Below are 72,089 nucleotides of genomic sequence, written 5' to 3' on the forward strand. Positions count from 1 at the left end.
TACCCCGGAACCACATTTTCTACCACGGAACCGCTAGGGAACCACATTTTATACCTCGGAACCACTAGGGAAACACAATTTCTACCCCGGAACCACTTGGGAACCACATTTTATACCTCTGAACCACTAGGGAACCACATTTTATACCCCGGAACCCCTATGGAACCACCATTTACACCTCGGATCCATTAGGGAACCCCATTTACACCCCGGAACCACTAGGGAATCACATTTTATACCTCGGAACCACCAGGGAACCACATTTTATGCCCCGAAACCACTAGGGAACCACATTTTTAACCTTGGAACCACATTTTATAACCCGGAACCACTTAGGAACCACATTTTATGCCCCGGAACCACTAGGGAACCACATTTTATGCCCCGGAACCACTAAGGAACCACATTTTTTACCCCGGAACCACTACGAAACCACATTTTATAACCCGGAACCACTAGGGAACCACATTTTATACCCCTCAACCACCAGGGAACCACATTTTATACCCCGGAACCACTAGGGAACCACATTTTCTACGACGGAACCACTAGGGAACCACATTTTATACCTCGGAACCACTTGGGAACCACATTTTATACTAAGGAACCACTTGGAACCACTATTTACAGTCTTGGAACCACTAGATTATGGTTCCAAGGTCTAAATAATGGTTCCTAGTGTATTAAACCACTTTTACAAAGCATGACACCCTATTTACTCTCTTGGAACCATACGTTACACTCTTGGAAGCACTATTTACACTCTTGGAACCAATAAATTGTGGTTCCAAGGTGTTCATAATGCTTCCAATTATACACATACTGAGTATGAGTACCTTAACCACTATCAATACACTCATGATCACTTATAAAGTGCATGAAAGTCTATTTACACTCTCGGAACCACTACTTACACTCTTGGAACCACTAAATTGTGGTTCCAAGGTCTACATAATGGTTCCAATTGTATAAATTGATTGTGTAAATAGAGCAACCAAATGGGATTGATAATGGGTTTGATATTGGATTTACAAACATTGAACCATTTAAAAACTTTACAACCATTGAAGCATTGAGAGAGAGAAAGAGAGAGGGGTCAAAAGATTCATCTAAAACCTAAGCAAGAGAGGATGAGAATCAACCAAAAAATCACACAACATGAAAACAACATCTTTAACCTAATCAAGAGAGGACCTACAGGCGCACACGAAGAAATCTCATGTTTGGGGAAGAAGAGGGTGTTCACAATTGAGGTTTTATCAAAAGCCTATGGAAATGGAGCTTAGAACGTTTGGCAATGGCAAGCTTCCATGGGGTTTCATGGAGATTCTTACGTTTGGGGAAGAAGAGGGTGAAAAGGTGGAGGGAAAAGGTGATAGGGTAGGTGAAAATGCATAGGGAAGTGAGCTAAAAAGGTGAAGGGAAAAAGAGGAGGGAGGGTATTCCTGTCCTTTGGGATTTCTAAAAGCACCTGACAGCCCTAATTTCACAAAAAAAGAGAACGTACCCTTACTTGACAATTTAACCAAACTTTGCATTTTTCTAACAAATTTTCCTTATTTTAAATTTCGGCCATTTTTAATAAATATCAAAAGGTTTTAAAAATTGATGAAACTCTCCCGAATTAATGTTCAATAATAAATTGAATTTCTCATGAAATAGTTTTTTCAAAAAAAGGTTTTTGTATTTGCTTTTTAATCGCTTCTTCGTTTTACGTGTCGTAATTCTTTTTTATATTAAATTAATGAAATTTTGAATCTTTTTCCTATAAACCAGTATTTTAGGCCAATAAAAGGTTAGTGAAAATTTTTCAAAATATTTTACAAAGGTTTGATATGATTTCACAATTTTCTTTAAAAAAAACGGGTTTCAATTCCTAGTAAACAAAATTCTCTTTTTATTCAAAAATCAATTTGATAAAGGAGCATTAATTATTAGATCTTGAAATTTTGACAGTAAATCATGTAACCTATTTTATATCTACTGAAAGTTTTACATGATTTTAGGATACCATTTAATCTACTTTTTAATTGATTCATTGATTTTATCCAAATTTTGTGTGAATTTTAATTGGCATCAAATCTTGATAAATACCTTTGAAATTTTTACAGTAGTCCAATACCATGATTCTATCTATATTGTAACAGTTTTACTTGATTTGAGATTCGTATGCTATGAGTTGATTCGTTAATTTGCAATCTGACCTAAATTTTGGAAATTCAGAAATTGATAGCAAAACGTATTCTAAATTCATGAAACTCTTCCAATAGTCTAAACTCATTCATATCTTGTTACTAAAAAAGTTTCAATGAATTTAGAGTTTGATTGCTTAGGGTTACTGTGTAATCCTAGCAATCTGGTCTTAATGTTAATAAATCACAACTTAATAGCAAATCAACACAAAGTCAGTGAAAACTTCCAGAAAATCCTAATTTTGCATCATATATTTAACCTTAAAATTGTTTGAAACAGAAACCCTAGAGGTTATAGATTCCCTTTGTAAATTGACTATGTTGTGACGGTTTAACTGCCGAGGTCGCATTCATAATCGTATACTAATTGTGATCGTTCCTCCATAATTTGAGCATGTAAATTATAGTATGTTGTTGACTCCGAGGTCCACTGTCCACGAAAATCCTGAGAATCATGCCAGGCAATAATATACTATAATTTATGTGTTAAATTATACAAGGATTGAAGCACGATGCCCTTCCATGGATGCAACTCAAGGCTGAAATTTGCCAACCATAGAGCCTTTGGTATTCCTTCAATGTTAGGAATCGAAAATCTTTGAAAAATTAAAAATTTTTTACTTAATAAATTAAGATCATTTGATCAATGCTTTTGGAACCGTTGGATAACGGTATCTCTTCATAAGGACTTTTAGAACCAATTACGAACACTTACCTCGCGTTGTGTCCTAGGTTTTATGTAAGAACCGGTAAAATTACTATGCAAGAAATGCTATGCAAGTTCACTATTGAGATGCACTATGTAAAAATACTATTCACAGTAGGACCTACCGAGTACTATTCACAAGCGGGTCCCACATCAGCGGACCCCACACGGGTCCCACCAAAATCGGGTCCCACACAAGCGGGTCCCACACCAGCGGGCCCCATACAAGCGGGTCCCACATCAGCGGGCCCCACACCAGCGGGTCCTACCACCAGCGGGTCCCACAACAAGTAGGTCCCACACAATAATTCAAGTTACTATTCAAGCAAATAAATTAATAATATAATAATTCAAGTTACTATTCATGCAAATAAAATAATAAATAAAATAATAATATAATAATTCAGGTTAAGGCTATAAATAGAGGCTCGCAGACGAGGAGAAAAAAAAAAAAAAAAAAAAAAAAAAAAAAAAATCTGAGAGAGGAGAAGGAAAAGGAAATCCGAGAGAAGAAGGAAAAGGAAATCTGAGAGAGGAGAAGGAAAAGGAAATCTGAGAGAGGAGAAGGTAAATCTTTCAATAGTTAAAGTATTTCTTTTATATGCAAGTCTTATTTGAACGGTGAAATGCAAGCATAGTAACCGTAAAGTAAAGTAAATGGTTGGTTCTACCACCTATGTAAATATCCATCTATGTAAATCAGGATAAAACATGCATAAGAGGCGATAACTCGCTATAGATTATGCAAGTTTTACCCTCTTATTTGAACGGTGAAATGCTAGCATAGTAACCGTAAAGTAAATGGTTGGTTCTACCACCTATGTAAATATCCATCTATGTAAATCAGGATAAAACATGCATAAGAGGCGATAACTCGCTATAGATTATGCAAGTTTTACCCTCTTATTTGAACGGTGAAATGCAAGCATAGTAACCGTAAAGTAAATGGTTGGTTCTACCACCTATGTGAACGGTGAAATGCAAGCATAGTAACCGTAAAGTAAATGGTTGGTTCTACCACCTATGTAAATATCCATCTATGTAAATCAGGATAAAACATGCATAAGAGGCGATAACTCGCTATAGATTATGCAAGTTTTACCCTCTTATTTGAACGGTGAAATGCAAGCATAGTAACCGTAAGTAAACTTTCAGCACAGAAAGGCAAACTGTTAAGCATAGGCGAACTGCTAAGCATAGTAGCCAAGAAATAAACGAAATCAAAGAATGGTAAACCTGCTGAGCATAGTAACATGTGGGGTCCACATGAATAGTAACATGTGGGGTCCACATGAATTTACATATGGGGTCCACATGAATAGTAACATGTGGGGTCCACATGAATGTAAAATGTGGGGTCCACATGAATAGTAACATGTGGGGTCCACATGAATAGTAACATGAGGGGTCCACATGAATAGTGCATGTGGGGTCCACATGATCTTAAAACATGACTTTGATACAAATTAGAATATTTACAGGTTATTCACTCCAAGGTGTAAGCTCAAACAAACCTGTGACCGGAAAACTATTGGTAAGGGTCGTAAGGGTTTTCTATCATTGATTCTCTTTTAAGTAAGGGTCCCCTATCTTTGATTATGTTTTTGAGGTAAGGATTGCCTATCTATTGATTCTCTTTTGCTGAAGTAAGGGTTTCAAGGGTTTCTTATCCATTGATTCTCTTTTATGTAAGGATTGCCTATCTATTGATTCTCTTTTGCTGATATAAAGGTTTTTCTTCCCCGAAACTTGTTTCAATGAGATATGTTTATGTTTAGGGTTTATCTTGTGATACCCTAATTCTGAATATGGACTGAGTTATGATATGATGACGGATGGACGCGTTATAGTCCTCCATGTGCACGTGGGTAATGACGACTCTAGAGAGTGTAAATCTAGAGGATTATGAGCCGAGGTATGGCTATGAATGAGCCGAGATATGGCTATGAATGAAAGCATCTATGCTTAATGAAGTCTATATATCTTGATATCAAGTTCTAAAAGTTTTCTCTATACGTTTGGAAAGCCTGTTGTGCTTATTCTTTCTTTCCATATGAGATGTCATATCTGCAAAATATCATGTTCTTATGAGCTTGACAATTCTACATCACTTGTTGTTTATACCCTACTGGGCTATTTGAGCTCACCCCCTTCTTTTCCTTGTTTTATGGTTCCAAAACCCAGGTGAAGTATAGATGGAAGATGAGGAATGCTAGAGTTGAATGCAGAACTGTTCTAAAGAACAATTATGTTTTAAATGTGTATCAACTATGTCTTGAATTACGATGTAATAAGTTAGACCTAATTTCTGTAAATCCTCTAAACGTATTTGAGATCTTGGGAATAATGAAAGTGTTTGAGAATAATGAAAGTTTTTGAGAAAGATGATGTCATATTATTCTACGCACCGAGTTGGTATTTTCAAGAAAAACCGGGGCGTTACATTTTAGGGTGTCCTAGAGTTAGGGAGCTAAGCCTCATCATAACTGATTGCTATTATTAGCAATTGAGTCATAGATCTAGTTACACTAATTACCCCTTTTTCCCATAGGACAAGCCTAGTTACCTAAGATGTAGGTTCACCTGCATTAGTCTAAGGGATGTCTTGCACTTAGATATGACCATATAGCATCTTAGATGGAGTCATAGGATAATAAAATCTACTCAACTTGAACTAAATAATTTCTCTTAAACTGTTAAAACAGTCAATCCAGTCTAGATCGGTGTCTTAGATGAGTTAGGCATAAGTAGCTTAGTTCAGGTGCACCGAACTACGATCGACTCTGATTCCAGTGAGGCTGGGATACGTAGGCAACTTGGATACTTGAGTGGCATACCAAGCCCGAGTCGGCTCCACACATAAGTGGTGGGATTTTATATATTAATCCTTAAATTAAAAGTAATTAAATCACTGAGAACTTTCCATGAAATTAAAATTTTAGGAGAACTTTCACTTAGATTGAATTCAAACAAATTAAGAAAATCAAGATACACATTTAGGAATTACATTAAAATTAGGTTTTAGGATGCATGTCACGTAGTTCGCACTTCAATAGAGTTAAATGAGCCATTTAAAAGAAATTCAAGAAAGTTAACTTTTGGAATCGAAGACCGGATTATCGGGCGAAGATGGTGCATGTGGTGGTAACTCCTCATACCTTCCGTTCTTGTAACCAGGTAACGAGTCTAGATTTCTGGTTATTTATTAATCCTAGATCCCTCATCTAGGTGGCGACTCTGTCATTCTCCTTTGTGTGAAATTCATATTCTTTTAGTGATCCCAAGTTCACGGAAAGGATGAATTAAATCACACCTTGCTAGGCTCGGCGGCCTACCCTTGCCCTTGTGGGTACTGGGTTGCACGTTTGTTTGCACCCTATGGCTTGGTTGTTGCTGGCTTGGTTGGGTAATCAATAATAAAAAAAAGACACGAGCCAATCGCGTGGGTGCGAGAGACCAAGAGAGAGGGAGGCGGCTCGTGGGCCATTACCCTCTCGGGGGATCGGGTCCCATAGACTGGCGACTATGCTGGGGACCACCTAACTTCATTAAAACTTCAAAGGATAACTCATTTGAATTTAATTTAACTGGCTCATGAAAACTCTATCTCTTATATGCTTGGTAGATTTGTTTCTTTGCTTTACTTTCTCATCACATAATACTCAAACTTAATCTAACAAAACCTGAAGGCATCATAGATTGCGCAAACATATTGCACACAATTACATCACTTGCATCTAAACCCTTGTATCTCACATTCACGCACATCCTATTTTAGGAACCCGGAGTGTTATCTAGCATGATTGACTGGGATTACATCACCTGGTGCCTCTGTGCTAGAGAAGCATTCCACTCTTAGCCTAGTACCTTTATGGTGCGTACACGGATCTCTTGTTCACGTACTGATACGCCGGACACTAGTACAGTATATTGAGCACGGATTCGTGCTAAAGGAGCTCTTGGCCTTACCCCTAAATTAACCCACACATACATGTAGTATACGAACACACGTGCATCACGTGTGTGAGCCTAGCTTAGGATATCCTACCCATTTGTGTCTAGATTAGGCTGTAGTCCATCTTCCAATAGCTACGATCAGTTCTTAGGTACACAAACAAAGTCTTGAGTCGAGATCCTCTCTCCACCCCGTTAGATTAGGATTAGGATTGATGCCTTCAGGTAGCATTTGTTAAAATATGAGAAAATTAAAAGCTTTCCCTTTGGGATTAGGATATAAATCCCATCTTTCCCAAGATCTCATAGGATTAGTCCATTCTTGGTCTATCCGTTGAAAGTAATCCTATGCAATCTCATCTCATCTTTCCCAAGATCTCATAGGATTAGTCTATTCTTGATCTATCCGTTGAAAGCAATCCTATGCAATGTCATCTAATCTTTTGATCGTGTGTCTTTCATTCTTCTACCATACGATTCGATCGTATCTTCATACCATCCCCTAACTGGCAGGAACAGAGTCTCACAATCTTTCGATTTTGCAATCTCATGATCTGATCATACTTGGTCCAGATGATTCAATCTTATTTATATCATTGGTCTCCTCTCACTTTAGGGGTAGCCTATTACAAGATTATTTCGATAAGCCCCTCAGAGTCTATTCTCATGACCCTTAAACTAGGGGCATTCCCTAGTGCATTCGTGTCGCCATCATCGTGTCTCAATCATTATAAGATTTATTATGTCATTCCAATTGCTTGTTTAGCCCATAATCATCTTTCAGTTATTAAGTGGAAAGCGCACCTTGAATGTTAAGCTTACATTTTATATTCCTTGTTTCCATTTCAGGAACTGTCATAGCCATGTCTAATATTTCTCGGGTCTGGATCAATTCATTATTACAAATGAGGCCTGGCTCTCCGTAACCTTCTGTTGTTGATCCAGATTCTGCACCACCTCCTCCGTCAGCTCCTATGGCGGAAAGCTGGAGAAATACCTGGTCCAATACCACTGTTGATACCTTGGCTCTTATCCTCCAACAATTGTAAGAGCTTAAAGAAGAGAATCGTTGTATCAGGGCTCAATTGAATGAGATATTTGGCTCAGCTGATGTTACCTCTAAAGGCAAAAGCCCTAGCTTCTCCATGGCGTATGGGCGTGCTCAAAGTTCCATGGCCATGGGTTCTGAAGGATTGATTCTGAATCTCTCTAGACAAGTGGCTGCCCTCGCGCAGGAGATTCATCAAATGAAGCAACAAATGCAAACCAATTGTTTCCAACCGCACGACTCCAAGCTCCAAGAGGATGGAGCACGAAGTTTTGTTATATGGAACTCGGCCAATCAAAGCTCTAAGGAACCACTCAAGTCTCTGACTCATGAGCATGATCATGAAGGACCATCCAAGCCAAATCCGATAATCGAGCTCATTGGTAGCAATGACGATGACAGTGACTCAGATGTCGGAGGAGATCTAAACGTAGTGTTGCCAGAAGGATTCCTTGCTCCCCTGTCGCCGGATGATCTCGATGCTTAGTCGACCCAGGGTTAACAAAAGGAACAGGTCTATTTATGAGCCAGCGCTCGCGGAGCCTCCAAAGCCAGACAGTTGCAGCAGTCTTAGTCCTTTTATTATTTTAATTAAGTCCAGTCACGATGTCGAGTCCAGTTATCGAGTGCAGTCTTCTAAAAGTATGAATAAATTCCTAGTCCAGTTGAGTCTTTTCTTACTGTTATTTTTTAGTCAAGAATGTGAATCCTGAGTCTGTTCGAATAAGTCTTATCAAATGTAGTCATTTTTAATTCAATGAAATTTGCTATTTTCTATACATTCCAATGTGTGCTTCTGACTTTAATAAACAATGAGAATAATACTCCCTCCTCGAATGAGGAAAGATGCCGACGAAACTCCTCTTGACTTGCAGCCTATGCTCAAACAAGAGGAGGAGCGCCGAGCCCAACCTCTCAAAGATGAAATTGAAGTGGTAAACACTGGCAGTGAAACTTTGATTCAGTGAATGCCAATTGAAAATACATTACCCTCTGAAGAATGTGAGGAATTGATAAACCTATTTCGAGAATAAAGAGATGGTCCAGTAAGCGCTACCATTAATGCCAGGAGAAAAACCCAGATAGAAGGTTCAAGAAAGAATGAAGTGAATACACATGCTATACAAGGGGCATGGATTCGAAACAACTTCCATATCTCTAGTCAATGGCCCCGGTCACAGGTTTCACCAGTGACAATGTAAAGCCATCAAATTCAATATGAAAAGTGCAGAGCAATCATCTCAGAGCGATCATCAAAATATCAAGGGCCACCAATTCAAGGATGAAATGATGTCCAAAAACCAGTATGCACTCTCAAAGTCAAATTACTTATGAATATCCATAAGGAAGAAGAATCATTATCTCTTATCGGAAAATTCCGTCAAACTCCGTGAAAAAAAAAGAAAAAAGAAATAAATAATCAGTACCAGAGGGACTCTAGTAACCTAGATCGATTCCCAATCTGAACATCAGGAGGCCTCCTTTGGCCGAATAAATCCCAAAATCATAACCTAGTGTCAAAAGAATACCGGTTTGCAAACCCTTTGAGCCTGGATGAAATTTCTTTGAAAACTCATCAAACTAGGGGCATCTGCCCCGAACTACGCGAGACCTGATCCCTATACTGGGGTACGTAGGCAGCTCGGTTAAACCGAGTTCGGTCGATTCAAAAAAAGAAAAGAAATTCAATCGTTCCAGAAAAAAAAAGGGGGACAAGTTCCAAAAGAAGAGAAGTCAATAATTCCAGAAAGAAAGAAAAAAAGAAAAATCAATTAACCTTCAAACAATTTATCTTCAAACTAGGGGCATTTGCCCTGAACTACGCACGACCTGATTCCTACCCTGGGATACGTAGGCAACCTGTTCACAGGTTCGGTCGAAATCTTTGTTGAACCTTAAGCCATTCTTTGAAAAGTCCCATCCTACCTATAAAGTCCTTCCGGTGTTCAGAATTAATGATCTAGGTCCCGAAACACAAAAAGTGAAAAAGAAAAAAAAAGAACGGAGTTTGAAGATCTGTTAGACTGAAAACCTGAAAGGGTGGTCTAGGCAAAATTTAAGATCATTCCCCTGCTAAGTTGAAAACTTGAAAAGGCGGCTTAGGCAAAAGCTAAGGGGATAGCCTGCTGGATCGAAAACCTAGAAAGGTGGTTCAGGCAAAAGTTAAGGCTAACACGGTCCGCCAAGTTAAAAACTACGAAGTGGTGACTTGGTCACGGTAAGAGAATCATTATAAGAAGGCTACAGCCGGTATCAAGACTGAAGATCAACAGAAGTTCAGGCAAATTCAAGTGCCATCCTCAAAACTAGGGGCATTGAAGCTAAGCAATCTTAGAAGTCGTAATTAAATCCTTGAGGCTTTACTGTTTTAAGGAAAAAGTCCAGTGTTTACCAATTGAGAAACTATTCCTCGAAAGGATAGACTTACCAAACAAAATATTAACTAAGTCAGAAGCATCACTCTATTTGTCAGTATAGTCAGTCAATCTTTGTTATTCTAAGTTCACTCCTTCAGAGATCCTCAATCCTTTGAGTAGTGCCTTTTATCTAAGTTTTCTCTTTAGAAAGAGTCAATCGTCGTCATTATGTCCAAATGATGCAACTGTCTCGTGAAGGACGCCCGGCCTCATCAGCTCCCATGATTGTACCTGAAAGAGCTCGAGAATCTAGTCAAACAGCTTCATTTCAAAGAAGATCAACTCAGAAGAATTCAGAAGTAGAAACATCAGAAAGCCCAGTTCCAGTTAGAAGATCATACCCCAGGAAGGCACCTTAAGCTTGGAAGAACCTCAAATGCAATGGTGGTTGAGCCAATTTCTCAGAAAGATGAACCATTAAAATTCAGAATTTCCTTCCAGTTAGTTAAATACTATCATGGTCAAGAAATGTTTATCTAAACACCTGTCAAGAGGCAAATCTCACTTTTCCATGTTAGTATCCAAGAGAGCCGTTGTTCTAGATTACTAATTTCAAGTATTTAGATCAAGGTTTCAGTTATCAAAATCCTCAGAAGACAAGACCAACAGTCTCTTTGCGAAAAATCCTGTTGAAGCTTCATGAAAGTGTTCCTAAACCATTCTCGTTAGTCATGCTTCTTCGTTCCTAAGGTTTGTCGTCTCATCATTCGTCAAAGTCTTAGTTTCCAGTATCTTTATCGGGCACGATCTCTATTATCCCTGATTTCATTGAGTTCAAAAAATCTAAAATTCATCAAATCCAATCTTACGTCAAATTCAAATTCATAAAAAATCTCTAAATTCTTCGTTGTTGAATTCATCAATCGAAGCTATCTCGTTTCTTTGAGCCCGTTTGGGAATGATGTCTCATTTTCCGAGTCCGTTTGGGAATGGTCTCTTATCTTCTTCAAACCCATTTGGGAACGGTGCCTCATTTTTCGAATCCATTTGGGAATAGTTTCTTATCTTCTTCGAGCCCGTTTGGGAACGTTGTCTCATCTTCTGAGTCCATTTGGGAATGGTCTGTTATCTTCTCTGAGCCCGTTTGGGAACGGTGTCTCATTTTTTGAGTCTAGTTGGGAATGGTCTCTTAAAATTCTTCGAGCCCGTTTGTGAACGGTATCACATTTTTTGAATCCATTTGGGAATGGTCTCTTATCTTCGAGCCCGTTTGGGAATGGTGTCTCATTTTTCGAGTCCATTTGGGAATGGTCTCTTATCTTCTACCCGCCCGTTTGTGAATAATATCTCATTTTCTGAGTCCATTTATAAATGGCCTCATATCCTCTTTGAGCCCATTTGTGAACGGTGTCTCATTTTCTGAGTCCATTTGTGAATGGCCTCATATCCTCCTTGAGCCGGTTTGTGAACGGTGTCTCATTTTCTGAGTTCATTTGTGAAGGGCCCCATATCCTCCTTGAGCCCGTTTGTGAACGGTGTCTCATTTTTCGAGTCCATTTCTGAATGGCCTCATATCCTCTTTGAGCCCGTTTGTGAACGGTATCTCATTTTCTGACTCCATTTGTGAATGGTCTCATGTCCTCCTTGAGCCTGAACGGTGTCTCATTTTTCGAGTCCATTTGTGAATGGTCTCTTATCCTCTTTGAGCCCGTTTGTGAACGGTGTCTCATTTTCTGAGTCCATTTGTAAATGGTCTCTTATCCTCTTTGAGCCCGTTTGTGAATGGTGTCTCATTTTCGAAGTCCATTTGTGAATGGCCTCATGTCCTCCTTGGGCTCGTTTGTGAATGGTGTCTCATTTTCCGAGTCCATTTGTAAATGATCTCTTATCCTCTTTGAGCCTGTTTGTGAACGGTGTCTCATTTTCCGAGTCCATTTGTCAATGGTCTCTTATCCTCTTTGAGCTCTTTTGTGAACGGTGTCTCATTTTTGAAGTCCATATGTGAATGGTCTCATATCCTCCTTGAGCCCGTTTGTAAATGGTGTCTCATTTTCCGAGTCCATTTGTGAATGGCCCGATATCCTCTTTGAGCCCGTTTGTGAACGGTGTCTCGTTTTCCAAGTCTATTTGTGAGTGGTCTCTTATCCTCCTCGAGCCCGCTTGTGAACGGTGTCTCATTTTCTTCTAAAAATCGTTTGAGAACGATCTTTGTTCATTCTTTTCAGAATCCATTTGAAAATAATATCTTATTCTCTCATTGCCCGTTTGTGAACGGCGCCGCATCGGGATTATTTTTCATTCTAAGTTGCGTGACTTTCGCTCTTAGATTGAAGTCATTTCTCCATTTATCCTGAACTATCAGCTCATGGTAGCGAGAATAAATAATTTTTTATTACAATCTAATTCTAGGACTTCGTTTAGGGTCTTGCATTAGGTAGTATATGTTTGCGTCTAGGTTGCATTTTGTTTAGAGTCCTTTGTTGATTAAAGTTGCGCAAAATGGCTCTGTCACTTTTGCTTTGGTATTCGATGACTACGTCATCTCTGCCAAAGAGGGGCATCTGTAGACACCCCCATTTTGCTATACTTTAAAAAGCAAAAGATTTGGTAGTTTGTCAAGTTTCGAGTCCGTATTCCACCTAGGATTAGGCATCTGTGCATTTTAGGGTAGATTTCGCCTCGTTGAAGGAATTCTGAAGTTAATTCGCAATCCTAAAGGTTTCTAGGGTGTTCCAATGGTATCTAGAAGATGAAAATTCAAGTTTCCAACCAACTGAAAAAACCTATTATTTTTAGAATTTTTGGGGTTTCCCTCATTTTTGCCCATTTTTACACTACAGGGGTATTTTGGTCATTCCGATGTGTCTAGTCTGACCCCCGAGTTATATTTGAGAAATCTTGAGTGATTTTACAAATTTTGAAAAAGTTGCTATTTTTAGAAGCTCATGGGGCTTCCACATTTTCATCATCTTATGCATATTTCAATCATTTCTCATATATCCAAAACCATCTTGAGGATACGGCTGATGGATTAGGAGTAATTTCGTAAGATTTGGGAAACCTGCTAAATTTAGATCTCTTAAGATTTTTTCTTTGTCTTGCACTTTGGGAGTATTTTAGACATTTCCAACATATCATATTGGGTCCCTAATTTGTGTCTAAGAAATCTTGAGTCCGTTTATAAATTTTTGAAAATCTGTTATTTTTGAAATTTCTCAGGGTTTTCCCTAGTCTCGCCAAATTCTAGCACCTCGGGATAATTTGGTCTTTCCCTGTGTAATTCTTTTGATCCCCGAAATATGTCTGAGAGATAATGAATGATTTCCTGAATTTTGGAAAACCTGCTAAATTTAGAATTTCTCAGGGGTATCTCTTAATTTGGAAATTCTGAGTGTTGAGGGCATTTTGGGTATTTTCAGGCGGTACCAAATGATCCTGTTTCATATTGCTCACCAAAAGGACCCAACTAAAGTTTCTATTTTTGAAGTTTGATCACAAAAACTTTCTATTTTTAAGTCTTCCCTTTAGGGGTAAACCAATTTAAGGGTATTTTGGTCACATTTGGATGTGTAATTGTCAAATAGGGGCATTTTGGTCCAAAAAATTATTTTCCCAAAAAAAATGGTTCGATCATGTGTTAGGGATGCACCATAAATGTTAAATGGGTTGGGTCCATATATAAAATGTTGAATTTAGAAAGATTTTATTGAATTTTTACGGAAAAAACCCGAGACCCGTGTGAAATGGCCCATTGGGCTAAAGCCCACAAAGATGGAGCTCATATGGGTTCACCCATATGGGTCGACCACCTTGGTGGGCGGCCCACATGGCTGACCCACATGAGTTGAGCACCCAACCTTGATGATGTCACAATGGTGACATCATATTTGTTAAAAGAAAAATAAAAAGAATAAAAAAAGAAAAGAAGGAAAAGATGAATGATTGCTTAAAAAATATTTTCTTCCAAAGAATCAATGTGGAATGAAGAATAACATGTCTTGATTGACAAGAAATTAAGATTGGAATCAAATCCAATTTGGAAACAAGAAAGAAATAAAGAAAACAAGAGGGGAAAATTGGAAACAAGCCAAAAAGGGAGCTCTCACATTGGAAACTACTATTTCTCTCTTAACCCTAGTTTTTTTGTATAAAAATCAAACCAAACAATTCTAGGAAGGATTAAAAAAAAATCCAAATTCGTCCTTTTTCTCTCTCCTCCCAAAAAAAATAAAGAGAAAAAAACCTCTTCTCTCTTGAAGTGTGTTCATCCCTCTCAAGGGTTCTTCACAAAAGGGATTTTTAAATTCCCTTTTCTTCTTTAACAAATCACACAGCAAGGATCTTTGGGGTGTTCTTTGGGTCTTCTTCATCATATAAAATGGTGCGACAAAGCGTATACCTCGGATTTACCACCCTAGAGACAAGGAGCGCGATCAACGGTAGGATCTTCATCTTTGTAATATCAAAAGTAGAAAAACATGCTAGGGTTTTACTTTTGATAGATCAAATCAATGAATTTTTCCTTGAAATTCCAGTATGTTATAATATACATTATAAGTTTTCAAAATCCAAAACTTCACCAAAAAATTAATTTTCCACCATTTAATAATGATTTTCTTTAGTTTTTTTATTAAATATGGATTTAAATTGGATTATCAAAGCAAGTGTTTGAAAACGTGGGTTTATTTAAAAACTAATATTTTTTGGGATTTATATAAAATAAAATACTGCGGGAAACTTAATTTTCAATCGCGCTTTGGCCGTATTAATTTTCATTGTATTTTTCAAAAAAATAACCCCAAAATGGGTTATTTCTTGATAAACGAAGCCAAAAGTATATCAAACCATGTCCAAAATTTGGGAAATCTTGTTTCCAAACCAATTTTTTGATTTCCAGACCACCCAAAAAAGTTTGGATTTTTTTGAATTTTGTTAATCCGATTTTAAATTATTTTAAATTTCGGCCATTTGTAATAAATATCAAAAGGTTTTAAAAATTGATGAAACTCTCCAGAATTAATGTTCAATAATAAATTGAATTTCTCATTAAATTTGTTTTTCGAAAAAAGGTTTTTTTATTTGTTTTCTAATCGCTTCTTCGTTTTACGTGTCATAATTCTTTTTTATATTAAATTAATGAAATTTTGAATCTTTTTCCTACAAACTCATAGTTTAGGCCATTAGAAGGTTAGTGAAAAAGTTCCAAAAGATTTCACAAAGGTTTAATATGATTTCACAATTTTCTTTAAAAAAAACGGGTTTTAATTCCTAGGAAACGAAATTCCCTTTTTCTTCAAAAATTAATTTTATAAAAGGAGCATTAATTATTAGGTCTTGAACTTTTGATAGTAAATCACCTATTTTATATCTACTGGAATTTGTACATGATTTTAGGCTACCATGTAATCTACTTTTTAATTGATTTTATCCGAATTTTGTGTGAATTTAAGTAGCATCAAATCTTGATAAACACCTTTGAAATTTTTACAGTAGTCTGATATCATGATTTTATCTATACTGTAACAATTTTACTTGATTTGAGATTCGTATACTATGAGTTGATTTGTTAATTTGCAATTTGACCTAAATTGTGGAAATTCAAAAATTAATAGCAAAACTTATTCCAAATTCATGAAACTCTTCCAGTAATCTAAACTCATTCATATCTTGTAACTAAAAAAGTTGCAATGAATTTGGAGTTTGATTGCTTAGGGTTACTGTGTAATCCTAGCAATCTGGTCTTAATGTTAATAAATCAGAACTTAATAGCAAATCGACGCAAAAGTCAATTAAAACTTCCAGAAAATCCTAATTTTTCATCATATATTTAACCTTAAATTTGTTTGAAACAGAAACCCTATAGGTTGTAGATTCCCTTTGTAAATTGACTATGCTGTGAGGGTTTAACTGCCGAGGTCGCATTCATAATCGTATACTAATTGTGATCGTTCCTGCATAATTTGAGCATGCAAATTATTGGTAAATGAACTGGCATTGAAAGGTTATGGGTGGCACTCTTTTCTCCATGATGTCCATAACTAGGGGTTCAACCCTGGTATAGGTCCTGTTTACCCGGCTTCAAGCTAATCTTTAATAACTGGTATCGGCAACGATCTCGCTGGCATATAACTACCTCCTGACATTTCTAGCTCTGACATTCCCAAATTTGCAGCCGAAGTACCTCCTTGTTCAAATGTTGGATGAATGATGACAGAGGGATCTTCAAAAGGCTCAACTATCAAGTTAGCTTTTGTAGCAGTTGAGAGAATTGCAATATGTCTAGGTCAAGGATTCTGAGTAGCATTAAACCCCGGCCAAATAGGACAGTCCCTATCTATGAAGTCCTGGATTGCAAATCTGAGGGAACGGCAACAATTGGTGATGTGACCAGGGCCTTGGTGATATTCACAGAATTTGTCCTTATTGTAGAACCTTGGAAGAACCTTAGGAGGTGGCTTTCGAGCCATGAGTCTCAAATGCCCATCCTTAACAAGTTTCTTGAGAATGACCGCTAGAGGTCTCGGTAGTGGAGTGAACTTCTTCTTAGGCTTGCGTGCTGATTTCTCATCTCCTTGACCAGACTTTTGCACGACAGCCTAAGATACTCGATGAGATGACTAAATATCACTGATCTTTATAGAATTGACAACTGGTTTGCTGTCATTCTTTAATTTTTTTTCATGCTTTGGTGATCAATGGTCAACTTTTCTATCTCTTTAACAGGCTCTTTCACCTTTCCTACTGAAATGAGAGATGGGAGACACTTCTCTTCGACATGTTGCTTGCCCTGAGAATTATCAATATGTGATACCGTGACTGAGACAGGAATAGGGATCATAGGAGATAGCTTCTTAACCTCTTCAGCAAATTCTTTCTCCTTTCCTACGACAGTGGGAGGTGTAAAACACTTCTCTTCAGTAAGTTGTTCTTCTTCAGAATCCCCAAAATGTGCTATCATGGCCTTGATAGGATCAAGGGTCATAGGAGGATGATTTCGGACTACAGAGTCCTCAGAAATCATGGATTTACCATCATCTTTTGTTTTCAAAAATTCCACTTCCTCCTTCACACTGGACATTTCTCTAGATACTTTCCCTAGAAATTCTATCACTTCAGAAATCACGAATTGCCCATCATCTTTTGTTTTCAGAAGGGCCACTCCTCCTTCACACTTGACATTTCTTTAGATACTTCCTTCAGAACTTCTACCACTCCCGCTAGGATGTCCATAAGTACATCCATTTTATCTGGGTAAAATGAAAGGAAACCGGTGCAGCAGATGGGTGAGGTCAATTAGGTCTGACTCCTGTCATGGAAATGACAAACACTAACTTTAGTGTGAAGCAATCTCGTTGAATGTTATACACAAGTTGAAACAAGAGATAATACAAACACATCTCTCCCTTGGGTAAGAACTAACAGCATAACAATTGTAAGAAGGGTCATGGTAGGATAAACACATGATTTATCAATATCGCTAAAGAATAGCAATGACACTGAAAATGTGTTAGGTAAAATCCGGCAGCATGACACCCCTGAAAAAGAATTGTGGTAAGGTAAAATCATGGTTTATCAACTAACCTAAAAGGATAGCAATTACACTGAAAGTGTATTGGATAAGATTTGGCAGCATGACGGCTACAAAAAGAAATCCCCAAAGTCATCATAAGGGTATGTGAATAATCTCTGTAGTATAAGGTCCTCAGCAAGGATATTTTTACCCAAACGATGGTGGCAAGACGGACTCATGAGCGATAAATGGAATATGGTCATCAGAGAGATATAATCAAATGAATAATCGACCATGAACGACGACATTTAGAGATGGGTTGAATTTACAACCAAAAGACCGAAGGATAGAACATGACTATAAGAATGATGATTAAAGGCCATCGATCTAATCATATTCCAAAAGATAAATGGATATGGATAATTGATTAGATTAGGAAGGAAACCCTAACTAAGAAGTAAACTCTAATCTAATTATATAAATACACGATGGAAAACATGGATCAACATTTTGAACAATAGATCAAGAGATAGATTATGGATAAAGAGCCAATACTCTAATGATTATCCATAGAATGGATAAATGAAAGAATTGATAGATTAGGAAAAAGAACCTAACTAAGAAGTCTTAATATAATAATGTATATGTAGTATAGGAATCAATGATACAAGGTATAATCAAGTTTTATGATCAACGGATCATGGAACAGACTATGGTCATAATGGTGGTAAGTAAAAGCCATTGACCAGATTATATCGGAAATATGAATTGATATAATTGATTGAATTAGATAGGAAATCTCCACTAAATAAGAAGGCCCTAATCTAATAATCAATAGATATAGATATATATACATATATATCCTAACCAGGGGCACCAACCCTAAATATAATCTAGCAGAGTCAAGACACTTGAGTCAAGACAGATATGTGAGTATACTAGGACTGTGTTGTAGCCACATAAAGTGAGCTACAATAATCTATAGATAGGACATGGGGGCTTCACATGTGTAAGCAACACATATGTTCGTCCCTATATGAATGCAATACATATTTAAGCACATGCAACTCCTAATTGGATTTTACTAAGTCAGCAAATATATTCATGTACAAAATATATGTAAGATGAAAGTAGGGCTCCAGACTCAATCAATCAGGCACTATGCATATGATCCATACTTTAAATGTATAACACAAGTATACCGAGTGTTATACATAGTATGCTTCATTGCTCACCGGCTGCTGTAAACACAAGTACACTGAGTGTTTACGACTGCAGCACTGGCGCATAGCTTGGAAATAGATAGAACAGCACCATCAGGGTAATGACATCCCATCTGGCACGCACTGTATCTATCCCGTGGAGCCAATAAAAAAATCAATAAAAGAAAATAAAAAAATGATGATGTATGCTATGCAGTATGTGAATTTCTTGTTTTATGCACCTATTTGGTGCCCCTGAATTTCTAAGCGACTAAGTTTCCATTTATAATGATTTCGGCCCAAATTTCTTCAAAATTAGTAAAAAATGGCATTTTAACAGAGTTAGGCAATATCTTGAAAGACCCCCAGCAGAGTTGTCAGCCTGTGGACCTCGATCCTAGAGAGGCGGGGGACGAGCCCACGGAAGTCTTTAGATCATCCACATGAAGGAGAGCTCTACCAAGAAACTCTCAAAAAGGTGCCTCTCACAGCATGAGTGGCGATGAAAGGTGAGATACCTCTCAATTCGGGGACTAGCCCGGATTCGAGACATACCTTAAACAAAGAAGAGTCGCCATCTAAGGAAGTAGGCCGTGGATCCCATACTATGCTCTGTTGCAATGGATAACCAGAGATAGAAAAGAAGGTTCGTGCCTGGTTACGAATTTAGAAGGTCCGAAGAGCACCTCATCCGCCCAAGTGCAAGCACCTGGTCTCTTATGCCATTTATTTATGGATTTTGAAGAGTTTTGGGCGAAAGTCATGTGAAATGAGAACATATATCTCCGAGAAGACGTCTATCTAATCATGCATGTCTCGGAGATGAATAATAAGCACACACAAAAGAAATGAAAGGAATGCCACCTAAGAATAGCTAGGTTATGAATGTCATGCCTAATTGGTGTCCAAGTTCTGAGCGGCAAACACAGGCGTGCTACAGCTAAAGGTATAAGGTCTGTACATAAAAGTAAGAAAACACAACAAAACACACAACACAACTCGACTCAACATACGACTCGACATGACAAATCCTAGACTCTAATGTGATACTTGACTCGGACCAGGATGGCCATCCATCCCAGCTGCTCTACGTATCCCAGCCTCGGGAAGAATCAGAGTCGACGTAGTTCGGTGACCTATTTTAAACTACGATGCTTAACCATCTAAGGCTGCTTATCTTAGACTCGATTAACTAGACCCGACTAGTTTTTAAAGCTTTTTGTACGATTGCTTAAGTTCAAGTGAATTGTAATTTTTAGGACTCCCTATATGCCATAACTAATGCAAGTTAGTTAGCCTTAAGCTAATGCAGGTGATTCCTATATCCTATGTGTAACTAGGCTGTGTGTCCTATGGAAAATCATGGGCAAACTAAGTGTTTCCTAATCTAGCCATCGGCTCGACTAAGTGTCTAACCAACCACGACTCGAGGCCTCCTAACTCTAGGGACACTCACACGACAAGACACACAAAGCATCAACACAACCAGGACAGACTCCTAACTCTAAGACACCCCAAACTTCTAACACAAATTCCTAACTCTCGGGGAAGATCTTTTTGAAAAGGTTTTGAAGAATTTTTGTATTTTTGGAAGGTTTAAAATGTTTATTTTTAAAGGTTTGGGTGGACTTGGGATATGGATCCCAAGCTGCACTATGTACCTCGTGAAAGAGGATCAAGCCAACGTAGTTCGGAACAGACTTTCCTAACTACACTCCTAATGACTCAAGACTTTTGAGAACGTTTTGGAATTTTCAGATGTTTTCAAATGTTTTTGATGTTTTTTTACACAAGATGACATAATCCTATCATCATAAGGGTAGGACAGACTCCTTATATCTCGCAAAGGTTGGACAGCATCCTATGCTTTGCGGGGGAATTGGACAGAATCACAACTCTGAAAGGGTTGGACACCATCCTATACCTCGCAGGAGTGGATAAAATCAAATGACTTGATGAAATGTTAGATAGAATCCTAACCTCTATGATGATAGGACATACTCCTGAAAGAAGGACTGGCTCTCTAGCTAAGGACAGACTCCTATGCTAATGAACTGGCTCTCAGACTAGTGACTCTAAGAGGGGGTGCTATCTAGACAAAGCATGTCTTCTAGAGAAAGGAGAGACAAGGAGGACTGTTAATAAGACTAGGCAAGTCTCCTAAAAGAGAGGTCGGGTCCAAGTATCCTTATCGTTGCCCTGCAATTGATTAGGCAACTAATGGACCGAGTTGGTCTTCAATTAATAGGGGGTACAACTCGTTAGACTTGGGTAGTTTTCTAAAGGGTTGACTCATGAGACAAAAACCTGTCTCCAAAGGATACGACTTTCTCTTCTGAGACATAGCTTGTCTCCTAAAAGGGGGCTCTAGATGACTCTTTCATCGCCCTTGTAATGAGGAAAGACCTAATGCCTAAGAATGTCTAAAAGACTGGACTAGTCTTCTAAATAAAAGAGGAGAGTGCTAATGAGACTGTGCAAGTCCCCTAAGGACGGGCTTGGGCTAACGTCTTCATCGCCCATTCACAATGAAGGAAGCTACTACTGTCTAAGAAGTTCTCAAAAAGGCTAGGGTGGTAAAAGTATTTAGCAAACCTCGAAGAAGAAATGAAAAGGAGAAACTGACTCTAAGCATAAATTACTGAAAATCACCTTGAATTCCAATGATGATATTCACAACAATATGAGAACTCACAATGCTAAAATATTACCGAACACCAACATACATCCAAGGGAGGTGACTTATACAAGGCCAAACTCATTAACACTACTACAAAAAAAAAAATGTATAAGGTATAACTACTAAGGCATACAATGGATATTGGATTAAAAAATGTCTACATGTACATCTTGTTAATTAAATCACTATGATTTTCCAAAATTCCTAAAATATGAACACCTGTTTAAGCCTCCATCTTATGAACAAAATCAACCTAAAGTAGAAAATAACAATTGACTAAAAAATAATCAACTCAATCTGCTATCAGAATTTAATCATGTACTAACTGATCATTATAAAATTGACATAATCCCATTATCTCAAATGAAAACATGAATCAATTTGCTCTTTACTATATCTTAAAAATCAAACATTTTAATGGTCTCAACAAACAGATTAAGAAGAAAACAGGGATATACTCTACTCTGATAACACTAATATCAATGCACCAAAATATAAATGAGACTATCATCTTATCTTACAGTATAAAGGCAGTATAAAGGAACAATAATCTTTATTCACTTATCTATTCGATTGACAAGAAACTTTATTGTTCATGCTATCTAAAATATTCAGGTATCCTTTAATCATATAACATAAATAGTACAAGCAGATTTACTCTTTAATCACAACAAATGTTTTAGGAATTCATCTTGTGCGAACAAAATTGGATCCTCTAATATACTGTTTGGAGATGATAAGCAAAATTAGAGCTATGGAACTATTAAAGCCTTGTGGAACTGATATTATTCTCCATCAATGAGTAAGAGAAACAGACATATACCCAAACATAATTATACTGATATATTCATCTAAAAAGAAATGAAGCAGGATTCTATTTTGGCTGATAAAAAAAAAATGACATTGCTCCTTAAGGGTCTTACCAAACTTGACAAAAAACAAAGAGACTCATGTAATTTCAAATATGGTAATGCTAACATCAATGGTTTCATTAATAAAAGTGAATAGAATGCACAAAATACACAGTATAGTGTTTAAAAGATTTGTCAGATGAAAACTATAACTACAAAGGTATTCATGAAAACTTAACAAAAGAAAACGGCAATCTAAAATTGTACATCTGCCAATATATGGTTGGGAATTGAGAAAAATAATAATAATAGTATTACCATGTTCTTTTCACAACAGTATTTCCAAGTTTTAATATAAGTATTGCAGCCCAAAACTTGGCTATGTGTATGCCATTCCCTTAGAGTAATTTGAACCACCATCCATAAAAGTTAATTATCTATGCTGTAATAACTATATTAAAGCTTCTTCTTTTTTTAGACTCTAAAAAAAAATGTCCAATCAAATTTAGTAAGTATTCAGATTTTCATGCAAAATATGTAACTGTATGTGACTACAGTTTTTGGTTTAAATCTGAACTAATAATGTACAGAATCTTTACTTGATCAAAGATAATAGTGACATAAAAGTAAAAAATAAAAAACAACACTATGCTACCACTTAAGCTAGATTAGAGCTAAAACAAAGATAAAACTATGCAACTTCAGCTCACAAAATGATACAAATCTATCCTCCCTAATTTCACAACTATCAACTACAATTTCATTACCTAAACAACATGTCAGCCACCAATATTTAACCATTATCAGTACCACTAATTATCAAGTCACTGAGACACGTTATGATCTGAACACCTTCAATATTCAAGCAACTCACTAAAATGGCATTAATTGAAACGAGTGGCATAAACCCATTAGAAAGGCATATCCAAATCAGTGTCTTTCACATGACAAGCAAACAGAAAACCTCAAGGCAGATTCTTTGAAAAGTATAATCGTTTGAAAATTTGAATGGAACTAGGCTGTTCTTCTAATGAAGTAAGGTATGAAGAAAAATGTATTCAGTTTTTTTCAAAAGGAATTAATCTTCTAAATCCATCTTCTGATTTTTTTTTCAAAAATGAACAAAATAAATTGGAGCAATAAGATCATGCCTGGAATATCAATCATACAAATATTTTTATTAGCATGACATACATATGTCTTCATATTTCATTTACTTAAGTATCAGTTTAAAGAAAAACTACTATATGTTTCGAAATCCCTGCAACGTTATCTGAAAAGTAATTGCTACTTCCACCTAATTTTCCAAACCTCTAAATATCAACATTCATTTACAATCAATTGGATAAATCATTCAAACATGAGAAACATAGTAAATTATCCAATCATCAAACCATACAAGCATAAACCTGGACATGAACCATTCAATTACATGAATCTATATAGAACATTCAATTGCAGAAAATCTGATTATAAACTATTCAGCTACTAGGAGCGTGACAAATCATCCAAGCATGAAAATCAATGAAACAGATCCTTCAATAAAAACTACATATCTTGCAATTTAGAAAACATATGAAAATCATCTAAAAACCAGAAGCTAATTTAATTCTTCACATAAAAGATTAACACGGACAATTCAACTACAAAATCAATAATAATAAAAAAATACCTGAGCTGAATGTCGAATGGAATTATCAAACCTTAAAGAAAAATTACACTTTGTCGATTGATAAAACTCCCGATTCTTTCTTCTTCCTTGCAGATATGAACAATCAAAACAAATGAGCATTGATCTAAGGGAAGCTAGGAACAACTTGACCTTGCCAGATTTTAACATAAATTTCCGAGGAAGATAGTGATAAAAAGTCAGCTAAGAAGAAAATAAATTCAGATCTATTCTACTTATCTTCTGAAATGATATAGCACAATTATGTTTTGATAATCGCACTAACTTGTTTGTCTTTTCTTCTTTGATTAGCTTGTGAGGGCTATCTTGGGAAACACGATGACCCCTTTATAGCTCCATAAACACTAAGACAAGATGAGTTAGTGTAAATATCAAAATCTGGTCTGCGGGTAATCATTAGGATTTGGGGGTGCAAATAAAGGAGTGTCGATACCAAAAGCTTAGGTGTATTTCATAATATTTAAAATTTTTGAAAAATGCAGGGGAAACTTATGGCTTTCAAACAAAGGTTACAACTAGGGTCCAAGGAACATCTAGGCTATCCGGATTTTCAAAAATGCTTTGCAAACGAGGGAATTTTAGACTTTTTGGGTTCTTTAACATTCAAGGCTCGGTTCTTCGGAAATTTCATTTGATTTCGAGAATTAGTTTCAGAATTGGTTGGGAACTTGAGACTTGATTCTGGGAGACTCTGAATTTGGTTTTGGGACTCGAGTTTCGGAAACTTTATTCGATTTTGGGGAAAAAGGTCTGGTCAAAATGGGGTGTCTACACCAACAAGTACTTATGCTCGAAAAATAGTTACAGTTTTGGTGGACTATGTCTAGGGGTCCCAAGCTAGTCAAATTTAGTGAGTTCCACAGTAATTAATGATATATAAGTCCCTAAGCTAGTAGGTGGATGAGCTTGCACGAATGTTTTCTTGTTTTCCTTTTATTTAAAGGGATAGAAATCAGTTGTAGAGGGGATTTTGGATGTAGATAAACTTATGTAATTGATGGATATCAATTGGGTTGAGCTTTGCTCCCATTTTCTTCTCCTCTTGTTGTGTTCTTGAGTTCTATTTTTCTTCTTCTTCCCACTTAAGGACCCGCATTACAAACAAACAACACCGGAAACCAAAACCCCCCAACAAATAAAAATAAAACTAAATCAAAGCAAAGCGATATGTCTAAAATTATACTTCTTATTTCAGACACAAGGTTAAAAGAAGCATGTGATATATATTTTCCAATCATAAACATCTACCTAAAACCTTTAGGTAGATGTTTAAGGAAGATGTTTGGCTACCTTGATTTTTTTTCCTGGAATATTAGCTTACCCAATGGTGATGGAGGGTGGGAGAGCGATAGACACAAGATGGACTGAGTGAGGATATGGAGAGTCTGAAAAACAAGGAAAACAAAAAACTTCACCCAAAATATGATTTATATTTTCATTAGTTTTTTAGCTACTCACCCTCTAGAGCTCTACTCATTCATGCCCTCTCAAGTCTCTCCTCCCACCCTCCCTGCCCCCCTCAGTACTTGAGAAACTAATATCATGAAAAAAAATTCATGGTTGCGCATGGATGAGTAATTTTAAAATGCTCGACAAAAGATTTCATCAGCAATGTGACTAAGATTGCAATGATGTCTAAAAAGTTAGGTATAAATTAGATGACAAAAGAAAAATACAAGACTAAAATTAATATCATCTAAGAATGCAAATGGTCATGACACAACAACATATCTGGAATTCACAAAGCCAAATAAATATTAAACCCAAATATATAGCCACATAAACTGGGAATGACGGGAGCATTTCATCCATGAAACATTCTTGTGGTGTCTATCATTTCACAGATCATGATCATACATTTACTAGAAATATTGTCATATTAATGCAGGCATTATTTTACTATTGTACGGAATATGGTTTTATGTTTTAGACCAAATCCCATATGGATCTGGTTCGTATCAGATAATTGTTAGAAGGGAATTGCTAGGGTCCATCGCAAAAGGCATTTCACGGCTATTGTATCGCATGTTAGACGAGCCACCTCGTGAACGAAGACAACCAGACCAGCCGTGAAATGCCTTTTGAGATGGACCCTAGAAAATCCCTTGCTAGAAATATTTTTATGATGCAAACAGAATTGTTTCAAAAGCTCACTAATACTGGTATTTTGCGACCAGATCATTAAATTTGGATCACATAAAAGCGGTGCCTATATCATAACCGGGTGCGAGGGGAATTTATTTGCTTCCCAAACTTGACTTGAATTTAGGGGTGCAACTCGGGTCGGGTTCAACCAGAAAAAAGGTTGGGTTGGGTTCGGGTTGGGTTCGGGTCGGGTCGGGGTCGGGTTGAGGGGTTGGGCAACCCGACCCTAGATTGAATTTTGCGCCAAATGAAATTCATCAGGCACATCTATTTCCCCGGAGATATCATACAGTCTCGTCCGTTGTATCAATGCCTCCACCTTCCCCAGGTAGATCAGGACTATTGGGGTGAGAGACGTCATTATAGTCATCAGAAATACGCTGAAAATCTAAACTGGGTACTGAACAGTCGAATGCTTCTTTGGTCAAAGCTCTATTTTCATCCAAATCAGAATGTGGGAACCCTATAAATTTCCTGTGGTCTGCCTCATTTTCTGCCAAAGTTTTGTCCAGGGAAGGCACTCCCTCATCAATACAAATGTCCTTGATGACATGATAATTGCTCTCTTTGAAACAAACTATCACCTCTGGCAGTGCAAATTCCATGATATTTTTGTTAGTATAGACATCCATTTCTTTTTCAGACAACTCAAACTCAGTGCCAGGAATAGAATATGAATCAACCCTGTTTCCACCCTCACTTGCACGTATACGTATGGAATTTCCTATGCCCATATAACTATGAGGTCCTGGTGCATCCCCATGCCCATCTCCTTTACATTTTTCAGTTGGCAATGCATTTGCATCCATTTTCAACAACTTTGGATGCCGGTTCAACAGCCAGAGAAGAATGGCAATATGTGGGTTCTGTATCTGCAGGCATATGCAATTCGCAAAACTTAACAATAGGTTGAACTTTAAATATCCATAGAAAATATCCATGTTCATCTGTAAATAAATGCCTTAATGTAAAATAAAAATATAAATATTGGAAAATGTATAGTGTGAGGAGCAATAAGCTTTATGGAACACTCAAAATAATGGAATAATGTTGGAAACTGAAGTGAATCTCTATATTCTAGCAGAAACTCAACTAAACCGAACAACTACATGGTATATATCAATAATGAAAATAATAAACAAAACAAAAAAGATAACTAGCAATAATCACAAATTGAGGTATTTGGATTATTGGAGTTATGACAAGAAAGAACCCATCTGTGCAACCAAAGGTGAGTAACAGAAACAACGATTAGATCATTTGATTTATTACAGAAGGCGACAGTATTATAAGCAGTAGTTGATTCCAAGCAGGTGTGTAATCAAAATGTTTAAATAATACCACTAATCATCTTTCAAATTGGAGACTATTCAGGAATATAAACATTTAGTAGGATCAAGAACTGAAATTCTACAATCAGATCATTTGAAGATAAAAAAATAGAAAAACATGTATCATTATTCTACAAGTAATGCATTTCCTAAAAATGGTGATTCTGTCAAGGTAGAAGGAAATGCCGATCAATATGATAAATAACATTTCTGATTGAACCATAGGGTCTAGTACCCCAGGATTAAAATTTCTTTCCATTTTTTTAAAACAACCCATCTATTCAATGTTCTAACTTTCTGTTTTTATTCCTAATTTGTTTTTTTTCACAACCCCAGTATCTCTATCCTGAATTTTGTATCTTTCTTATTTCCTTATTCTGAAATCTGTTTTATAATTTGCTTTCCTTTTTTTTTCGAAAAGTGACAAGAGTATATGTATTAGCAAATATACGAGGATTACAGAGTGAAGGGAGAAGATGTCCCTTAGGGTACATCATATGGTGACCTAGAGGGTCACTCTAGTCCCCTTAAAAACAAGAAACAACAAGAACCAAAAAAAACTATTCCCACTACCCCAATTTGCTTTCTTTAACCTGCATCTTTTCTAGTAATTCAAATCCTATTTATCTTCTTTAATATTCTCGGTTTTCTATGTGAATCTAATTTCTATTGCCTGATTTGAGATTTCTCTCTCTAATTCCATCGTATGACTTTACCCACCAAAGTTCTTGTATAAACTTCTAAGAATCTGCAACTAAATATCTCCTAGATAATGATGCCTCAAACTCAAGTGCCCAAGAAACGACAAAAGGCTGACATTAATTCAGTGTACGCTGTTAAAGGTGGGAAAATTTCTACAATTGTTTTTATTTTGAGATCTAAAGAAGAAATTCATTTAAGAAAGAGAAAGGGAGTTTTTATATGGTGTAAGGCCTTGCAACAACACGGTAGGGGTACCACCCTTGATATTTGATCCAACGACAGCTCACTTTTTGAGAAGCTGCTGTTGGATCAAATATCAAGGTTGGTACTTCCCCCCGTACGGGCCTTATTGTTGTAAGGCCTTGTACCATATAATTTCTCCGAGAAATGAATTTACAATGAGAGAGAGAGAGAGAGAGAGAGAGAGAGAGAGAGACAGTGCCCCACAAATTGTACATCCCTATAGACTCCACTCTTAGTTAGACAATATCATTAGCAAATCTAGGGATATGTGAAAACGAAAAATCCTTTCCAATACATTAGTCCAAAATCTCATCAATAATATACTCCAACCTCCCAAATCTCGTCAATAATATGCTCCAACCTCCATGGACCCAGGCTACGTTTATTAGCCCAATAAATACATTTGAAGAGTGACCCTCCATGTTAATCCACCAGGAATCTTATCAATAAATATAAAGAAGCTGGTTAGAAGTGCATGGACTTCCGCTTCATTAGAGCTCACCACTCCTGTTAGCCGGGAATAGTGCATCGCAATCTCCCCTAAAGAATACCATATAATAGAAATTTTGAAATTGTTTGTACATTGCCTCACCATTTTCTAAGGAGTGCTTCCTAAAAGTAAACTAAAAGAGAAACCTATCTAAATTGATATATTAAAACTTAAAAGTTAACTAAACCATGTGGCAATCAGATAATCATCATAAGCAATGTAAAATTAGCCTATTTTCACATGTCACTACCACACTGGAGTCTAGAGAGAGAGAGAGAGAGAGAGAGAGAGAGAGAGAGCAAAGGATTACCCAATCTCATGGTTCACATATGCCGGAAATGAGTGCTTAAACAACAGTGTCCGTGATATGTTTAACCAACTATACCATCTCTATCGATTGTAGACAATTTGGCCATTCCACCTGTCAAAAAGAACATAGTTGGTCAATAACCATTGCAAAATTGCTAGTACTTAAACTTATCCAAAAAAAATGCTAATATATCTTTGTGTTAAAAATTGAGAGAAATTAATTGTTCCATATTATAAGAACAATTTTTATAGCTCGCATTTTTTTAATAGCAAGCCTTATTAATAAGGACAACCAAGATGGTCAAGAGATACACCCAAGAAAAATAAAAAAGATAAAGTTACAAAATATCCCTCAAGGAGGGAGATGAACAAATACCTCAAAAGCCAGCCTCTCAACACCTAACATAGCCAAGCGCCAAGCCTCACTATTAGTAGAGGATATTGTTGGAGCAAGCGGTTGAAAACAATGGATCTACTAATGAAAAACAGTGCAAAAATATAAAATTATACTGACTTGAATGGAGGATGGATTAATAACGATCTTGATTGCGATACTGCCATACGTCCTTGAACGCCCACCTTAAAGTGTTATTCGGCCCAACTCCAGTGCATGGATCACACGACCGAACCACCTCTAGGAACAGCAGGAGAATGAATTATTGTAATGCACAACTCAACAATCCTATAAGGCAAGCTCTCTATTGAATACTTTCTATTTTTCTTGAGAGGCTCTAGAGTAGTTTCCTTTCTTGGTTTTTCTGGATGCTAGAATGAGGGCTTTATTTATAGAGTTCAAGTAGCAACCCAAAGGACACCCATTAAAGGTGACCATTAATGGATTCATGTATTTATAGGTGATTCTTCTAAGAGTCATACATGAATCCTTAATCATAAAGGTCATGCATGAATCTCTAGATGACTCACCATAAATTCCAAGTCCTTAAGAGACATGCATGAATCTCCACATTGATTGAAACTTCTAACATTTAATGTTTCAATAAATATAGAGCCATTCATGAATCCTAATTCAAAGAATCGTGCATGAATACAATGTTCATCATTACTAGATACATGTTCAAGATTTAATAGAAGATTTGAAACTCATTTATTAGAACAAAATCCAACAATCCCCCACAAGTTTCAAACTTATCAACCAAGTATTAGAGAGCACTAGTCACATTGTGCATAATGAAAATGTCTGAAGACTTGAATTCTCAAATAGATTATCTGAATTGTAGTTTAAGTACATGGTGGACTTAGCCTTGAACCAGCACCTTTCTACTTTTCAGTAATCACAGATGACTAGATCTAGAGTACGTATGCATAGCGGACCAAGCCTTGAACTATCACACTACTTCCTTTTTCCTTTGTAAACCTGCATAAAATTAGATGGATACAGCAGCCATTGAGTGCTAGTTTGTTTCTCATTTAAGGTTCTATTTCATGTTGCAACTTGCAATTATGGTTCCTAAATCAGAGGGCAATCATATCAAAAAAGAATAATATCAGATTGGCTGAAACAAGGCAAACCACCTTCTAGGATTAATGAATGACACAAGGTGGAAGCCTGTTTTCTTTTCTTTTAACAGCAAAAGCAAAGAGAAGTGCCCCCAATAATCTGTTTGAGGTGAGGTTAGAGATGAACCTCTGATTGATGCTTCTCACATGGAATTATGAATGCCGATGAGCATATAGGGTGCCTATGGGTGAGCAATTCTTTTAATAAAAGGACGAATTAATAATGTTGTGATGAGACCTAACAATTTCTTCTCCGTTGATTGGTGAGGAAGTCATCGAAACCAGAGAAAGACCTTAAATAGGTGAGGGCTAAATTCATTAGAAAGAAAACCCATGACCATTTTTCCAATAGTCCAGAAAGAAAACAGACAAACTTTCAAAAATAACAATGGAAAAGACTATTTTTGGTTTCGTTTAGCTGTAAAGACTAAAAAAACAGCAAGCATGAAGGTGAGAAGGCTGGGATCAAGTTGCTCATTGAAGACCCAAGACTGAAAGAGCTCTAGTTGACGCCAGTGAAAACACAGTGATGCATAAGAATAATCCTCTAAAATGAAAAACTTCCAAATACCACAAAATGAAGACCAAATTCCAGGTGACCAAGAATGCAGTCATGTTTGTAATCCAATGGATCTCTCACAAGAATAGGAGAGAATATTGTAAAAAATTATCGGAAACAGTTACTGGAATTGGGCTGTTTCAAAATGAAAAAAAATTTGAAGCACGAAGGTGAAAAGGCTGGGATCAAGTTGCTCATTGAAGACCCAAGACTGGAAGAGCTCTAGTTGACACTAGTGAAAATACAGTGATGCATAAGAATAATCCTCTAAAATGAAAAACTTCCAAATACCACAAAATGAAGACCAAATTACAGGTGACCAAGAATGAAGTCATGTTTGTAATCCAATGGATCTCTCACAAGAATAGGAGAGAAGATTGTAAAAAATTATTGGAAACAGTTACTGGAATTGGGCAGTTTCAAAATGTAAAAAAATTGGAAGACACAGATGGGAAATCACCATGCCTATGTGCTCTCTGTGAGATGCCTCTTTGTAACCAGTCATGAAGTAAAAAAGGGTAACCATTCTTCCAATACATCCCGGAAATGGCTTCCAAAAATCGCACGCATTCTGTTCTGAAACTGATTCATCTTACCACTTGAAAGGAATAAAAACTATGATAAACTGTCCTCCCTCCAATTTTCTATTTTGAAATCAGTAAATGGGTAAGCTTTCAAATCACCCAAGTCACAAAATCCACTCACCAGGATTTCAGAGCAAAACAACTTCATGGACATACAAAAGAAGACTTCATATGTGGCACTGGTGTGAAGTTGTAAACCTGCATAGAGAAAGGAGACAAAGAAACGATAAGATTCCAAAAATAAAAGGGAATGAATTGCATTGAACCCTAGAATTTAGCTTAACAACATATGGAATTGATTTTTGGGGCACAACCTGTTTAGGTTATAGCTGATCAAATGGACAGTTTGGATCATCCTACTTTTTGGACTATAAGGGATTACACCATATAAAATCTCTATTTATACTCAACTCAACTCAACAAAGTCTTTGTCCCAAACTAGTTGGGGTTGGCTAAATGAATCCTTTAGAAAAAATTCATAAAGAAGGGAAAAGGAATCTACCCGGCTCTAATCCTGGTTCTAGTTGGGTTCTTCTACATGGATCATTTTCTTCCATTCTATCATATCCAAGGTCATGTTCTCTGTTATGTTCCTAGCTATCAAGTCTTTCATCACTGTTTCTACCCAAGTCGTTTTCGGTCTACCCGTGCCTCTTCTACTCCATCAATTTGGCACGAGTCGCCTCTTCTCACCGGAGCATCCAAAGGCCTACGTTGGATATGTCCAAATCATCTTAAGCGGTGCTCTCTCATCTTCTCCTCAATTGGTGCCACCCCCACCTTTTTACGAATGTCTTCATTTTTAATTCTATCTAACGTTGTTTGGCCGCACATCCATCTAAGCATTCGCATCTCCGCTACACTCATATTATGCACATGCTGCTTCTTGGTTGCCCAACATTCTGAGCCGTACAGCATGGATGGCCTCACAGCTGTCTTATAAAACTTTCCCTTCAACTTTGTAGGGATTTTACGGTCGCACAAAACTCCTTAGGCAAACTTCCACTTCAACCAATCTACTCTTATTCTAAGGTTAGCATCATCTTCAATCTCTCCTTCCTTATGTAGAATTGAACCAAGATAGCGAAAGATATCCCTTTTAGGTACCTCCTGTCCAGTCATATTTAGTACGTCCTTGTCCTGCCTACTTACATTGCTAAAGTTGCATTCCATATATTCTGTCTTAGTCCTACTCAGTCTAAAACCATTAGATACCAAAGTAGTTCCCTATAACTCTAGTTTAGCATTTACTCCTGCTTTGGTTTCGTCGATTAATAATATGTCATCTGCAAATAACATACACCTCATCCTTGATACCCTCCATAAGCTCATCCATAAATAGCGTAAAAATAAAAGGGCTTAGAGCTGATCCTTGGTGCAGTCCTATTGTAATTGGAAACTCACTAGACTTGCCATCCATAGTTCTGACACTAGTTACTGCTCCATCGTACATATCCTTATCACAATATCACATCAACATATTTAGTACGCACTTTTTTCCTTTCAAGGACCCACCACATAACACTCTTGGGAACCCTATCATACGCTTTCTCCAAATCCAGGAAAACCATATGAAGATCCTTTTTAGTTTCTCTAAATCTCTCCATTAACCGCCAAATCCAGAAGATAGCTTTCATAGTCGATTGTCTGGGCATGAAGCCAAACTGATTCTCTGACACCTTAGTCTATTTTCTTAGTCTATGCACAATTACCGTCTCCCAAAGCTTCATTGTGTGACTCATTTGCTTAATTCCCTGGTAATTGGTGCAACTCCGAATATTACCTTTATTTTTATAAATAGGTACTAATGTACTGTTCCTCCACTCATTAGGCATCTTCCCAGCCTTCAAACGAAACCCACATCACCCAAGCATCTCTAAGTCTCAAAAGGAATATCGTCAGGCCCCTTAGCCTTACCTAATTTCATATTTTTCATAGCTACTCTTAACTCTGATGTTCGGATTCTACGAACAAACCTCCGATTTGTATCATCAAAACTGTTATCAAATTCTCCCAAATTCGCTACAGATTCTCCATTAAACAACTTATCGAAGTAACTTCTCCACCTCTCTTTAACCTCGTTTTCTTTTACTAACAATCTTTGATTCTCATCTCTGATGCATTTTATATGATTCAAGTCTCTGCACTTCCTTTCTCTCATCTTAGCAACCTTGTATACATATTTGTCACCCTCTTTTGTCCCTAACTTGTGGTATAAATCCTCATATGCCTTGCCTCTAGCTTCCCTTACTGCCTTCTTAGCTTCTTTTCTAGCCAATTTATACTTCTCAATGTTCTCCTCTTTCTACACTTATGCAAACATTTATAACACTCTCTTTTAGACCTATTCGCCTTTTGGACCTCCTCATTCTACCACCATGTGTCTTTAGATGCCGGCTCACTTCCTCTAGATTCTCCAAGTACCTCCCTAGCCACTTTCCTGATATAACTAGACATCCCATTCCACATAATATTAGTCCCCTCGTCAAGACTCCAAGGTCCTTTAAGCAGTCTATCCTTAAACATCTTTAATTTTTCCCCTTTGAGAACCCTCCAGCTAGTCCTCAGATGTCTAACAACTTTATCTTTTCTCCTCCAACGTTTGATGCATATATCCAACACCACCAGCCTATGTTGTTTGACTAAACACTCCTCGGGTATGACTTTACAATCTTTACATGCAACTCTGTACTCTCTCCTAGTGACGATAAAAGCTATCTGGCTACAGTTGTTGCCACTGCTAAAGGTTATCAAGTTTTAATCTCTTTTCTTAAAAAAAAGTATTTGTTAACATAAAATCATATGTGACTGCAAACCCTAAAATATCTTCTCCTGCCTCATTCTTATTGCCAATACCCAATCCTCCATGAACCATCTCAAAACCTCCACTAGTTCTTCCCACATGACCATTTAAATCTCCTCCTATAAATAACTTCTCTCCTTGTGGTATTACTTGGACTACTACATCCATATCGTCCCAAAATTGCCTCTTGACAAAATCATTTAATCCTATTTGAGGGGCATACGCACTAATAACGTTAATCATCTCTTCACCTAATACTAATTTAATTAGAATAATTCTATTGCCCTTCTTTTTAACATCTACAACCTCATCTCTTTGGCTCTTATCTATTATGATCCCTACACCATTTCTATTCCTCTCCTTCCCTGTATATCATAACTTGGATAACCTCAGTCTAGATAAGCTTAGTATAGAATAAACCTCAGTATCTGAAAATCCAAGGGTAGGCCCGAGTACTTACTCTAATAGCAACTTATGAGGAGGTAAAATTAGGTTACTAACGAGTTTTAACCTTTTAAAAACTTCTAACCCAATTTTGAAGATTAAGAGATCAAGAATGAAATTTAAGCACACGAGTTAAATCCTAAGTGCAATGCAAATATAAAGCAAGAGATTAAGAGAGAATGCACCCGAGATTTAAAGTGGTTCGTTCCTCAAAACGCGAGGCCTACTCCACTCCACCAATGAAACCCGTTGATGGCTTCACTAATTGATCTTCTTAACTTCGGCGAAGATCAGTGCAGATTACAAAATTCCCATCGCCTTTAACCTTGGTGGCAATCTTCACCACGGAGAGTGGGCTCCACTTCTCCGAACACTCGCCCAATACAATGTTCTTGAATAAGAAAGAAGGAAACAAAAAATCCCTCACAAGGGTTTACAAGATTTATAGAGGATGTACAAATTTGAGCCTAATGATCCAAATCCTAAATCTAGATGATAAGAGGGATAAACAAGCTTGATTCACTCTTAGGATTTTCCAATAGGTTTTTAGAGTGTTAGGATTGATAATTGGGAAGTTTAGAATACCCATATATATAAGAAAAACCAAATATGACAGTTTGAGGGCATAGTGGTAATTTCTGCAAAAATCCCCAACGGCTATAATTCTTCCCGTTGTAGTGGTCTCGGAGTTCCGAGAGAATTCTCGGAGTTCCGAGAAATTCCTCGGAGTTCTGAGAATTTCTCTCGGAGTTCCGGGAATACAAACAGAAGTTAAGAAAATGTTACTGGACCATTTCTCGGAGCTCCGAGGAATCTCTCGGAGCTCCGAGGAATCTCTCGGAGTTTGGAGCTCGGAACTCCGAGAATTCTCTCGGAGTTCCGAGAAGCCTATCAGCAGCAGATTTTCAATTCTGTTTCTTTATTTATTTGGGCTTCCAACTCAACACCAAGTTGGGATTGTTATGAGAGTTCCAAAGTGTTGGAACACCACAAGGGCAATCTCTTAAACATATTACGGGTGTGTGAGATTAACTTAATTTATGCCTCTTAGCACCTAAACTAGGATTGGATCTTTACATTCTAAATAGACTTCGATCTTCAATGCGATTCTTCAAGTTTTCATTCTTCTTGGATCTCCGATGTCTTTGGCCTTTCGAATGTGGTCCAATGAGAGCTTCTTGGCCTCAATCCAAGCAATCTTGTCTAAGCACAATTATAATCTACAACTTAGACATTCAAACACATTAGTGATATTAAATCACTTGTGTATTGAAATCATCAAAATAATATGGGAATGCCAAGGTGGGAACCATTGGGCTTACAGTATCGAATTGGATAACCCTTGTATAGAAATTCATAACCTCAGTATAAATTGGATAACCTCTGTACAGAATTGGATAACCCTTGTATATAAATTGATAACCTCAGTATAAATTGGATAACCTCTGTATTGATAACCTCATTATAGAATAAACCTCAGTATAGAATTGGATAACCTCAGTATAACTTGGCATCCCATATGTATAACTTGGCATCCCTTATATATAATTGGATAAGCCTTGTCTATAATAGGATAACCCTTGTTTAAACTTATAAGCCTTGCCGTTAGATTATCCATTTGAATTACTTATGAGTTTCCTGAAATTAGATCACAATACGAACAGGCAAATTTATAGATTATTTGTTTATACCTCTGGTATGAAACCAAAAAAAACCCATCTTTCTTCTTCTTGTTCCTCTATTTGTCATTTCCATCTGTTTGTTTAGATGTGCTGATTTCTGATGTGGGTTCTGTTTATTGATTATGTTGGCAATGAATTTAGTTCAGTTCTTTTAATCTCTAATGTGGGCTTTTTTTTTTCTTTGTATCGTGAATGAATTCAGTCTAGTTAGAAGGCAACATAATTTGAATGAATTCATTTATTTGTATCTTGAATGAACTCATTCATTTTTTTCTTTAATGTGGGCTGTTTATAACTTTTTGATGATTTTGTACAGACCTCGATATATTTGTTGATTTGTTATATGGCTAAGGGAGAAAGAAGGGAGTGGAGAAAGAAGGAAGGGAAGAAACCTGTAGTGTACTCAATTGTAGTTTACTATTTGATGTATTAGTAGTTCTTTTATGTTCATTGATGACTTAACCTATCATGCAGGTTAAAAACGTGCTGGCACGATGTTCGCCTGCATGTTTTACAGCTGCTATGGGGAGGATGAAGCTGAGGGAATGGCATAGGAATGCTCTGAAGATGACTCCCTTCAAGGATTTGATAAATTTAGAAGATGTGATGCACAAGTCCCTAATCAAAGCACCGCATTCTAATTGGAATGCACATACGAAATCCTTTATTTTAGGGAGCATCGCAGTTCCCTTTGAAGCGACTGATGTTGCATTGGCGCTAGGCCTCTCACTGAGAGGACAAAGACTAAACGTAGCTAGGGTAATCCCTACTGACAAGAGGAATCCCCCTCCTCTTGTACCGGGTTGCGTGTTTCGCAAAGCATCTGCGATGGCACCAGAGATTGAGAAGAAGATTATGAAGGTAGTGAACAGGGAGGACCAAGTGTCGATCGACGCAACGGTGAAGTATTTTCTCCTTCACCTATTTACGACGGTCCTCTTCACGCAGACTGCACATCGGGCAGACCAGATGTTCTCGCCCTACATAGAAGACCTGCAGAAGATAGGCGACTACGCCTGGGGCTACGCAGTATATGACTGGTTAGTTGAGTACCTGTCATCTGAAAAATACCTCGGCGGCTGCTCTTGGGTAATTCAGGTACGGTGTCATTTTAGCTTCTTTAAATCATTATATGTAGTTTATTATATGTTCGCTAGTTATATGATGATTAGGTTTATTATGCAGGTGTGGCTCTATGAGCATACCAAATTATGAGTCCCAAAGAATCCAGAAGCCCGACCACGTCTCCTGAAGTGGGAGTGGAATACTAAGTTCAGGTCGAAGGAGGAGCGGCCGAAGTATCAATGGATCGAAAAAAAATGCATCGGTGGACATGAGGTGAGACATAACCAACATGATTGTTCATTAATTGTTGTTTTTAAATGAGGTTAGACAATGATAATAGATATTAAAATCATCAGGTGGTCGTCTCATTAACTCCGGATGGGGAGGAATTACGGTACCTGCCCTCAAGCTACCTGGTAATGCACTTTATATTGTAATCACGATATTTCATCGCTTATTTCTCTCCTTACTGTCCTTTTATTATTTACTCTTTTTGTATGGCAGGAGGATGAGGAGTCAGGTTCGATAGAGGGGCTTCTATCGCTGACGCGTTCCCCTACGACCCCTGCATTTGCCAACCCACCCGAGAGACCAGAAAATGAGAGAGAAGACGACCCAATTGGTGGTGGTGACTTTAACGATCCTATGAGAGAGAGGACAAAATAGAAAAGGAGAGAGATGAGCTAAGAAAAGAGAGAGAGAGGAGTTAAGGAAGGACAGAGAGGAGAGAAGGAAGGAGAGAAATGAGCTAAGAAAGGAGAGAGAGGAGTTAAGGAAGGAGAGAGAGGAGAGGAGGAAGGAGAGGGAGGACATAAGCAGGACGAGGGAGGAAACAAGGAAGGAGAGGGAGCAGGTAGAAAAGGAGAGGGAACAAGTAGAAAAGAGAAAAGAGGAGCTGAGAAAAGAGAGGGAGGACTTTGAAGAAGAGAAATCTTCCTTTAGGAAGGAGACTGAAGAATTTAGGAAAGTGAAGGAAGCTTTCGTAAAAGAGAGGGAGGGGGTGAAGAAGTAATAGAAGAAAGGGTTGGTGCATTGGAGGAGGAGACAGTTGGTATAATGGGGAAGGAGGGTGGCAGTGTTTTGGAGGAGGCTCGAGTTGGTGTATTGGAGGATGTAGTGGGGAAGGAGATTGAAGATGTGTTGAAGAAGGTGGCTCTCACCATGACTGACAGTCCTCTACAAGTTCTAGATGTCTTGGAAACGGTGGCTGTCAACATTAATGACAGTCCTCTAGAGGTTGAGAGCACCCCATTCATCATTAACATTAAGGACAACCCTCTGAAGAGGAAGCAGGCCGAAGCTCCTCCTATGGGTAGTATTTAAAAGGAAGTGAAACGGAGAACGACCAGGGCTACGACCAGGTTCAAACAATCACCTTTTGACGTGGAACCTCAAACCGATGAGCAGGAGATGAAGGCAGCCCCCAAGAAGGGGAAGCGATCCCTCGGGGTGAAGAAGAATGTAGGAGGCAGGCGAGGCGCAGCTATTCAGAAGCTCATAAAGTATAATAAAAAGTAAGTAAATGCGAGGTTGTAGCACATAAATTTATTTCTCCCGGTAATGCGAGTGTGTTGCAATTTTAACGGCTCTATGATTATGCAGCTTGGAAGTCATTACCTGTGACGATGGCACTAGGGTAATTGCGGACGACTTGTACGAACTCTAGAGCCTTAGAGGGTACCTTGCAACCTCTGTAAGTGGCATTGCACTCCTCTCTTCAAATTTGGTTCGCATTAGCACCATTAGTAGTTTTGAATTAAATTCGAATCTTTTTTTTTGAACAGATAGTAGGCATATGCGCGAAGGCCATTCACTCCAATTACCGTTTAACCGGTCAGAACCGAATTGCATTAGTCAGTTCGTCACTCCATGTAAGAGGGTTTCTCTACATATGCATGTTACATAATACCTTTATTTATTAATGTTCGTTTCTTAATATCTGCATACACGGTTGTTCAGGGGTATCTAACGGTTGGCCGTGAACGGATGGATACAAAAATAAAGCTGGAGGTCTGGGCGGACGGGAATAAAATGTTGGCCGAAGCTATTGGGGATGAAGATCTGACCTAGTTGGATATGATCTTATTCCTGTTATGTCAAAACATGCACTGGGCTCTTCTTGGGGTTGACATGGTGAAAAAAGCCTTCGTCGAGTTCAATTCAGAAACGGGCGTGAAATTTGAGGAATTGGCAGTACCGACCGTAAGTAACACCTTTTGTATAACACCGTTTGATTGACACCCTAATTTATTTGTATAACACCGTATCACACCTTAATTTCTTTTTCAGATAGACTGCATAAACCAGTATTTCAAGGATCGTGGTATGAATATAGATGATTTTCCGTATGAACAGAGAAGTGATTGCCCACAGCAAGACAATGGGTTAGTCAGAATAGAAAGTTTATTGTAAACTTGTTTAATTGTAACTTTAGTAAAAGTTTTCTCACTGGTTTTTTTCATTATTTATTATGCAGGTTTGACTGTGGATTGTTTGTTCTACAATTCATCAACCATCTTTATCGCGGAGCCCCTTGGAAATTTGGCCCGGCAGACATCCCCGACATGCGTCAGGCTCTTTGTCAAAGATCTCTAAAGGAGGACTTTGGAGAGTGTAAAGTTAGCAAAGATGATCGTGATATCTAAGATGTTGTAGGTTGAGTTCTTGTATACGTTGTGTTTTGAGTTGTTGTAAATATGTTTTTTGGTGTAAAGGATTGGGACATTGTAAACATTGATCTACGAAAGTTGAATTGATAACCTGTTATCAATTGTAAGTGAAGTGCTGAACAAGCACCAATGTAATTTTTAGAAAATGTGTTTTGAGTTGTACACATTTTCTTTTGTGTAAAGGATTGAGACGTTGTAAACATTGATCTACGGGTTGAATTGAGTTTTTGTTATGGAGATTCATTGGGAGTTTTGAATTGTACATATACAGGTTTGAGTTGTACATAAACATGTTTTGAGTTGTACACACCGTATCACTGAGTTGTTTGAAACCCATTATAAATGTTTGGGATGTTGCTGAACAAGCACCATTGGGTGCTGATATCTGATAGCTACACAAGCACAATTGGGTGGTGAAGTAGGGAATGTTACTGTTTTTTCAAATCTTAACCCTTAAGACTAAGTAGGGTCCCCCATTATTACTGGGAGTGTAATAAAATGACGGTGCTCCGTGTAACAGAAGTTACCACGGAGCTTTGAAACAGGTGCCTCATTAGCACTTTTTTTTAAACAAACAGAAGATCCCACGGAGCTCCGTCAATTTATACGGAGCTCCGTGTGAGATACTGGTTATTTAAAAAAAAAACAGTAGGTCATACGGAGCTCCATGTAAATGCACGGAGCTCCGTGGGAGCTACTGTTATTTTTTTAACAAAAGAGTACCACTCACGGAGCTCCGTGATTTTCCACGGAAGTCCGCACATGGAGCTCCGTATAGTTACACGGAGCTCCGTGCGAGATTTAAAAAAAAAAAAAAACAGAAGTTCACACGGAGCTCCGTGAATTTCCATGGAAGTCCGCACACGGAGCTCCGTATAGTTAGACAGATCTCCGTGCGAGATTTAAAAATAAATAAAAATAGAAGTTTACACGGAGCTCCGTCTAAATTTACGGTGCTCCGTGCGAGCTTCTAGCTCGTTTTTAAAAACCGGGCCCTAGTGATGCCCTTTAAACTTCAACTTCCTTCGAATCCTTTTCCCCTCCTCTCTCTCCCTTCTCCAAATACCCTTTTTCCCTACGCTCTGTGTCCCTTCTCCAAATTCCCTTCTCCAAACCCAAAATCCACTCATTATCTTCCATCCAAACCCTCTTTCTTCCCCAAATCTTCCCATTTTTTGTTTTTCCCTCGCGTGCAGATGGCATGTGGTGAGCACTCATGCGGTCGTCGCAACGACAATCCTTCTCGAAAAAGGGCTACAGAATCTGACCTAGAAAACCCTTCCCTCTTCGACGGTCCATCCGGACGCGACACATGGAACAAGATTCGTAATCGGGGCATCCTAACGGGTAGGTACGTCGAACCTCTCATCAATGAACGATTCAATCTCCATTATTGCTTCGATACCTTGGGTTGGACACCCATCCTTCAAATTAATGAACTTGTGTACCCCCGTTTAGTTAAGTTGTTCTATGTGAATCTTCGCATCTCACCTTCAAATTATGTAACTGAAACCCGTGTGAAGAAAACTACCATCAAGATGGACCAAGGACAGTTTAGTACTCTCCTAGGCATTTCATCGGCAGGCAGCGGCGACTACTTTTGGCCAGGTGATAAAATTGATACAACTAACGTTCTAGAGACACCGTTTATAGGACTATCGCCAATGATTATGACCCAAACATACCCGTTCGATTTGGTCATCTCAAACCTGCTGCAAAAATGCTTCATAATCTCTTTTTCAGCAACATTACCCCTCGCGGTGGGCAAACTGATGCCTTGCGGCCCCTTGAGGCCTTCATCATTTATTGCATCTTAGAACGTTGCCCCCCGAATCTAGCAAACATTATCTTTCGTTTCATGAGCGAAGCCCCTCGACGGGCCCGTTCGTCCATGCCCTATGGTATGCTTTTGACCCCAATCTTCAAGGCCTATCGTGTTCCTCTTTCTAGTGAGATGACCTGCACTCCTACTGCTCCATTTGATGGACGATCCATCAACAGGATGGAGCTGGCTGTTGCACCAGAGATTGAGGACGAGGAGCCCGACGATGAAGACAAGGCAGCTCATCACGTTGAGCAGGACAATGAGGCAGCTTAGCACGTTGAGGAGCAGGACGATCAGGCAACCGCGGACATGGATAGTTCACAGGACCTGACTCGGGCAGCATGTACCCATCATGATTTATTGGCCCTGCAGCAGACACTTGAGTGCTCTATGACCTCTCACTTCCAGCAGCTCCGTACATAGATGATCAATTTACATCATTTTGAGAGTACCTCTCCAGCGGCCAGTGGGGACAGTATCCAGGCAGTTCATCACACCCTCTACCTCCTCCAGAGTAGTAGTCAGATTATGCTCCTTTCATCACAGCGCTAGCCGATGTTCACTCATTTTGGGCTTATCTCTGCTTTTGATCTTATGGTTAATCTGTATAGGCTACTTAGGTTATCTTTGTATTTATAGACATGGTTAGCAGTATACTCAGCTATGTTTTGATGAGTATGGAAGTATGTTATGTATGGCCTTTCTCCTTATACGACATGCGCATTGCCTATGCTCTTCAGCTTGTATGGTTTTATATTTCTTGTTTTGCTTACATTTCCTATCTTGGCTTATATTCCCAATGGTTCAACAAGTACTCCCAATTAATTGTCTTGATGATTAACAAGCTCAATTTGCTCAACAAGTACTCTCAAGATTGCTCACCAAAGGCAAAATGATTCAAGTTCAAGTCATTTAAAAAAGCATGCGGAAGGCAAGATCTTAGCAAGTGCAAGAGAAGACCTCAAATCAATCTTGAAACATTTTTTTTTGTATCATTACATCAAGCCTTTACAAAAAGTGACTACATATATTCATTTCATCAACAAAAGAAATGATTACTTACATCAAGCCCCTACGAAAAGAACGGAGCTTGACAAGATACACCCGACCTTTTGAATATAGGTGTAGAAGCCCCAATAGCACTATGGTCAGCAAGCTGCGCTACGATAGTAGTTTCTTTGCAAGTTCTTTTGTTGTGACCAGGCTGTCCACATTTGCTACACTTGTAATGTAATCCACTCTGTAATTCGCGATCCGTTCTTCTCGTTCGCGGCCTTCTAGGTGGTCGTATTGGACGTGGCGGTATTACTTGCATGAAAGGTTCAGGAGGGACCTGCCATTAGGTGCGATCTAATGTGGGGTACAACACCTCATCATACGTCTGCCGATATCGATCCACTTTGTAGCAAGGCTTACAGAAAGAATACGGATTTTTTTCTTTTGTGATGGCAATCGCTGTCACGGCATGTCCGCATGGTAGTCCGATTGTTTGGAACACACGACAACTGCACGTTTGAAGATGCAAGTTTACAGAATCTTGAATTTGAATGGACCGTACTTCGAAAACATGTAAACCAGCTCGATATGCCACATACTTGGTTAACTGTGTCCGCCACTTCGAAAACATGTAAACCAGACAGGCTTTCTTCCTTTGCCAGTCTGATATGTTTTTCTGCATAATTGGTTAACTGTGTCCGCCACTCATCACCATATACCCGACGTTTCTGAGAGAAGTCAGAAGTCTTCCATCTAGTGTGCTCCACCAATGATGCAATCAGCAGTTTCCTCGCGTTCTTCGAAAATGCATTCAACAACTTCGATCTGTTGGTTGTAATGACATCATATCTATCTCCCGTAAAATAAAAACTAGCCCAGCTTTCCTTCGGAATTGCGCTTATCCACTTGTGAGCATTTTCATTCCTTGCCTTAATTTGATCCATGGTATCTTTAAAAACACTCTCCCTCAAAGTGCGGGCAACTCTCCAAAATAACCTCTTAAGTAGGACATCTTTGAACTCGGAGTAGAAATTGGCGGTGAGGTGACGCATGCAGTAACTATGATGAGCTTGTGATAAGACTTCAGGTACCGCCTGCATCAACCCCTTCTGGCGATCGGAGTATATCGTGATTACGTATGACTCCGAAGGCATTACTTTCTGCTTGAACAAAGTTAAAAACCAGCTCCAACTATCTTCGTTTTCGTTCTCCACAATTGCAAATGCCAAGGTAAATAATCTGTTGTTGCCATCGACCCCACACGCAATCAATAAGACTCCATGATACTTTCCACGCAGATGAGTTCCATCAACCAAAACTAGAGGTCTGAGAGTTCGATTGAAAGAATGTATACAGGGGCCAAATGTCCAAACATGCGAACGAACGTATCGCCTCCCTTTGGACGCAATTCTCTCGCTCGAAACACACGAACAAAGCTACCGGGATTTGTTCTCTCCAGCTCAACCGAGCGCGCAGGCAATATGCGGTAAGAGTCCTATACGTTCCCCCACTTAATTTCATTGATGATGTTCATTGCGTGGTACGCTTTTTGATAGCTTATAGTCACACCCCACTGCATCTTCATATATTCTATTACGAGCATTGTGGACGTGTCTTCCGGACGAGCGAATAAGCGTAGGCATTCTCCTGCGACCCAAGCAGATGTAGCATGAGGGTGATCAATGCCACTTATCGTCGATGTACACGTATGGTGGGGTACAAAAGTCTTAGCCAGCACATAATTCAAATGAGTATTGCCCGTTATACGAAATATGCAATCGCTTACTTGAAATCGAACGCCATACTTTCTGGGGGTGGAATTTACTCTCACGAATGTTAATCTTTGCCGGATTTTATACTCTCGAACCGCCTTCTTGAACTGCTTCATATTCGGAAAGATTGCCCCAATCTTTAACTGATCAAATCAAGATTATCGACACCTTCATCATGGGCCCCAACATACATGTCCTCCGCTCCTCTTAGCCGACTAGAGGGAGGAGAACCCACTGCGATAGGTTTTGCGCTCGGATTTACACCAACGTTTTCACAATGGACATCATTCCGACCATCATCATGATGATTATCAACAACATCGTCAGCATCATCATCGTCGTCTTCTTCAAGATCATAATCGTCGTCGTCGTCGTAATCATCATCATCATCATCATCATTATCTTTGCCTTGTCCAATATCACATCCGACCGGACCATCCTTCACAAAAAAGTCATCTTGAAACTCATCATTGATGTCTGCTTCTGGAACTGCTTCATTTTGTCTATCATCAAAATATTCCCCCCCATGGTCCGCAGTAAACTCCATATGGTTCAGAGCTGCCTCATTTTGTCTATCATCAAAATATTCCCCCGCATGGTCCGCAGCAAACTCCACATTGTTCATACACGGATCATCTTGTTTAAGAGGTCTTGAAACATTCCTGAAGAAGTACAATACCATTGACTATCATTAGGTTGGGCTGAATCACCTCCTGAAATCCCACTTAGGCTACCCAAGAGAGGGGTGAATTGGGTTTCTTTTAAAACTTTATGGATTTAAAAACTTTGTTTGTACTAGTTTTAGTTTGATTAAAAAAAAATAAGATATTTAGCTTTACTTGGTGAATAATTAAAGATTACAAATATAATGCAAATCCCACAACAAGATAATGGATTAGGATGAGTGGTTTCGTTTAGGCCTTTTATCAAACACTTGGTGGAACCCTAGTTAATCTACTCTCTTTAGTTCCTTTGACAAACACTTTGTGGATGGCTCATACAAGTAAAACAAAATTAACAATAAACTTCAACCACAAGAGTTAAACACTTACCACTAGAGTAGAGAGGAAGAGACAAGAGGCTTGACACAAGGGTTTTTATAGTGGTTCGATCTTAAACCCAAGACCTACTCCACTCCTCTCAAGTTTGTCTCCTTGAGGATTCCACTAGTCTTCTTCCAAGGAACTTAAATACGGCGTTCCTTCGGCAAAGTACAATCTGAGCATCTAAGCTCCAAGGGTCTTAAATACGGCGCCCTTTGTTGCCAAATACAATGAAGAGAAGAAGTAACAAGCTCTCTTGCCTCTTTGTAGGCTAATACAATGTAAAGATCACAATACACTCTCAAAGATGATTACAAGTAACGCCTAATCCAATCTTAAAAGAATTCCTCAAGATCAAAGCACAAGTGAGATGGAGAGAGATTTTACCCAAAAATAATGGCCAAATTATTTTCAAGGGTTTCTTAGAGTTGGAACATGTTCACCACCATGTTTTGAACACATACAATGGGTATATATAGAGTCCCAACATAATATGACCGTTTGGGAGTCTTCAACGGCTAGTACGGAGGCACCCACAGAGGCTCCGCAGTGACCATTACCCATTTTTTATTTTGGGACAGGTTCCTCCACGGAGCTCCGTGAAAACCCACAGAGTTTCGTACCTGGTTTCTAAATTTCAGCTCCTATCTTCGAAAATCCATATCTCATTCGTTTCTCGTCAGATTTCAACATTCTTATACTCTACGGATATGAGAAAAATGAGAGCTATCTGTTAAAAATATTTTCAATAATTTAAACAAGTTTTGATAGGATTTAGTTGCTAGTCCAGGTTGTTTCTTTGGAAATCTGTTTTGTTAAATGTTGTGTTGAATACGGTATGGGTCCCAACATGTTGGTACACCACCATGGCCATTCACTTAGCCATTTAAGTCCTTAAAGGGTGTGTTAGTCTCTTTGGAAAATATATTTTTAGGGGGTTTTAAGATGTGCCTTGATCAAGAGAAAGTCCAAGAGAAAGATGAATAGATTCTACCATTTTGGATAATCTCTTGAATGAACTCTTGAGCCAATCTTCATTTGATCTTCAATATGGTTCTTGGCTTGGTTGTAGGATCTTCACTTGAGCTCTTCCAAAGATGATGCCACCAATGTGTTCAAGCTCCTTTGCATGTTGATCCTTAAGCCATGTGTTGCGTTATATTGTGTAATGGCGATATGACATGTAAGTTATTGATCGACAAGCTTTGGCCTTCATTGATCTTCCTTTTTTGTTCAATGCTTTGAGATGGTTGATGTTGAGCTTCTCCTTGGTTTATCCCTCCAAGGCATGATTGATCCAAGTATGCTCAAGCTCCTTTGACATGTATGGTTCATCTTCAAGCATAGGCCATCAATGGTGTGTGCTAGCATGGATTGACCTGTGAATTACCTGTCTATAGCACAACACTAAAGGCAAACAATTAGTCCATAAAAGACTAATCAATTTGAGTTTGTTAATCATCAAAACAAGGTGATTGAATGAACCCATAAGAACCCTTGGGCTAACACCTCCTGTAACACTAACAAATCCATCTTCAAAGTCTTTTTCCAAATCTACTTCCAAGATTGGGCGTTTCAAATTTCGGCGTTCTCTATCCCTTAGAGGTGGAATCGAAACAGAAGGTATTGGTGGGTGATGAGAGGGTTCAGAAATACACACATTGTTCGGGGGAAGCATAGGGGGGATACAAACATTGTTTGGGGGAAGCATAGACATATTCATTGAATTAATACCCTCGGGGCTTCTACTTTGGGTTATGTACAGCATCACAGAATTGACCGCATCTTTGTCAAAATTCTTCATCAGAGACTGGAGGATATCGTCATTACCAACATCAACTAAAGTGGTTATGTACAATCAACAATGTCTCGAGATTTTATTGATAGTAACACCTCCCTACCTATACTCCCCATTGTTTTGCGGATAAGATCTTCAAAATCTGGCAAACTAATCCGACGGCTCACCGAAATCAATGACTTCCTCCCTCCGACATATTCCCAAGAAACTTCATCCTTCAAATAACCATCATAGTGTAAAAGAAACTCAGGCATTTACGAATACCTCCAACGACACGAAATGAACACAATTTCAATCATGTGTAAAGATAAAAAATTCAATAAGGTTATCAGTTATAAAGAGAGGTTATAAGGGACAAATAGAGCTTACCTATTGCATACATTAACAATTTCAAGAAGGATCCCTTATGTCAAGTATAGAACAAATTATAAAGACTATACAATACAAATATCACAATTGGAAGCAGATTGACAGCTCTAACCAAGGGGTTATGAAATACACAAAGGTGTTATCTATTGGATACAAGGTCTATCTGCTATATATTATTGAGATAGAAACTATGAATTGTGTACAAGGTAGTTTTGAAACACATATGTAAAAACATTACAATTTCAAGTCAAATTTGAACATGTAAGCAAGGGTTATTACGTATAGATACTTAGGTTATCCAATTTATACTGAGGTTATCAATTTAGACACAAGGGTTATCCAATTCTTTACAGAGGTTTTCAATTTATACTGAGGTTATGCAACTCTATACTGATGTTTATTCTATACTTAGGTTATCTATACTGAGGTTAGCCAATTCTATAAGAGGTTATCCAATTTATACTGAGGTTATCAATTTAGAAACAAGGGTTATCCAATTCTTTACTGAGGTTATCAATTTTATACTGAGGTTATCCAACTCTATACTGAGGTTATCCAATTCTATACAAAGTTTATTCAATTTATACTGAGGTTATCAATTAGAAACAAGGGTTATCCAACTCTTTAATGAGGTTATCAATTTTAGACTGAGGTATCCAATTCTATACTGATGTTTATTCTATACTTAGGTTATTTATACTGAGATTTTCAATTCTATACAGAGGTTATCCAATTTATACTGAGCTTATCAATTTAGAACAAGGGTTATCCAATTCTTTACTGAGGTTATCAATTTATACCATACCAACTTCTTCAGAACACACCAACAAAATGAAACTAAAAAATTCAATTATCAGTTATTAGTTTTAAAATAGGTTTCAGATCATAAGAAAAACAATGTTTCCAAATATAAATGGGGGTTATCCAATATTTACAAGGGGTATCAAATCTAAACGACGGATTATCAATGTAACCTACCATCTTCTCCGAAAAGTAAGCCGGAAAAACCATTATAGATAACGGTTATCCAATATTTACATAAAAAAACTAAAAAAAAAATTTCCACTTACGTATTTAGGTTTGTTTCTTTCTTCTTGTAAAAATGAGTTGGAGTGAAGAAGAAGATGAAAACATGGTGATTATACAGTTGAGGTTTTCTTCTTTCTTCTTGTAAAAATGGGTTGGAATAAAGAAGAAAATGAAAACATGGTGATTATACAGTTGAGGTTTTCTTCTTTCTTCTTGTAAAAATGGGCTGGAGTGAAGAAGAAGATGAAAACATGGTGATTATACAGTTGAGGTTTTCTTCTTTCTTCTTGTAAAAATAGGTTGGAGTGAAGAAGAAGATGAAAATATGGTTTACTTGCAAGGAAAGTAAGTAAAAGCTTTGATTTGACAAGGGGCATTTTCTTCCATTTTTCAGGCGGGAAATGGGCGTCAACACGAAATGGACATGTTGAAATTGGGTGACTTCAATCGGACATTTCCCTATTTTTCCTACGTCACATGGAAATTTTTCCTTCCACATATAACGCATATTCATTAGGAAATTCATTGTGGCCCACATGATTCAAATATTCAAACTATTCATTTGATGGGCCCCAACATAAGTGGCCTTTCCGCAAAAACCATCTCCATATGACGATCCTAACCCTCCGATCTAGAGAGATTGATTGGAGGGTTTGGATCATCCTATGGAGTTGATTTTATGGGCAAGGCCTACTTAAGTTGTGGCCCAACAAATGAACGGTTTGGATCTTTGAATCTGGTGGCCGCAAGTGAATTTTCAATTAAAAATTCATTTTTAATTATGTAAAGTGGGCCCAAGGAGGGAGAGAGTCTTACAAGGGACTGAATTTATCACCGCCCCAAAAGAACCCTAAAAAATAATCTGCGTATGCAGTGGAAGTGAAATTTTGTAGATCTTTGTAGATTTTGTAGTTTTTCTATTGCGTCCCTTCAAATGTAGTCTCAGTACACTTTATCTCTTAATAATAGAATCACCATCAAATCTCACTAGGTATAACTTACCAAACATATGCTATTCATTTAATTTTTACTGCCTCTTCTATCGTACGCCCCTTACGTCAACCTAAATAAGAAAGAAGAGCGGTATGTTTTAGACTCCGCCAACCCATTCTCCTAATATAAAAACTGGAAAATCCACTCTCAACTGACTCACAATTTCCCTAACCCCCAAAGTCTATCTGAAATGGACTCCAACTCCACACCTTCCCCACTGGCCACATTCAATGTTAATGAGGCTAAAGAAGTGAAAGAAGATGACAACAAAGTCGACGATATTTCGACACTGGTAGACGATTCCGACGACGTAATAGTGCTTCCTCCTTCATCGAATAATCCAGGTACGGACTCTAACATGAATCACCCCTCCGGAAAAGGAGGTGTACGGTCTCCAGCGACCCCCGCGACAAAGCGTCGACGTACTGTGTTAGAGAGGCTTGAGTGGTTGCCAGAGGGATGGGTGAAAAAACCGAAGATTAGAACTTCCGGCATGATGGTCGGCAAAATAGACTGGGTATTTGATCGTCCAATTCTTTTTTCTCTACACCTGCTTTTACTTTTTCAGTCTGGTAATTAGAAACTCTAGAAATCAACACTTTGATGCTATTCTTTGCTTTGTTTCATCCGCATGATGTTATTTCAGGGTATGGATTCTTAGAAAGGTTATGTGCTTCTGTTGATCTTGATATTGTTTTAGTTGCTTCTATTATTCCTAGGTATTCTGAAGACTTAACATTGGAAGGCTATGCTATTCTAGTTATTTTTATGTTCTTTTATGTTGCTTATGTTATTCTTTAGCATTTCTAGGACTTGACATTCAAAATGTTAGTACCAGTAGCCTGAGCAATTACTTTATATCCCAATCTTAGGCGTCTAAGTTTGAAAAACATGTGCTTTAACATAAAACAAAGTTGTGAGACTTTTCGACATGTTCAGATTTCGGGCTTGTATGATCACGACATAGTTGCTAGTGTGGGAAGCGAAAGCATGAAGCGAAGGCTTTTTCAGAAGGTGGGAAGATAGAAGTGTGAAGGGATCTAGAAGCATGAAGGGAATCAATGGGGAAGCGCAAAATAATTTAAAAATTCCAACATTTAACAATAAGTAAATTCTAGTTTCCAACCAGCATAGGCAACTTGAATCCAACCATCATAATTTGCATACTAAATGTACTTAAAGGAAAATCACTGTTATCTGAAATGCCTGTGTTAACCGATGCCCTACTAGATGAATTTTTTTTGGAGACCAGGTTATGAAATCTTTTGTATGGGATGTTTTGGATTTAATGTTTGCACACGATAGAATTTATGAATTTTTAGCTTTTGTACTATAACTAGAAAGTTAACTTCTTGACTTCTAGATTTTTGTCGTGAGACTATTTTTAATAAATCCAAGGGAATGATATTTTCAACTCCCCTGCATTACGTATGCGCTCCCCTATAAGGTGATTTGATGTCAAAAAGTGTTAAAGTTGCACATTGTTCACGTCAAATCACCTTATAAGGGGAGCGCATGCGTAGTGCAGGCAGGGTGAAAATATAATCTCCCAAATCCAAATGGGGGGTATTTTCCTATTTACATGTAAATCTTAAGTAGATAGACATTAAAGATATTAACTTAAATAACTTTGTATATAAATACACAGTCCCTTGTATTTGCTTGTAATTCTATAAATTCCATTATTTAAATGACTTCGTATATTAAAGACATATTCTTTTTAATTAAGACTTTATATTGTTTAAGTTGATTCTATTATTCTTAGGAATTCGGAAGATATGACATTGAAAAGGTTATGTGCCTCTATCGATCTTTTTATGTTCTTTTAAGTTGTTTCTATTATTCTTTAGCATTCCGAAGACCTGAGATTGGGAATGTTAGTAATTGAAGCCTGAACAATTACGTTATATCCTTATCGTAGGTGTCTAAATGAAATCCAGTTTGGCAACCAAGAGGGGGTGAATTGGTTGTCTTATAAAAATTTTAGCCTTTTGAAAACATTTCTAGTTCACCCTGGTTTTATCATCTCTTAATAAAGTTAGATGGAAATAATGATTTCTCAATTCTTTAGTTAGCTTACGAACTTGATTAAGTAATATTGGCCTAATTTTGAAAACACATTAGGAGATATTTGAGTGTGCCTTGACCAAGAGAAAAATCCAAGAGAGAAGAAAATATATTCTACCATAGAAAACTCACTCTCTTGAATGCCTCTTTACTTAGCCTTCAATTTATCTTCACTTGAGTGCAAGGCTCACTTGTGGGATCTTTAATTCGAGCTTCTTACTTTGACACCTTCCATGGATGATGCCACCATTGTGTTCAAGCTCCTATGTCCTTGGCCCATGTTGATCCTCAACTTAGGCCTTAAATGATCTTTTTTTGCTTGTTCAAATGCTTGAGCTGATTGAGTTTGAGCTCCTCCTTGGTTGTACCTACAAGATATGATTGGTCCAAATATATTTAAGCTCTTTGTCCTTGAAAGATCTTTCTTAAGCATTAGGTCATGTTTAGTGTTGTGCTAGCATGAATCAACCTGTGAATAACCTGTCTATAAGACAATACTCAAGGGAACTAATTATTCCATGAGACAACTATTCAATTTGTGTTTGTTAATCATCAAAACATGAGTGAAATGATTAAGCCTTTGGGAGCCCTTGGGGTTACACTATGTTTGGAAAAACACAAGCTTTAACATAAACTAAAGTTATTAGGTTTTTCGACATGGTCAGATTTCGAGCGTGTTTGATTCGGCATAGTGACCAGTGTGGGAAGTGAAAGTGGGAAGCGAAGGCTCTCAGGAAGCTGGAGACATCAAAGGTTCTGGAAGCATCAAGGGAATCAACAGGGAAGTGTGAAATAACAGTTGGGTTTTGTGGAAATAACAACAAAGGCCCTCCATGTTTGAGATGTTAGGCTTAGCACAGTTGGGTATTAAAACCGGCCTCCGAAGTGTACCAAAGATAGTTGGATTTGGTGGAAACAACCTCCTGGAAGTTTTTTCAAACTAAATACAGTCGGGGCAACAAAAGGGAATCCGGGAGAATCTGGTGGTGGAGGGGTAGTCCGAGATGCCTTCGCAAAGGTTATAATAGCCTATTTGTATTATGAAAAAAGTACTAATATGATAGTAGAAACAAGAGCGCTTCTAGACGGCCTTAGGATTTGAAAATGAACTCGGCAACTTAAGAGGGGGGTGAATTAGGTTTAAAAACTTTTATTGTATTTAAAAACTTAGCTTTATCAAAACACCTTTTAAAACCTCTTTAATAATTATTTTATCCCTAGTTACTTTGAGGATGTAAAGAGTAAAGTTAAAGATATTACCAAGAAGTAGAAGCAATGAGAGATATAGCAAGAACCGCACCACAATGAACGCCAAGATTTATAGTGATTAGTCTTCTCAAAAGACCTACTCCACTCTTCCAAGTTTGTCGTCCTTGGGTTTCTTCACTATTCCAAACACCACACTACAGCCGGGTCCAAGGCCTCCTTACAAACAACTTGTCTTCAAACTCTCTGAGGGTCACAACCCTTCTTTTACAATGAGATGAAGAAGTGAAAGCTCACTTGACTCTCTTTTAGGCTAGTACAAAGATAGAAGATAATAGATTAACTCTTGTCTTACTCAATTCACAAACCCCTAATGAATCTCTCTTGAGGAATGAAAGTAACGGCACTAAAGAGTAGTTAATGTTGACTCTCTTTCAATCAATAGGCAAAGGAAGTGTAGGTAGGAGTTAAGGCTTGATAATTGATGCTCAAAATTACAAGAGTTGTTTTTTTAGGATTTTTAATGATGTATATGTATGAGTGTCACAGAAGAAACCCTAGTTTTTTGTCTTAACAGGCGTCGTGGACGAAGTCCGGACGTCCAGCAAATAGTGCCGTTTGAAATTCCAAAGTGCGCCCAATTCCGTCACGGACGTCGGCAGATTTCCCAGACGTCTGGCATTTGCTCGATAAAATTTTCTTTTCAAAACAATTCTTAGACTGACGTCTGCCAATTTCTTGAACTTCCTCAATTCCCTCGTTATCTAAAATTGATTATTCAGGTTTCAGACGGATGTCCACCAAACTTCCGGACATCCGTAATTTCCTTGGAAATCAAAACTTATATTTCTGAGGGGAATTTTCAACGGACTTTGAAACTACTTTGGGGAGTGTTTTTCCTAGACATGTCCAATTTGAAATTCCAAAGTGCGCCCAATTCCGTCACGGACGTCGGCAAATTTTCCAGACGTCTGGCATTTGCTCGATAAAATTTTCTTTTCAAAACAATTCTTAGACTGACGTCTGCCAATTTCTTGAACTTCCTCAATTCCGTCGTTATCTAAAATTGATTATTCAGGTTTCAGACGGATGTCCACCAAACTTTCGGACATCCGTAATTTCCTTGGAAATCAAAACTTATATTTCTGAGGGGAATTTTCAACGGACTTTGAAACTACTTTGGGGAGTGTTTTTCCTAGACATGTCCAAGGTTAATTGGGGACTCCCTAAGTGCCAAAACCATTCAATTCAAACAAGAGAGATTCTACAATCTGGATTCACTTAACTAATCTTCTCTTCTTGTCTTCTTGAATCTTCATTAGTCTTCATGAGTCTTCGAACTTCATTTCACTCCAAATGTGTGTGCATCAAGGTTCCATGGGTCTCTTGTAATGTCCGAGTCGCCTTGCTTGAAGGTGATGTGTTATACCTGGTAACTTCATAGGCAAGCGACATCAGGTGTGACAAATCACTGTGGGTTTGATTCCAATCAAAACTTAGTGTTCGATAGCCGTTCGACTTACAATCTACCCCTTTTTTATTGATGGCAAACCCAGATTGATTGAGAGAAATGAGAATAATTATAAAGTTAGTTTTGCTCCCCCTCAACTGAAGCTCCCCCCTGAATGGTAGCCATTTGAGACTTGGGAGGCTTCCATTTTTACATCAATCAATACTAACAGTTCTCCCCCTTTTGACATAAGCAAAAAGGGAGCATAATATGAAGCAATAGATATAGATCCGAAGAACTAATAAGTAAAATAGCATGATGCAGCACATATCCATGTGATAAGAAAGAGATATCCAATCATACCAAGTGATCACGACATGATAGGAATATGGATAATATCGATGGAAATAGTGAATGATGATTATAGTTCCTATACAAATAACATACCAAACCAAAATGAGGAGCCATTGGGCACCTCAAGTAGTATCAAGTGTTACGTGCAGAAAAGTAAAAAAAAAATAGTATGTGAACCTGATTAATACATGCCAACAGATAACTTAAAATTAAATAAAGCACAAATGATAAAAAGGGCATGTAAGAAACAACACAACAGGACCCGAGGTCCTAATCCTCTGATGGTGGTTATGGTGGCGGATAGAAACGCCCCTGAAAAGCGGTAAATTCCTCCTGAAGATGCGCGACATCAATAGACAACGACTTAGTTGACCCGGAGAGGCTGTCATGCTGGGCCTTGTTCTCCAATCGCAGTTGCTCCACAGAGTGTTGGAGCCTATTATAGTGATGCACGAAGGAAACTTGGAGACCACCGTACAGAATGTCAAAATCACAAGCCGTGCCTGTGAACTTGGGAGGCGTAGGACCACCGGTGTAGGAATACTATGGAGGAGAAGCACATAAGTAACCGGAAGAGCGGTGGTGTCGTCCTCATCGTGGGTGTCCTCAGGAGCATCCGAGTCGACATACGAAATAGAGGAAAACCTGAGGAATACGCATACGACAAAGGGTGGTTTTGTCTATATCGACGGAGGCAGGAGAAGTCTTTTCATTTTCAAGGTCAATTTCAAGATAAGTAAAAAGACGATTGAGTAGAAGGCCATAAGGAAGATGAGTCTGTGCCTTTGTTTGAACACGAGATGTGGCGGATAATGATATACGCAAGGTTGAGAGGGGTGTTAGTGAGAAGGACAAAGGTCATAAACACCTCGAGAGGGCCTACTTCATCCTTGCAACTAGCCCTAGGAGTGATGTTACTGTAAATGAGCAGGTGTTAAATATGAGCGGTTTCAGAGAGGTGATTGGGTTTGACCATAGTGGATGGGTCGTAGGCTTTGCAAATGGCACTATAGACGGTGGACTGTGGAATGCCAGTGGAGGCAATGCCATCGTCTGCCCAAAAATAAATATCCGGCCCGTCATTTGAAAGGTGAAAACTGTTTACAACTTTAGAAAGGGTGAGTTTAACCCTACGGTGCTTAACTTTTGAAATCAGAGTTACATTTTCTATGGAAACTCGGAGATTTGTGTAAAAATCATAAAATAAAGAGGGACATGCGTACCATGGATCTTCATATGTAAGGATGCCTTCCCATCCGAGAGTGGTGAACTGCTCTACAAGAGGGAATCGTGAGAGGGCAATCGTGTCGACGCGGCAACCGCTAAGGATTTTCCTACGGGGGATTTGTTGAATCATGAGCTTGGAATACGTCTCAGGCTGACATGGAGGAGGAGAGGGAGACCAATGGATGCCCTAAGTATAAAGAGTGATTAAAAAAGGAAAGTAAACCTCTAATCTTTTTTCGTCATGAGTCTTTTTAGTACATGCTCCTAGAAACACTTGGTGAATATATCTACTTGATTGACTATTCATATTTCAAATTCCATGCAGGAATTCTTTACAAGTCAGAGACACAAAAGAGAGGAGCAGACCATTAAAGTAGTAAATGGAACAAAGACAGAAATCAAAGCCATTGGACAATTAGTCTTATTCTGTAGAGTAGTTTCATTTTGGATTTAGAGGATACTTTTTATGGCCCTGCTATAAAAAGAAACCTTATTTCAGTTTCTAAACTTTATTCATATGGATATAAACTTTTGACAATAATAGTTTTTCTCTATTCCATGGTTCTCATATGATTGGATTCGGTATTGTAGAGGGAAGTCTTTATAAGTTAAAATTTGATAGCTCTTTTGTTCAGACTTTATTTTCCTTGTACATGAATGATATGATGGAAAATACTAATAATAAACAAAGTCAGTTGAATGAAAACTCTTCTAAACTATGACATAATATTTGAGCCAAATATCCAAGGAACTGATAGAGCGGTTTGTTAAGGATAGAGTTTACCATTTGCTTGGTTTTTCTAATTTTAGTGTACAAAGACAAATCAGAGGGGCAAAGGGATACACACAAGAGTATGGAGTTGAAACTGAGGTTTTAACAAATCCTGTTGCGAAAATAACCTCAGTTCGTGCATTCTTTCTATCGCAGGTTGGCCTCTTTACTAAATCGATGTGTAGATTGCATTTATATTGGCAATTTTCAGAAATGGTGTATATGGCTCTACCTCTAGGTTCCACCTATAAAGGAAAACGACATGTACTCTGTCACCCCAACAAGCAATTGTTCACTAAGACAAACAGTCTATTAGAATTCATATTCAAATTCATGTATGTGTGGTGAGGTACTTTATCACCTTGATCGATGTTTTTTATCTCTGACTACCTTTATCTCATCCGTGAAAATCAGAAACCCTGGATATGTTCAAAATCTGAAAGACAAAAGTCGAAAAGATGAGCTATGAAAAATGCCTAAAACTAAGGAGGTTTGGCTGGTTTTACAATTGATTTTCTTTGTGAAAAGGTATGTTGGCTGGTTTGTTGGGAGAGGATTATGGTACTCGGCTGATGGGTATTAGGTTATTTACGGCTGATGGGTATTAGGTTATTTTTGGGACTGTTCGGGTGAAATTTGGGTGATGGTTTGGGTTCGGGTGAGATGAAGGCATGTCTAAGCAGCAAGGACTCTTCTTTGGGTTGTTCTCAACTGTAATCAGCTGAAGATGAAGCAGTTCTTTGATGGGCTTCCAATCGGCGGATACTTTGGCGATGAACCTTGATGGGCGGATTGTGATGGTAGATTGTAGTGGTGTATTGTCGTGATTGAAGCTGGAAGAAGGTTGTTCCTATGGTTATTTTCTCATGGTAATGAGCAAGCATAAATTAATAGAATCGAGATGAAAACTAGAAAAGAAATTAAGTTTTGCAGCTATGATTCTAAGGAAAAGATGGGGACGATAGGTGGAGCAAATCTCCAAATAAATTTCTACTTTATTTCTTATTCAAATCAACCCAAATTCATTTGCATCTTTGCATGGGAATCTATAAACTTTGCATTGCAAGTTTCCTATTTTAACTCGTCTAAAACAGTAAATAAACTTCCTAAAATATCTCTAAATTTTTATCCATCTTAAAGTTCCTAAAAATACTGAAAATTCCTTAATTTTCTATACTTCCCTAAAATTTCTAAAATTCCTAAAAAGTCTCAAAAGACATAAAATTTCTAAACCTGCATAAAACCTAGCTAACTCAGATAACCAACCTAACTAATTCTCGTCCAAAACAAAAATTATAATAATAATAATAAAGAAACTCTTGAAGCACAGTAGTGATCAACGTGGGCCGTTGATATGGACGACGTTCTGATTTGAGGACAATCTGGGATGATCAAGCAATATCTCAGGTTTGACAGAGGTTCCAGGCGATCTTATGCTTAATCTGATGGCTTGGTGGTTGATCCGAGTGTCTAAATTGATCCAATCATGTCTTCGAAGCTCTAGGGCTTCGATCTGTGAGATCTAATCATTCTGATTGTGGATATGGATCATCTGGCCATTGAACGGCTAGATGCATCTCCATCAACATCCCATGAAACTCCCAAGGATTTCTCTGGCTAATAATTGCATGTCTGGTAATGTGTCACCCTTGTCCCCTCCTAATGATATCCAAGCCAAATTTCATAGAAAAGGTGGAATTTTGCTTGGATTTCTTAGAAATGATGCTCTCTCTCTATATATATATATATATATATATATATAGAGGAAAAGGATTGTACGCTCGAGCGTACCAAGCTTATGGTACGCTTGAGTGCCCAATCACATGGGTCCCACAATTTTGTGGTGATCCAAAGCATTCATTTGCAAGGGCCTATCATAGATAGGGTGTGTACCAAAAATCAGTTCCATTGAATCATCCTAACCCCTTCAAAAGTGGAGGGCAAAAATGGGCAGATTTGTGGACAAACAGTATCTGGCCATTTTGACCTCAACAAATGAATGGGTTAGGATGATCCTATGTAGCTGATTTTTGGTACACACCCCATCTATGTAAGGACCTTTCAAATGAATGGTTTGGATCATCCTAACAAAGTGGGCCCACATGTGATTGGCACTCGAGCGTACCATAAGCTTGGTACACTAGAGCGTACAATCCTTTTCCTCATATATATATATATATATATATATATATATATATATATATAGACACACACACACACAAACACAGTTGGGTCTCTCAAAATTAATGCTCCATAAATTTATACCAGGAACCGACATTGTTCTTACATTACTAACTTATAATCTCTTATTTCTAATACCTAATAAAGAAAAAATGGAAAAAAAATCCTAAAACAAAAATTGTAATAATAATAATAAAAAAGAAACTCTTCAAGCACAGTGATCAACGTGGGCCGTTGGTATGGACAACATTCTGATCTGAGGACAATCTGGGGTGATCAAGCAATATCTCAGGTTTGACAGAGGTTCCAGGCCATCTTACGCTTAATCTGATGGCTTGGTGGTTGATCTGAGTGTCTAAATTGATCCAATCATGTCTTTGAAGCTCTAGGGCTTCGATCTGTGAGATCTAATCATTCTGATTGTGGATATGGATCATCTGGCTAATAATTGCATGTCTGGTAATGTGTCACCCTTGTCCCCTCCTAATGATATCCAAGCCAAATTTCATAGAAAAGGTGGAATTTTGCTTCAATTTCTTAGAAATGATGCTCTCTCTCTCTCTCTCTCTCTCTCTCTATATATATATATATATATATATATATATATATATATATAAACACAGTTGGGTCTCTCAAAATTAATGCTCCATAAATTTATAATCTCTTATATCCTATTGCTAGACCAAGAACCGACATCGTTCCTGCATTACTAACTTATAATCTCTTATTTCTAATACTTAATAAAGGAAAAAAAAGTAGCGAATAAGATATAATAGAGTACCTTCTTAGAAAGTATTGTTCGAATTATATTTACTTAACAATACTGTATGTAGGTACAACATAGGAGAAGGGAGAGAAAAAAAGGGGAGAGAAGAAAGAAAATAGAAAAGAAAATAGGTTTCAAAATTCACAGTGTAAGACCGCCAACTCATCTCTCCCAAATAATGTGTAAGACCGCACATCTCTCTCCTCCCAACCTCTCCTTTTTTTGGTAGGTCAGCTGGGATTGAACATGCAACCTCAAAGTTGAGATAAAAAGCCTCAGTCATTGAGCTACAAGTCTAACCCTCTCCTTGTCTCTCTCAGAGTCTCAATATTAGATGCTAAAAAAGAAATGAAATTTGAGCCAGGGTGATAAGGGGTAGTTAGATTGCAAGAAAAATCGGGTGATACACTTATTTTCTATTACTTAATATACTCTAATATTTTTTATAAAATGCTTCCACCAGGAATATAAGATATAAGAGCCCCAACTGTATATATCTATATTGGTAATGACACCCCATAATGCAAATGTATGACGTAGACAACTAAACATTACTTACCTCTATTATCCAAGGAGAGTTCCAGGCAAATCCAATGATTGTCTCCTTCCAGTTGACTACGTATTTCACTACCCTCCAAGTCTATGCCTTGCAACCAAACATGCTCAAAAGGATTTTAAAGCTTCAAGCGATTAGGGGCAGTGACCAAACAAGCCTAGAATCCGACCATGACAACTGGTAAAGTAATTAGGCTGAACCGGCATGATCTACGAGTAAAGATTGGGGTTCCAAGCCGAGTTCATCTTCAAAGCCAACCAAACAAAAAAGTCTTCATATCCAATACCGTAATGAGTTTGAAGAAACAGTTAAGGATACATGTTACAGGTTGGCATTCGTAGATCAAGCTCTTCGGCTCTCATCAAAGCAGACAATTGACCTCCTACCTGAGATCACTCAGTTACTACAGGAGTTTCACAATGTAATTCATGATGAGCTCCCTGCATAATTACCACCCTTGCGAGACATTCAACATACAATAGACTCGATCCTGGGATCTCAACTACCTAATCTTGCATACTATCGCACGAATCCTCTTAAGCGAACAAAGTTACGCCGACAGGTCAATTAATTATTAGAGCAATGTGTGATCCGAGATAACCTTAACCTTTGTGTTGTACCCGCGCCGCTAACACACAAGAAAGATGGGTCATGCAGAATGTGCATAAGTGCATTGACAATCGCACCATAAATAAGATTACAGACAAGTACAAGTTTCTGATACACTGTCTTGACGATATGATAGATTTATTAGCAAGGTCTCGTTGGTACAGTAAGATCGATTCACGAAGTAGGTACCACCAGATTTTAATTCTTCTCAGCGACGAACGAAAAACCGCCTTTAAAACCTTCGGCGGATTGCATAGGTGGTTAGCCATGCCCTTCTAGTTATCGAAACCCCGACTAAATTCATGAAGATATCTTATAATAGATCGAAATGAGGACATTTGTAACACCTTATGCGAGTTCTTGAGATTCTTCGAGCAGCAAAACTTTATGCGAATATCAAGAAAAGCTCATTTAGGTAAACCCAGGGGATATTCCACGCTTTCCTTGTCTCGGAACAGGGTGTCTCTGCAAACACTAAAAAGGCAAGGGTGGTTAATAAGTGGTCGATCCCTAAGATACTTACACAAGTTTGAAGTTTCCATGGATTGAGCATCTTCTATCAAAGGTTTGTAAAGGGTTTCTGTATGACTGTACCCTTATGTCTCCTATCACGGAATATATGAAAAAAGGAGAGTTCTGTTGGACCTCTGTTGCCACCAGAGATTTCCAGAATATCAAACAAAAGATAAGCGTGGCTCATGTCCTAGCTAATCTAGACGTTGCTAAAGTTTTCGAGGCTTCATGTGACGCATCACGAGTAGGAATAGGAGGTGTATTGAGTCAAGAAGGCCACCCTGTAGCATATTTTAGCTAGAGACTTAATGAGGCTAAACATCGATACTCTACTTCTGATAAAGAGTTATGCGTTGTTATACATATACTATTTCACTAGACTAAACATCGGTATTCCACTTTCGATAAAGAGTTATACGTTGTTATACAGATACTATTTCATTGGAGGTATTATTTGTTACTGCAAGAGTTTGTATTATGTTCAGACCACTAAGCGTTGAAATGCCTTCATTCACAAAAGAAATCAAGTCAAAGGGACACTAAGTGAATAAAATTCCTCAAAGAAAACACATTCGTCCTCAATCATCATGCGGAAGTAGAGAATAAGGCCATTAAGTCCCAAAGCCGTGCGGTTATGGTCTTACAGTCTATGAGTGTTAAGGTCAGAGGCATAGTTGTCAAACTCTTACGAGTCATACGAGGCAACTCTCGAGTCGAGTCGAGTCGTTGGGCTTTCGAGTCGAGTCGAGTCGTTGGGCTTTCGAGTCGAGTCGAGTCGTTGGGCTTTCGAGTCGAGCCGAGTCTCATGGGTGACTCACCTCTGTTGTAGACTCTTACTAGCCGCTGCTAGTCGAGTCAAAAAAATAAGACTCTTATGAGTAAAGTCGAGTCATTGGGCCTGGGCTTTCTTGTTTTGATTGCTGAAAACTTGGAAGTTGGAACTTATAACTTAATTATTAATATTTTTTAATGCTAGGCAATTGCATTAAATGCGAAAAAAAACATTTGAGGGGGGCTTATACAAATAAAGAGAAAGAAAGAAAAAGAAAGATAAGAACAAACCCCACTGGAAGGGTTCGCCACATGATGGAAAGAAATTGATGCATCCTGCACCCTGTCTTGGATCTCATCAAAGAAAGAGGCAAATCTCCAAGGGAAGGAATGGCAGCCACTACGCCACCTTATCACATTGAGTGAGTCTCTTCTACACTACCTTATTCAAATCTTCATTCTCAAGATAACATATTCCTTGGTAGATAGCACGCACTTCAGCTTCGTTAGCATCTACGACTCCAGTGGGATCCGTATAAGCCCATTTCATAGCTCCAAATTCATTCCTCGATACTCCCCCAACGACGGCAGGACCAGGGTTCCAAATGCTAGACCCGTCAAAGTTTTGCTTCAAAAAACCATGTGCGGGAGGCTCCCGGTCTTGGACAATCTAGGGTTCTTGGCCTGAACCACCACAAATCTCCTTCCAACCATATTATAAATCATGGGCAGATACAAATCTAAAGCAAGGGTTTTCACCCAGGAAGAAGTTCCAACCAAAACTTAATTAATTTTGTGCATGGAAGTTACAAGCATTTGTATTTTTAGATTAGTGCTTTATCTATGAGCTATTGGGTTATATTTTTCAAATGCTTCTTCTTTTGATATATAATTGTATTTTTTCATCTAAATTTTTGTTCTTGTCGAAAACTCTTACGAGTCATAAAATTAAGAAATCGAGTCACGAGTTGAAAACAATGGTCATAGGATTTGATAGGTTGAAGGACAGGTTTACCACATGTCCCGATTTAGGCATCATATTTCAAAATGTGCATGATGGTAATCGTTGAGATCACATTGATTTCTTAATTCGAGACAGTTATCTATTTTGAGGATCAAGGCTATGTATTCCTCAAAATAGCCTAGATCGTTAACCGTAGTCTAGGAGATTTGCTAGTTCGGGGAATGTCTGGCAGCCACCAAGGCTGACCTTTTAGCAGATTTTGTCTTCATTCATGAGTTGGCTGCTCTGACATGCAACAGACCATTCGTGAAATGCCTTTTGCGATGGACGCTAGCAAGTCCCTAAAGAATATAATAATATTAAACACCATAACTAGGATAACTCCAAGTATTGTTCACATGATAATTTGAATTAATAATGACTTCATAAGTTCAAACAATAAAAACAAAAGGTATTGTTAGAGATATTGGCAATCAACAGGGCATGTCAAAGATCTCCAGATAACATGAGAACAACTGGAAGGTGGGTGTGTTTTGGGGGGGGGAGGTCCAAAAAGAGAAATAGATGGAGGTTTCACATACATACCTTCAATGCCAAGTTACCACGACTCATCAGTTGATCCTTAACTTGGTGCTTTCTGCCAAGTAAATCATTACCACCTTGACCAGTATACACAACATCTTCAGAATTATCCAAATCATCTTCATATTGTCCTCACATCACAATGGATACTGCAAGTGGGAGAGTATAACACTTGTACTGCTTCTGCAACATTTAAAAACAAGAAAGGTTAAAGACTAACAAATATCCACTAAATAATTATAATTGAGAAAAAACATCAGCAACATGGCACAAATCAGGAGCCAAAAAATCTATTGATGGGCAATAATCCAATGCAACTTCAAGCCATGCCAATTGCAAAACAATTAAACCAATAGACACGTATTTGAAATATCCCATATTTAAACCAAAGGTTAAATAACATGCCTGATGTCCTCTATGGACGGTTAGAAAGGATACCAATTATGGCAAAAATTTGAAATTCTAGACCTTATGTCGCAATCTTGGTGCGAATATTCATTTGGCAAGATTAATGTTAAGAAAGAAGAAGCCCTAACAAAAATTGAGCAATTTGGCAAGGTGGAAGAAGAACGAGCTTCTGCAACAATGTTTTGAAATGTTGATACGGGTCAAAAAGAAGCCAAAGCAAAACCTAGTCGACTTGGCACGACGTGGTTGAGTACTTAGTTGACGCCGTTACATCTCGAGAGTGAAAGGAGTTTTGATTGACTTTGTCGAGCAAATGCGGACTAGGCCTAAAACGCGTCCGAAGTAAAAGGGAGTCAACTCGGGGGAGTTCACGATGATGCAGAGGAGTTTTCAAACTATGTTCTGCGGGGAGGAGAAAAAGGAAAAAGTAACTCTAGACAAAGTATGAAGATCTCCTATGCTGAGATGCAATAAGTTGGAAGCAAAAGGTAAAGAGATCTCATATCAAAGAAGGGGCTGTCATCCAACGTCCTTTGGTTAGTTTATCAATGCTTTGGAAATAAAATAAATAATTCTAATGCTAAGAAATGCAGAATGTATGTGAAAGAGAAACAAGAGATTGAAGAGGGAATGGTTATCTTCTTTACAAAGCACTGCTCAATTTGAAATTTACAGTCATAAGCTAGATGGATTTGAGTATAAACTTGTGTATTGTGTTTGGCCCAGAACACAGGTTTAAACTCTCCATTGCCTATTCTCAATAGACCTTGCGATAATGTTAGTATCATGTTTTTAAATTTCAGTTTCGATATGCGTTTCGGCCCTCACTGAAACCAAAATTTCATTAGAAATTTCGAAATATTCAAAATTTCGGCCGAAATCCGGCCGAAATCCGGCACACCATTAAAAAATATTAAATTATTTATTACCAAATTTCAGACGAAATTTCAGTAATTTCGGCTGAAATTTTCGACTAATCCTTACTACTCTAAAAGCCTGAAGACTGGAAGTTTAGGGTCACCTTCTCTTTAAATACCCAACATATACTGCCAAACCCATTTTCATCTTTTCCTCTCTTGGAATACCCTTGCATAATCGTCCAAAATCTTCCTACACTTATCATGGGGAAAAAGCAGCAATGTTTCTAGCTGCACCACCTGTTGATTGAAGTGATCAAAATCGCACCACCTCTCTCTCTCTCTCTCTCTCTCTCTCTCTCTCTCTCTCTCTCTCTCTGACTAAAATACTCCCTATCCTTGACGCCTCCGTCCGTCGTCACCCCTCTGTCCTTGTCGTCTTCGAATGCCACCAGAAGGTAAGGCTGAGACGTGTGGTTTTCGATGAAAGAAGCATATATCCGTGCTAAAAGGAGAAGATTACAAGTCCATGAGAGCCAAACCCCTTCAGGCATTTGTGATTCTGATGAAAGAAGCATATAAGTTTCCCTAAATCAAATAAAACAATGGAGTCATTGGAATTTATGTGGGAGATGATTATTAAAAAAATTCAGTTTTTTAGGTTAAAATTTGGGCGATGATATTTTTATTAATAATGGTTTCAAGAATTATTTGGTTTTACAATCTTGTTTCGTATGATGATGTTCTTGCCTCCCCTTGCCTATATTTTAGAACCGTTAAATAACTGTCGGAAATAAAATAAAAAAAATTTGACAACTGGATATGCAGTATATTTCTATATATCAGGACATTGCTTACCGTATATTTATAAATACAATGACTTAGATTGCAGTACAGTTATATATAAGAGGAAATTAGTTATATATAAGAGGAAATTGGACTGCGGTCTATATCTATAACATAACTTGGATTGCGGTATATTTATATATACCATGAACCGGTGATATTTCTTTAATTTGCATTCGTATTATTACCCTATTTCTTCTCCATATTTATTAACGGCTTTGCCTATGCCAGTTTATTATTCATAAGAAATATCATTATAATGCCATCTCATCTTTGTTTACCCTTATTGTGTGAGCCACTAGAGGATCTTGCTTTTAACTCAGTTTTCTCCCTACAGGTTATGTAGGTGAAGGGGACGGAGCCTATGCAAATGAACAAATGTAGACAAGCACATGGGATTGGAGGAAAGTTTTCGTAGAGTTTTGGAATAACTAAGTCGTCATATCCAGTAATTGCTTTTATTTTAATTGCTTTTATTTTATTTTCAGACATTGGGTTTTTAGTTATGGTTTATTTTAGTTCATAATTCAGCTATGATAGTAGTAGTTTTAATAAATGATGTAATAGACATTTGAATAATGGAATAAGAATTGCTTTAGCTAGATTTTTAATGAGTTGGTTCTCTCTCGTGTTTTAAAAAAATATTCCTTGTGATTTTAGTTGTTCTTTTCCCATAGCGACCCAATGAGAATTTGGGTCATTAAACGCATCCCATATTACCCATATTTCTTTGTCCCTTTTGTTTTCATATTTCACACCTCACTGTTATTTGTTGTTTATTGCTGCTAAGGGCATTGTAGTCCTTTCAAACCCACTAAGTCACTTAAGTGAAATAATCTTGTTGGTTTGCAGAGAGGGCCCACCACAAGAGCACTTCAAGTCTACATACAAAAGAGAGTTATAGGGAAGAATACATAATTTTTAGAAGAACCAAAAATTGTGCAACTCAACGACAGTAGCCATCCATCACCCAAAAACGCCCATGGGGTTTTTCTCCTCCTCTCTTCTCTCACAACCGTAAGTCTCTTTCTTCCCCTCATTCTTCTCTCCTTCCTTTCCTCCCTTTGCTTCTCTTCTCTTTCACCCTTTTCTTTCTTCTTTTCTTTCTTCTTTTCATTCTCATTTCTTCTTTTCTTCGTTCCTTTTCTTCTTCTCCATCTTTCTCCCTACTTTCTCTCTCTTTACTCTCCCGCACTCCTCTCTCTCGCCCCTCTCATTTCCCTCTCTTTATGTTCTCCTTCATCTTCCCCTCTACTCTCCCTCGTCTCTCACTGTCCCCTCTCACGTCTCTCTCTATTCCCCCTCTATCTCTCTCTCTCTCTTGTATTTCTCCCTCTATCTTCTTCCTATTTTTGCCCTATTTCTCGCTTCCCCTCTCTATTTTCCGATTATTTTTTCTCACTTAATATCCCACTTTCTCACCTCTTTGATTTCATTTTCAGCACTTCTCTCTTCGTCTTCCCTTCTTATTCTACCCTCCCATTTCCCACTTCTAACACTTTTCTCCTTCCAATATTTCCCCTATATTCACTGTTTGGGGAAGTAACTGCTGCCCCTTGTGCAGATCATGTCGATGGGCTTCTTCCATATGCTCTTGGGCCCTCTTTCATGAGGAATCGAGGCATAAAGACTGCTATGATTCCCGATGAGAGCTTCCCTATCACATCAGCTCCCATTTTAATGTTTTAGCCACACTTTTTCCCTTAGGATTGATCACTTTCATTACCCTACATGTTTTTTATCCTTTACCCCACGTTAGAGTAGATTTTGGACCCTACATACATTATCTTTTTGTGCGGACAGATTGTAAGCAGACTTTTATTTGTCATCGTTGATTTATTATCTTTTCCTTACTGGGAGCTGTTATATGAACTGACTGTTCAATGTAGAATCATTCTATTTATGGTTTATCTTTATCCCAAAGCCAACCAAATAAGTTTTCTCCCCTGCTATTTATCAAATCTGATTTGTTTATCTGTTTGGGATATGGTTTGATTACTTTAACTGCAATGTCTTTTGCCCATTGAGCTCCTAAAGTCTCGATAGTTATCTGCGAACTTCTGGGTTTGCACCACAAACAGACTTTTCCGCCTTTATATTAATAATAATTCAACCAATACGAGGGGTGGGATCGAGGCACCATACGGCACGAGCTTCAACCTCATTTTGGGTCGTGAATGGTTGGAGAACCCAAAAAACCAACCCAACTACCCCTACAAGGTCCCTAACAATGTCACCGATACATCTTAGAGCCTAGAATACCGAGAGAAACTATCACTAAAAAATTGGTAGCTTTACGTAAGAGTATCGAGAATATGTCAAGTGGACTTGCTGCCAGCGGTAAGAAACACCAAATTCAGCAAACATTCTTTGAAAAAGCCCCAGACGAAGAAGAACCTTTAATCCAATAAAAAAGACAAAGAGGGAGAATGTACATAAAAGACCAATAATGGAGCATCTAAAATGGCAAATGCAAGTTCTAAACCCTTTAGCATTCATCCTTCAATAGAACCCAATCACCAATAATTGGACAAAAAATAAAGATATATTACCAATTTGCTATAGGCCTGTCCCATATAATCAATTCCATTTAACCAATGGCCATGAAAACCTATAACACACATTTCAGCCCGTGAAAAGAATTGATGCCCAACATCAATGCCTGTAATCATGACAAGCAAATGTCAACAATAACTACATTCAAATTCAAATTACAATACATATGCAATCATTTATCAATATACTTTAAATCTTGAAACAAATCAAAGCTTACCATGGACATTGGTAGATAATGTACATTATTTGATTCACACCCATCTTATATATGAATTAAATTAGCCATAAGATAAGCATTCCCTCATTCATGAAAACACAAAGGACAGTCAATAACTGGATATTTTTCACCCAAATATAAAAGGCTTGCTTTCATTAGCATTTAAAAAATGCAGAGAGATGGTATAATCATTTCATTATTAGTGAGAAGTTGTTATGGATTATTTCAAAATCAAGGGGATTTTAATTGCACTCCAAAAAATTAAGACAACTAGTTTTTACTAGTTAATGTCTAAAAATTCATTAACACGGCTAGGAACTCAAACTTGTCAACTCAACTTCAGCATGTCCAAGTTCCAACCATGAAAAGTATGTAAGTTTCAGGGGTTGGGGTTGTTTCCGACCATTTCCACATCCATGTTGCCTACTTTCCTTATTCGACAAACTTACTCTAGTATTCTTTTTTATTTTAGACTTTAGAGTTTCAAGTAAACACACTAGCAGCCACATCGTTTCCAGTTTGCTTCAATAACACCTTCAACCTTGTTTCTCACACATTTCGAATATGGTTTAAATGTGTTTCCAATCATTTCCCTAGACATTTATAACATTTTTTTTTGCAAATTTTGAGGGTTTTCCCCACACATTTTTTAAACAATTTGCATATTTAGCCAAATGTTTTGTTTCCACTTCGACCCCCCCCCCCAACCCCAGCAGGCCAACATAGAGTTTCCAGTAACTATGGATTGGATATGTCTGCTTTGTCTCTATATCATTGGTCAAGTCAAGTATAAACTCGAGGCCGAAGCTGTCAGATGTGTTTTTTTAAGAATATTGATACTCCTAAATGGGTTATAAGTGTTGCTATCCGGATGAAGGAAAAATGAAATGTTTCAATGGGCATAACATTTCATAAGGGTGTTAATTTCTTTTCTTCTCAAGTAAAATCTCTTACTCAACAATCGCATTAACATGTCATTCAGGGTGATGAAAATTAAAGGAAGGATTATACTAGATAAACAACAGAATAAAAGTCTACTTAGACCTCAGGTGATCATTATCAATAAAATCCATAGAATTTACAAAGTGTACTTCCCACATCTTCTATTCCAAACACGTCAGTTCCTAAGCTACCTCATTGCCTTACTCAACTCAACTCAACTCAACTCAACTCAACAAAGCCTTTGTCCCAAAATAGTTGGGGTCGGCTAAATGAATCCTTTAGAAAAAAATTCATGAAGAGATAAAAGGAATGTACCCGGTTCTAATCCTAGTTCTAGTTGGGTTCTTCGACGTGGATCATTTTCTTCCATTCTATCCAATCCAAGCTCATGTTCTATGTTATGTTCCTAGCTATCAAGTCTTTCCTCACTGTTTCTACCCAAGTTGTTTTCGGTCTGCCCTTACCTCTATTTACTCCATCAATTTGGCACGAGTCGCCTCTTCTCACCGGAGCATCCAAAGGCCTACGTTGGATATGCCTAAACCATCTTAAGCGGTGCTCTCTCATCTTCACCTCAATTGGAGCCACCCCCACCTTTTTACAAATGTCTTCATTTTTTATTTTATCTAACCTTGTGTAGCCGCACATCCATCTAAGCAATCGCATCTCCGCTACACTCATCTTATGCACATGCTGCTTCTTGGTGGCCCAACATTCTGAGCCGTACAGCATTGCTGGCCTCACAGCTGTCTTATAAAACTTTCCCTTCAACTTGGTAGGGATTTTACGGTCGCACAGAACTCCTGAGGCAAGCTTCCACTTCAACCAACCTGCCCTTATTCTATTGTTAACATCCTCTTCAATCTCTCCTTCCATATGTAGAATTGAACCAAGATAGCTAAAGATATCCCTCTTAGGTACCTCCTGACCAGTCATATTTACATCCTCGTCCCGCCTCCTTACATTACTAAAGTTGCATTCCATATATTCTGTCTTAGTCATCCTCAGTCTAAAACCTTTAGATTCCAAAGTAGTTCTCCATAACTCTAATTTAGCATTTACTCCTGCTTTGGTTACGTCAATTAATACTATGTCATCTGCAAATAACATACACCACAGCAGCTAATCCCGGATACCCTCCGTAAGCTCATCTATAACTAGCGTAAAAAGATAAGGGCTTAGAGCTGATCCTTGGTGTAGTCCTATTGTAATTGCAAACTCACTAGACATTCCATTTGTGGTTCTGACACTAGTTACTACTCCATCGTACATATCCTTAATCACATCAACATATTTAGTAGGCACTTTTTTCCTTTCAAGAACCCACCACATAACACTCCTGGGAACCCTATCATATGCTTTCTCCAAATCAATGAAAACCATATGAAGGTCCTTTTTATTTTCTCTAAATCTCTCCATTAACCGCCTAATCAAGAAGATAGCTTACAAAACAGCTTGTCCAATTACTAAAATTGGTTATTATACATCTTTCTTTTTCAAGGAAAGTACATTTGTCTTCCACTACTTCTGCTGAAATTCGCCTGAAGTTGTGGATATGTTGGTTGATCATATGTGGAAACAGGGCATATGTTACAAGAAATGTGGGCATTATAGAATGTTAGAAGTGTGTGTAAATGTAATATGCCTAAGGGCAATTTAGTCTTTGCATTTTCTCTCTTTATATAA

The 72,089-nt window shown here is 38.0% G+C and overlaps 2 protein-coding genes across 2 annotated transcripts; one reads left to right on the forward strand and one right to left on the reverse strand.

Moving 5' to 3' along the window:
- Positions 1-40,168: 40,168 nt before the first annotated feature.
- Positions 40,169-40,710, forward strand: LOC143865796 (putative ubiquitin-like-specific protease 1B). The gene is made up of 3 exons (XM_077375901.1): positions 40,169-40,267; positions 40,355-40,449; positions 40,542-40,710. The coding sequence occupies exons 1-3, from the start codon at positions 40,169-40,171 to the stop codon at positions 40,708-40,710; spliced, it is 363 nt and encodes a 120-aa protein (XP_077232016.1).
- Positions 40,711-43,971: 3,261 nt separating this feature from the next.
- On the reverse strand, positions 43,972-45,358 carry LOC143865797 (uncharacterized). Its single transcript, XM_077375902.1, has 3 exons — positions 45,342-45,358; positions 44,155-44,881; positions 43,972-44,064 (listed from the first exon to the last, which is right to left on the reverse strand). Exons 1-3 carry the CDS (start codon positions 45,356-45,358, stop codon positions 43,972-43,974), a joined length of 837 nt encoding a protein of 278 aa, XP_077232017.1.
- Positions 45,359-72,089: the final 26,731 nt, after the last annotated feature.

This window comes from Tasmannia lanceolata, unplaced genomic scaffold (assembly GCF_043159265.1).
Source record: "Tasmannia lanceolata isolate RefF3 unplaced genomic scaffold, GAP_Taslan_0.1 ptg000112l, whole genome shotgun sequence".
Taxonomy (NCBI): domain Eukaryota; kingdom Viridiplantae; phylum Streptophyta; class Magnoliopsida; order Canellales; family Winteraceae; genus Tasmannia; species Tasmannia lanceolata.

Coding starts and splice junctions, on each gene's coding strand:
- LOC143865796 (XM_077375901.1), top strand. CDS start 40,169: ATGCACTGGGCTCTTCTTGGGGTTGACATGGTGAAAAAAGCCTTCGTC. Junction 40,268..40,354: donor AGGAATTGGCAGTACCGACC/GTAAGTAACACC, acceptor TTTCTTTTTCAG/ATAGACTGCATAAACCAGTA. Junction 40,450..40,541: donor TGCCCACAGCAAGACAATGG/GTTAGTCAGAAT, acceptor TTTATTATGCAG/GTTTGACTGTGGATTGTTTG.
- LOC143865797 (XM_077375902.1), bottom strand. Junction 44,065..44,154: donor TGGCGGACACAGTTAACCAA/GTATGTGGCATA, acceptor TCAAACGTGCAG/TTGTCGTGTGTTCCAAACAA.